Source organism: Ambystoma mexicanum, chromosome 13 (genome assembly GCF_040938575.1).
Source record: "Ambystoma mexicanum isolate Mex_15411 chromosome 13, UKY_AmexF1_1, whole genome shotgun sequence".
Lineage (NCBI taxonomy): Eukaryota > Metazoa > Chordata > Amphibia > Caudata > Ambystomatidae > Ambystoma > Ambystoma mexicanum.
Window position 1 is genome coordinate 441161837 of NC_090938.1, and position 72089 is coordinate 441233925.

Genomic DNA, 72089 nt, shown 5'->3' on the forward strand with positions numbered 1-72089 from the left:
CCTCTCTTGTGGGAATTTGGAGCTTAGATACACCAACTCTACACAGAGGTGATGAGCGATGGTAGCAGCATGCCATCAGGGCTTGGCGGGTCGGTGGAAGTATCCTTTAAGGAAAAACGAGGGTATGTGATTTCTTTCACCCAATGTCATCGAGTCTCCCTGAGAGTCACCTCCCCCCAGTTGGACCTCCTTCATATAGCCGCCCCCCCCCGCCGCCCAGTCAGGATCAGGTAGTGACCGCTGTCCCCTGGCCACATATGGGGAAGGACACCCCAGGGAAAGGAGTGATGACAGCCTTGGATTCATCATATCTCCCAAAAAAGGGTAGGGTACCACTTCAGAGTAAACCAGGAGGGAGCGGAACGGACAAGGAAGGCCTAGTGTAGACTGTTTGTATCCACACTAATGCACCAAGTTTACCTCATACACTTGCTTTATGACGGTACAGAACTCCCCGGTGACTTATAATATCCTTCAAATGTTCTCGATTGGCCCGATTTACAAATGAACGCAATGCAGAATGCAAATGGTACTTTTGCATTGCATATCTGCTTCTGGACTTTGCACCTCACAAGCCCCTTATTCACAACAGGGACATATGATGTGTAGGAGGAGCAAGCTACAGGTGCAAATAACACACAGCCAGATCCTCCATGTTGGCCAACGTGTTGGGTGCTTTTTTGACAACTGGGTACACATTTGGTTTCCAGATGCCCGATGGGTGGGTGGCCAGTTTCAGCCTTTACCCATGTGGGGTCAGATAGAGCAATTGTTTGTTATTTGGTATTTAATGAGCCATCACTGAAAATGCAATTTTTTATATTTGGACATGTAAAACATTCTATGCAAACTCTTATGCTTAGCATGAGCATTTCCATCTTCAGCAGATCAAGGCAGACAAGGGTCTGAAAAGGCCCCTGGTGACATTTCACTTCCTCTGTGCCTGGCCTGTGACTGTGGAGACCGGGCACAAGGGGAAAAGGCACAGATCTGCCACAGATCAAAGCGCAGTCCCATTTGGAAATCGGAGTGGTTTCATTCCAGGGAAACAATCCCATGCCACGAGCCCTGCCCATATTCTGCAAGTTGCCTAATTCACAAAAGTAAATATGCGCTCACAACTGCAGTTCTGAATTGCATAAATTACTCCTTGCTCCAATCAAAATCAACTCTGTCTCTTTCTGCTGCAAAATCTCCCTGATACATAAAGGTGGAAACTGCATGCACAAAGGCAGTGAGAGAGTGCAGCAGAGTGCCACCTTTATTTACAACATACAACAAAGCTGATTCACAAAAGAGATGTGCCCACTTGAGTCTGCTCTCTGCAAACGGATTTCGACAAAATACTCGCATTCTATGCTTGTACCGATTCTAAACATTTTTTTTTCATTTAAAATGCGAATTCAAACATTTGCAATGAACATGTCTGTAATATTGGGTTGATTGGAAATAAATAATATTACCTAATTAAAAACTCTGTGGCATGTCTGGAGTATTGCTAGAGCCCCTCACCATAAAATAAGCCACGGTCGTAAAACTAGTCATAATAAACACTGGAGAAGCCCGTCTGGTCGGTTGCCCAAAGGTACAGTGACTGTCCTCGGGTGCTGAAATATCAGCTGACGCTTGATGTGCCCTTTGCCTCACTGCAAGACATCTTGCATTGTTGAGTAAACTCTGTATTATACCCCTTTCTTTCATAAGCCACCTCTTGTTAAACCCCTCCAAAACGGAAATCATGGTATGCAGCAACTCAGAACTTCTTCCGCACCCGCTACCCTGGCCATCCGCCATGGGCAAATCACCGACCCCCTCCCTCCAACTCAGTGAAAAACCTTGGATGCACCCTTGACTCTGAACTAACACTCTCGCGCCAAGTCAACAACGTCTCAAAGTCCTGCCACTACCACCTTAAAACCCTTGGGCGCATCTTTCCATATCTCTCCTTTCCCAACAGACTCTCCGCGGTCCTATCAATCGTTATATCAAGACTGGACTACGCAAACCCCCTATACCTCGGAATCCACGCGTACCAACTGAATAAACTCCAAAGGGCACAAAACGCGGCAGCCAAACTGCTACTTGCACTCGGCCCAAGAGACCACATCTCCCCAGCCCTTAAGATGCTGCACTGGCTTCCAGTAGCCCGAAGGGTGACCTTCAAAACCTTATGCATCTCACATCGAGCACTGCATAAAACTGGGCCTCAATATCTTCAAGACAAGCTAAAACCCTATCACCCCCCACGCACCCTAAGATCAAGCTCAGCCGGCCTCCTAATCATACCGAAGACAAACTCAATCAGGTTAGGCAGATCATCATTCTCCGCCTTGGCCCCCACGCTATGGAACTCACTCCCTCCCCACATCCGCCTAACCAAGGATTTAACATCTTTCCGCAAACTACTGAAAACTTGGCTCTTCCCCTAAAACCAACCCATACCAAACTAACCCAAACAAACTAACAGCAACTCAACGACACCAATCCAACAAACTACCTAATGCAATAAATTGACACCTGATAACCCCTAATATAAACTAGAAGGACAAACAGAATTAAACAAATAAACTAGATCAAAGCAGTGAAATGGTTAATAAGAAGTAGATCCTACAGAAACAGTAACAAGATTTAAGCTCCTGAAATGAACAGAATGCATGAGGAACAAACAAAGTGAATGGCATGGATGAAATAGTTAGAATGAATGAAGCAGGTGGAACAGATGAATGCGCTGAGCGGAAGAATGCATGAGTGGAAGGACAGATAACTATATAGTTCGAATGAGTGTGGAAATCGAATGAATATGAATGTACAGACCAGGCGATTGTATAGAGCGGATGATTGTATAGAGCGGATGAATGTATGGAGCGGATGAGTGTATGGAACGGATGAGTGTATGGAGCGGATGAACGTATGGAGTAGATGAGGAGCGGATGAGTGTATGGAGCGGATGAACGTATGGAGTGGAGGAACGTATGGAGTGGATAAACGTATGGAGCGGATGAGTGTATAGAGCGTATGAGTGTATGGAGCGGATGAGTGTATGGAGCAGATGAGTGTATGGAGCGGATGCGTGTATGGAGCGGATGCGTGTATGGAGCGGATGACTGTATGGAGCAGATGAGTGTATGGAGCGGAAGAGTGTATAGAGCGGATGAGTGTATGAAGCGGATGAGTGTATGGAGCAGATGAATGTATAGAGATGATGAGTGCATCGAACGGATGTGTGTATGGAGCGGAAGAGTGTATGGAGCGGAAGAGTGTATGGAGCGGACGAGTGTATGGAGCGGACGAGTGTATGGAGCGGATGAGTGTATAGAGATGATGAGTGTATGGAACGGATGTATGTATGGAACGGATGAGTGTATGGAGCGGACGAGTGTATGAAGCGGAACAGTGTATGAAGCGGAAGAGTGTATGGAGCGGAAGAGTGTATGGAGCGGAAGAGTGTATGGAACGGATGAGTGTATGGAACGGATGAGTGTATGGAGCGGATGAGTGTATGGAGCGGATGAGGGTATGGAGTGATGAGGGTATGGAGCAGATGAGGGTATGGAGCGGATGAGGGTATGGAGCGGAAGAGTGTACGGAGCGGAAGAGTGTACGGAGCGGAAGAGTGTACTGAGCGGATGAGTGCATAGAGGGGGACGAGTGCGTAGAGGGGGACGAGTGCGTAGAGGGGGATGAGTGCGTAGAGGGGGATGAGTGCATAGAGGGGGGTGAGTGCGTAGAGGAGGCGAGTGGGTAAATCAAGTGAAAGCATAGTACGCGTGTGGGCATAAAGCAGATGAGTACCTGGAGCGAACGAGTGCCTGGAGCGAACGAGTGCCCAGAGTGAACGGACGTGTTGCGTAGAGTGGACGTGTATGTAGAACGAACGAGCGCAGATTGCATCCAGTACTGATGAGTGCATAGAAAGGATGAGTACGAAGAGATGCTGAATGCGTATAGCATGGGCCAAACGAAAGTGCTTGCATAGGACAGACAAGACTGCATGCGTGGGGCAGACAAAAGTGCATGCGTGGGGCAGACAAGAGTGCATGCGTGAAGCGGACAAGGGTGCATGCGCGGGGCGGACAAGAGTGCATCCGTGGGGCAGACTGGAACGCACAGAGCTAACCGGAATGTGCGGGGCGGACTAGAGCGCGTGGGGCAGGTCGGAATGCATGAGTGCGTGGAGCAGACCAGAGTGTATAGACTAGACGGGGGTGCATGGAGCGGATAGGAGCACCCGGAACGGACTGGAGCGCATAGAATTGCATGACGTATATAGTACAGTCTGGAATGCAGAGAACATTTGAAAGAGCATATAACACCACCACGCTTACTCTCTCCTTTACATCACTACTCAACTAGAACTCAGAGATACTATGACACCATTCAGTATAACTGTTCTCATACCAACCTCCGCCGCTTACTCCACATCACTCTAAGTAAACACTGCTGGTTTCACACCCCCCAGCCAGGCGTTCTCCTCAGGCCTAACGCAGCCATATCCGTTCTGTATAAATCCTGCCAGAACGAACACATTCTCCTGATCTCTCAACCACCACACCTATCGCTAAGAAGCAGCTATCACACGAATATTGCACGAGCTGCACACATATCAGGTGCTCACACTCACCTTTTGACTCTCTCTACTCTCTCTACTGATCTGAACTTCGGTTCCCAAGGGTATTCAACCTACCAGCGCCTTCAGACCATACCAATGGTATATAAGGCGCTATATAAGTGAAAATAACATAACATAACATGACATAAATGAAGATACTGAAACCAGACATCGTATTTATTCTCCCACTAACCAGCCTCTCCATTATCTACTGAAAAATCCCCCTTGGGTCCTCCCCCCTCCTTCCCATGTGTTCTCCCTTCACACGTGGGTCTAACTTAAAGGTGCAGCGTCCATTCACTCACGACGTCACCCCCACACACATGTCCTTAGGTCGGCTTCAACCTTCTTCTACCAGTTCCTGTGACTTCTGGATGATTCTCTGAGTGCGGATTCTGTGTTACTCTTTCCAGATCCTGTCGCTTTTCCCGCAAGCTGCTTTCGTTTGTGACCGTGGGTCTGCATAGGTCATCTGCTGGCTCTTCTCTTTCCATCTCCCCTTCCATGGCGGTTATGCCTTCATCACTGTTCTTGAGCAGGCGTTTGAAATGTGATGCGTTTCTCGTCAGTTCCTGATCCGTGCTTCATGCCGTCACCAGGGACCCTTTGATTGCCACTGTGTTGAACGGGTTTGTTGGGTATCAGGAGTCTGTCTTTCTCTGTACCTGTTGGTTCATGAGAACCTCCTCTCCTAGTACAAAGCCTTTTGGTCTTGCTCCTCTCCTGTGATCTGCTTCTTCTTTGGCGTGCTGTTTCTTTTCAGCATCCTTTATTCTTATTTTGATGTCTGTCGCCACGATCTGTTGGTATGTTAATGAGTCTGGTCACTTGGTAGGCCATCAGGATTTTGGATGGTGTTTTGCCAGTGGCCTTATGTGGCGTATTCCTATAGTCTGTTAGCATTCTGCACAGTGCCTGATAATGGGACGTGCCCTCAACGTATGCTCTTTGCGTGATTTTCTTTATTGAGGACACAAACCTTTCAGCCATCCCGTTGGCTTGGGGCCACCATGGTGTTAGTTCCTGGAGATTGAAACCCATGTGTCTGGCAAATGTTGTGAAGTCATGGTCATTAAAAGGGGGCCCGTTATCTGACTTGATGGTATGTGGAATTCCCCATTTACTAAGCACCTCATCAATGATTGCTACCACTTGTGGACATGCTGTCATTGATGGTATTTTAACAATGGGAACTCGTGAGAATTCATCTATGAAAATGAGCAAGTGCTCTCCGGTGTCCATCGATCCGTAAAAATGTATGGCCATTCTGTCCCATGGCCTCTCTAGAATTTGGGCATGCTGTAACGGCAGCGGGAGTCAGCTTTTGCTGTACACTGACAGGTTAGGCAATGACGTACAATGTCTTCCACAAGAGTGTCCATGTATGGAAACCATACATGGTAGCACAATTGTTTTTTTGTGCTCTCAGCGCCTCTGTGACTCTCATGAGCTGTGTGTATGATGGTCATTCTCAGTGTTATCCCGAGTTGACACCCTCGGAGTACGATTGAGAGGTTCATTACTACCAGTTCCCTCTGTACATTTGTCAATTTGTCTACTTCTGCTCGATTAGCATTCAGATGTGTTTGGAAATGTCTGCGGTAGTCTTTCCATTTGTTTCTGTTTGTCAAGTGAACCACCATGGCAATAGACATATCCTTTGCTGACTCCTGGGCAACTGTCTCTAATGTGAGAGCGGGTGGTAATGCATTGGCCGTGACATAATTATTGTATTCAACATCACCCTTCCTTTTTTTTTTATCCCCCTCCAGATGCTGTGAGATGTAATCTGCAGGGTGGTGGTTCCCCCTACCCCAGTCTGTGGATGATGGTGTAGTCGTAGTCTTGCAATCAGATACCCCACCTTTCGATTCTGGGTGGCATTTTGGTTTGTGGGTTTCCAAACAGGAATAACAGGGCCTGAGGGTCTGTAACCAGTCTGAACGTCTTTCCGATGACAAAGTTGTGGAAATGTTTCCATGTCCAGACCGCATTGAGGTTCGCCTTCTAGGCCTGGGAATATGCTTTTTCTGCGGGCGAGGGGGCTCTGCTGGCATATGCCATGATGTGCGTTGGTTGTGCATCATTGTCTTTTTCTTGTGCCAAAATGGCCCCCAACCCTACAGGGCTTGCGTCTACAGTGATCTTGGTGTGCCAAGCGGGGTCAAAGTAGGCCAAACATTTTGCTTCTGCTAAAGCATTGTTGATGTTATTGAATGCCTCTTGGCACTCCTCCGTCCATCTAAAAATGGTGTCTTTGTGTACGAGACGTTGTGGTTCCGTTTGGAAACGTAGTGCAGGAGGTATCTGGCACAGTAGCCTGCCATGAAAAGGAGCAAGCTTTCGTGCACAAACTGCGTGGGGGGCCGCCAAGTTTCAAATGATGCTGACCTTATTGGGATCTGGGTCATACCTGCATCAGAGAGGATGTGTCTGAAAAATCTCAGCTTCCTCTTGTTGATATTGCATTTGGCTAAATTGAGCATCAGCCCTGCCGCCTGTAGTGCAGCACATGTATCCATCAATGCTTGGTCGTGTTCAGCTTGAGAGGTACCATAGACTGAAATGTCATTGCTGTAATTGAGTGCTGACTTGACGCGGAGGATGACCTGATGGTGCTTCTTGAAAAATGTCTGCGGCGGAAGAGATCCTGAAATGTAGCCGCTTATATTTCAATAGCCCTTTTTGCATTTAGAAAGTTGTAATGAGTGTGGAGTCAGGGTGTAATTCCAATTGATGATTCCCCTGATTGAGGTCAAGTTTTGAGAAACTGGTGGCTTTGTTTAGCTAGACGATCATGTCCTTGATGCTGGGACCGGATGATGCTCCCGTTGGATTGCAGTGTTCGTGACTCTCATGTCAATGCATAGTCTGATTTTACCTCCTTCTTTAGGAACTACCACCAATGGAGAAACCCATGGTGTGAGGCCAGAGGCGTGTTCAATGATGTTATTCTGCAGCAGTTGCTTTAGCTCATGCGACACTGCCTCCTGAAGATGGAATCCCACTCTCAAGGGGTTTGGGGAAGAGGTTTTACGGAGTCATCAATATGTAGTTTGATAACCACACCTTTGAGTTTCCCTAGTCTATTGAACAGTTTTGGAAATTTGGTCTGTATAGATTCTTTAGACAGTGGGGCTGTGGTCATCCAGAAGATGGAGTCCTTGACCTTCTGCAGGCTCATGGTGGAGTGTACAATATCACTGTTTTTGATAGTGAATATCAATGAGTCACAACTGTTTAGCTGTGTAATAGATGAGGAAACAGTGGCCCTTTGTGGGGCTGTGATTTACATGGATCATGGCATTGGTCGAGTGATTTTTGTACACCAGTGTGCATTGAAACTGCCCAGTGGAGTTTAGTGGCTGGGTGGCACCCCATTGAAAAATTCTCACCATTGACTTGGAGAGGGCATGTTTGTTGACCATATACACAAAACTGTTATTGCATGATGTTAACGGTTGCTCCTGTGTCTATTAAGAAACAGTGATTTTTGTCCCCCATGTTGATAAGTACACTTGGTGCCTCCTCTGCCTCCTGATTATCATGTAGGAAGCTACCACGCCATGTTGTTCACACAAGAACAGAAGTGGATTTTTCTCCTGAACACATGCAATAGAGGCCTGAACGAAGCAATGCAGTGGCAGGAGCTCGCAGTACTGCAGCATTAAGCCATCTCGTGCTGCATATACCACATCATCTTTGGAACATTTGATTCTCACTAGATGTGGATTCTATCTAGAATGCATTATATGTTATGTGTTTTCGACCTACATGACTTGTTAGCATGCATGCTGCTGTGTTCTTGTTCTTTTTCCTTTTCAGTTTCCCTCGTTCCATTCAGGTTGTGAGTCCTTAGGCCTCAGCTTTCACTCATGGGCCTAGATTGGACTCTGCTTACTGCCTTCTACATTTGTTTTCACCAAACAAGTTGCTGTGTTTTTCTCTCCATCCAGGTTGTTCTGTCCATATAGGGATAGGTCTGTAATACTTGATTCCCCTTTCTTTTTGACAAACAAGCAGTGGTGTACATGGCATCCCACATACTTGTGCCACTCGGCACCTCTTTCCCTGCCCTTCTCCCCTGCACCCCCCTCCTTTCCGTTTGTTCCCTCACCCCCTCCCATACCCCTTCCCCTCCTCCCTCACCCCCCTCCTCACCAACACCCCCCCTCGGAACCGCTTCCACATGCCTTATTGGGTGGGCAGTCTACCCAGCCGCCCCCTTTGTTTGTGCTTTACATGCGGGCTGGCTCATCTACTGGTCCCCGGACACTGGCCTTCTGGACTTTGCTCACTGCTTAGGCCCACCCCCTGAGGCCCCATCGTCGGCACACACCCGTGGCTACATCCACAGACATTGAATGAGGCCAGGATTGATGTGCACACACACACCCCCAACCCGGCGATCACATTGGATTCAGCCGATTGCCAAGCCACGCCTTCTCCAACGCGTCACACGCGGAAGAAGCCTATACCGTTGTTGCTTCTTCCGCGCTCTGAATCCGATGCTTTTGCTACACAGCCATTGCCGATGCAGCACACACGCCCGGTAAGTGCTCCTTTCACGCCAGCACTAGTTGGGGTAGTCCATATCATTGTGCTCGGCGGCCCGCCATAACGAGCGTTTTTCTATTACTGCTTCGATTTTTAGAAACAGCGCCGCGGCACTACCTGATCATGCCTGTTTGACAACATCAGGTAGGAGCCTTCCCCTCTTCCCGCTTTACGTCCTTACGAGCCCCACACTCTGCAGCCATCCACATGGCAGCACCCCAACACGCACAATTGCACCTCGGAGCTTTCCTTCCTGTCATGGCACAGCTTTCTTTAAGTAGCTTGACTCTACTTCCTCACCGGCCAACCCCCTCTCCTCACCTACCATCCCCCACCCCCCTGTCCTCCACTCCGGTGTTCTGGGCTAAGGGTTCTATGGTTTTTTTTTTTATTCCAGCCACTACTAGGTGGCCATGCTCCCAATTTAAAAGAGAACTTGCACCTTGCAAAATAGCCATTGAGACATGATTGTGAATGTTATGGAAGGGTCTGCTATGCAACATTTCAACTGGAGGTTACTCAGTTCCTCTTTTGCAATGCTTCATTATGTCTCCATAATACAGGATTCGGTGTAGCCTGCTCAGGCTGTGTATGCTTTCCTACCTATGAGTACAGCAAGTGATTGTGTCACCATATGAAGAAATCCTATGTCCTGAAGAAGATGGTTCCCAATTGCTCATAACCATCGAAACCGGTCGACCTGACCTGTTGTGGCCCCTCCACAACACTCTATGATATCTCCAAGACAAGGAGGGGATACCAAGATACTAAAGACCACAACCCAGCATCAAATGGGTTTCTAGCACCTCCAGTGCGATCAAAGTGACTTTGTTCTCTTAAACAAACTATTTTTGTGATTGGTCATATCACCATTTTTTTTGTAAATGTTTTTACCCAGACAACCACCCGCATGAAAAGGATTTTTGAGATATTTGGGTTAATAAAGGACACACGTGTAAATCCCAATGCCCTCACACCATTCATGTTAGCTATAAGGCGCTTGAGTCATCACTTTGAGAGATTTTTTTCCCTCTCTAAGCAACTTAGAACCTGAAGGGTGGTTGCCACTCGGCATAACATCTCTCGATCTAGCATCCATCTTGGACTTCCAAAACTCCACTACCTATCGAGGGCAACTGTATCCTGCCCATTTAAGCTGTTTTTCCCCGCTTAACCGTCTTCCGCTACTGCAAGCCTGGTTTGTGCATCCCAACTATTTACAACTGCAATAAAATGTGACCTGGAGAAAGGGTAAATCACATTTGCAGAACATCAAGATTCCCCATTAGTTTAAATGGACTATCACAATTAACACATTTTCTCAGCAAGCAAAAGTCACACTGCATACATGTATGCTTCATTTCTTGGATCATTTCAAGATGATTTGTTGAAATAAAATGTGTCAACCTGTGCCTTACCGAAATGTAATGGCAAGCTAAAATGTCTTTCTGGCTGCTCTGAGCATGTCCGGAATTTCAGAATCGTTGTGCTGGCGGAGGGTAAAATTAGGTATGTGGAGAGTAAGTTGCCTGTGCATAACTATTATGCTTTTTGTAGCTAAAAATGACCATCTGACAACTACAAGGAAACGCCAAAGGAGATTACTGAAATTGCATCTCGGTGGAGCTGTCTATTTCTGGGGAGGCCTTAACCTGACTGGGCCCTGTGCTGACCAGACCTCCAAGAGGGTCCTGAAATGCAGCTGGCTTTCCTGAACTTTAAACAGAGGTTTTAAATTAAATGTAAATAGAATTGAGCCATTTGAAACAAAAAGGTGGGGAAAAATCTCCTTATCTGAAAAAATCTGTGGGTGACTGTTAGGGAGAATTCTCTGTTTAGGCTGAATTTCCAACCTAGTGAGTCCCCCAGCAGCTTTGCTGGATTTTTGGGGTTTAATTTCTTCTCCTGCCAAGAGTGAGACTCTTTTACCCTCACTCTTGGGCATGATTTGAGTGTGTTTCTTTGAATCTAGATGTGTTTAATGGGCGATGGGGTCTTTTACTCCATAGGGCTTCATGTGTTTTTGTGATGTGTGTTACACAGCACCCTCAGTACAGTGACACAGGGGTGTCATAGTGACTCCCCAGTATGGACTCCATACCCTGGGACTGACTACTGTCTCCCAGGGCATGTAAAGTCACCATTGACTTTACTAGTCTTAAATTCTGAACAGAACCAGTACAAACCATCATATTGTGGACGTACTGGCTGGGGCAATTCAATTGCCCCAGTGTCTGTTAGTCGAGGGGGCACGTCTCCGTCCCCGCTGATCGAGTTTTGGCTGGTGGCAGTGGATACTACTTTTTATATTCAACCGCGAATATTTTCCTATGGGATTTCCTATTGTTTTAGGCTACTATCTTTATTTAATTATTTACGGTAGCCTCGAACATACCGCCGGTTTATTTAATTAATATTAATTCTCCGGTTGGTATTTTTTGCCAAAACTTGATTCTAAAATGGCGTTTGTGTTCTCTTCTGTGACTCCAACCCAAGTCGAGCCCTTTGTTCCACTTTTTGGCGGGCTTCTCCACAGAAGCCCTCCAAAGTGGTGCCACTCTGTCTGGGGTACTTAGGAGGGGTGGAGGGAAATTTAGGCACCCTGGACTGAGTTGCCTAGGCAACTCAAGTCGCACTCCATCCTGATTGGCCCAAGTGGTGAGCCGGCCGGCTCACCACTTAGCATGTTTGAGTGACAGCTAGGCTGAGTGAATGGGGGTTTGCTGCATAAAAGCAGGGCTTTGGGGACTGGAACTTCAGAAGTCGCCACAGGACCTAAGAATCCGACGAGGGAGAAGCTGAGCCGACCTGCCACGACACCACCACCGGTGAAGCCCTGCTGGACTGCCTCACCACTTTTCCCAACGACAGAGGAGATCTCCCGCCGGAGAGTCTTCTTCCTTTGACTGGTGGGGATAACCAGTTTCACCGTCTTTTCGCTTTCCCGATGTACCTCGTGGCCGCCTTACCCGTGCCAAGCACCCCGGCAACCGGGATACCACGTTTTACCACGACCGCGAAACAAAGGTACCACCTTTAACTGGAAAACTCTGCGGCTGGTTTCTGCCCTGGTAGTGCAACGACCTTCATCTTTCCTCCAAGTCGAGATCTTCTCTTCCCCTGGACGATGACGTAACTTGCACTCACTACCAGGAACAACTGCCACCGGTGGAGGATCCTTCCCACTTATTGTACCGTGTCCCGCCTGGCTTCCCTTGCTACCGACTGTACGGGGTAGATTTAGCCCCCGGCTTTCGAACCTGGGTTAGCCTGGGACACCCTGGCTAAACTTTCCTAAGCCTCTCTAAACTCTTTGTGAACCCTCTGCAAGACTTTCTAAGCCTAGTGTAACTGTGTGATCTTGGGCGCATTTGTGCTCTGCTCTCTCTACGAGTGGGCCCAGCCTTTGGACTTTGGCTCACCAGTGACTTTTGCTCTTCTGCCTTGCTAATAGTGTTCCTGAATCTTAGAGTGGTGTACCTTTCCATATTCTGTCTTTTTCCCTACCTTTCTCACAAACTTATTGGAGTGCAATCTAGTTAAGCGCTCACCTCTGTATGAAAATAAGTGGTGTTTTACTGTGACTTATCTGATGAGGAAAAAGGGGTGTATATATCATAATAGTAACTGTGTTTAGAATATTTTACAATAAGAGTGCTGGAGTGTTTCAAACTGTGTGTTTTTAAATAAATAATTATATACTTTGATACCAAAGCTCTGTTCAGTGTTTGCTTGTATTATTGTATCTGAGTGCCTATTGTGTATACTTTGCATATTGCCTAACTCTTCTTGAGGGAAGTCTGACTGCTCAGCCACAGCTACCAGGTAAATCTGGGTGGTGCAGACTGCTATCAAGCGGGTTTACTGCCAACACCTGTAGTCTTAAATCTTTTGCAGTGTTCCCTAAGGGAACTGACAGTGTTTAGTGTAGGCAAATAATAATTGTTTAAAGATGTTTGGCACACTTTGGCTAATGTTACAATCACACTGTAAAAACACTCAAGGCCCAATTTACAATAGATTCCTGTGCGTGTTAAAGTTCTGTGCTCAGCAGGAAAATCAAATGCCATATTTGTGCTTAAAAGGGAATCCCCTCCGTGGTGACATGTTAGGAAGCATACACAACTAGCTTTGAAAACCCAAAGCATTGAAAAGCTTTAAAGGTGAATAAAGTTGGGATTGGCTGTTATACACTTCCAAAAGTAGCTCAGAATGTGTTGGAAACTATTCCCAAATTGTTTTTAATTGATTAATGTTGCTTTTTGATTTCTGATTAATTTCCAGCAAGGCCGCCACAGAAACCCAATGAAATGCATCACTGCACATTGTACATAGGGATCAAGGGTGGATTTCCGCATCACCGCCACTAGTCTGCTTTATATTTTCCACACGTCATAAAATGTACTACTTAATCATGACCTTCTCAGGTTGTATATTTCTCAAACAATCTATGACATTTCCTATTGAATATTATATATCAATGCCCCCCCCAACTCTCCCCATCCTCTGATTGATTTCTAGACCACCCGCCGTCTTGACTTGTGCACCCCGAAATGACTGCATGTTGTGCATGTGTAGGTTATAAAATACAAATAAATGCACACAGATTATGCAGTTAGCATAATCGGCCTCTCGCTAGAGCAATTGGGCTAGAACTATTTTGCAAACCGACATGTGCATCAGTGAGAATGTTTATATCTTTAATGCTATGTTTCATTCCACCAAAGGGCAACTCTCCAGATGTTTTACCTGACGAGTCCATTTATAAAAGGGGCTGCAGATTTTAGTGGTTCCTTTCACGCCCTATAAGGAAGTTTAGACAGCGTTAGCTCTCTTGCAGACCTACTGCATATCTGTCTTACTTGGAGTCTCCTGCTGCTGTGAGTAATAAAGTGCTTCCGATTGGCTTCTCGCATCTTGGCGCTATTCTCTGATTAGCTCATTTAAGCATGGTTTTCTGATTGCTAGAAGCATTATGCTTACAGTGTGTTCTCTGATCAAAGGAAAGCCCTGCCCAATGTATGGCCTGGGTGTGGTCAATGCATGGACCGCAATGTTGCAGCCATTCAATGTCCCTGAATCCAACATGGCTGCTACTACACTGGACAGGAAGTAAGGTGTGTGGAGGCGGAGACAAGCTGCTTCCCCTCCCACTTCAGCATGTGCATAGTTACTAACTCATCCAGAAGCATGTTTCAGCTGATTCCACGAAACGACACCCCTCTCTCCCTAATCCTTTCCCACTTTAATCCCCCACACTAGGCCATTGCCTCTACCAGCCCCACCCCCACTCTGACCAATGGCAAGGCTGCCACTTCCTTACCCAGGCCAACCTGTAGTCATTATTCACTTGGTAGGCTATTACCTACTAGCTGTTTGTGGCACATCATACTCAGACCCCCCTCCCCCTCTCTATCTCTCTCCCTGTCTCTCTCTTCCTGCCTCTCCCTCTCGCTCTCTCTCTCCCTTCTGTAATCTCTCTCGCTCTCCCTCTCTCCCTCTAGCTCTCTCTGTCTGCCTCGCTGTCTCTCACTGCCTCTCCCTCTCACATCTGTATCTCTCTGCCTCGCTCTCTCTTTCTCCCCCTCTACTGCCCATTCTGTGTTCTCTTTCTCTGTCTGTCTCTCTCCCTCACTCTGCTTTGGTGTATGTTGCCATCTCTCTGTGGGTGGGAGTCACATTGTCAGGTGTGTGTTTACTGCAGCCTCCTCAGCTGTTTCTGGTTGAAAGTAGAGTGAGAGGAGAAGCAGCAGAGGCCTCACCAGAGGTGGGAACAGGCGGGTATTTGGAGACACACCTTGCCATCTTAGGTGTCCTTGCATGGATGTTGGCGTCGCAGTGACGATGCATTATCCATATGGGGGTGGGGTTAAAATATGCTCTGCGGCAAGTGCTAAGGCTCTGAAATTATTAAATGGTACTAATATTACAAATCAGCACTTAAGAGTTCTCTTCTAATGAGCACTTCCAGTATATATTGCAGTCATAATAAGAATGTTGCACTTGTATTACTGAGCACCGCACTTTAGCGAAACCTCAAATTACCCCATAGATTATTTTCTGATGGAAAGTTATCATTAATGTTGGATGTTTGCAACTTGTGGAACCAACTTAAAGTGTGGGCCAACAACTCAGCATCGACGCCAAACAACAACATGCTTTGACCTTTCATGTCCTTTGGCCCTATGTCTCCCTCCTCCCACCCCAAATCCACTTCAAACACATGCCACCCTCTCTTTGAGCCCCCAATACCCCATACCCCCGCCACTCACCCTCTGATCAACCAATACCGACGAATTCAGCTGTGGTCTCTTTCTTGAACCTTTGTACGTACACGTGGTGACCCCACAAGAATACTGAGCTCCCCCCACCCCCGATCTTGTGTCTATATATTATAAAAGTCACGGCAGAGCCAATGTGCTATATGCAATATGGGGTTTAATGACATCATTTTCAGCAAATTCCTGAGTAAAAAGTTAAATCTGAAACTCCTTCAATCACTGCATACAAACTGTTTTTAATAAATATGAAACATAAATGACAAAATAAATACCAGTGTAAAATTATAAATATTGCCATACATACAAAAACATATATAATATATTGTATACAAAAATAAATATATAAATATACAGCTGTTTTTTATGTTCAGGTAAAAATAAATACTTAAAAAATCCCACAAACACTGAAGGTGGGCTTAATATTTTCAATAAATAGTTTAAATAAATATTCCCTTAAAATAAAGTTTTTTGAGAGGAAATTCCAGTCTGAAGGCCCTGTCAAGGGAAGAGAGATGTCCTTAAAATGTTCCGAATGTTCGTGGTGAGTCGGGCTGTGTGCCGCAGTTGCCTTCCCACTTCTATTCGGATGATGTTCCGCGCGCACACAGAATTATCCTGCAGGAAGAATGGGAAAGGGTTACAAGTAACAGTAGCAGCTGGTGTTAAATATGTTGCCAACTCATCAAAATCTCAGTGACCTGATGAAAGATGGTACTGTTCATTCTCGCAATTATACACATTTTATATATATATTTTACTTCTGTATGTTTTTTCTAATTGAATATAATCACCGTGCATAGAGTCTGGCCATTTCTAGACCTACTCAGTGAGTATTTTACTAAATAAGTACTTCTTAGCCTCCTCTTGGTCCACAGACCAGCTGGCCTCATGACGTTTTGTCATTTTACAGCCACTTAGAAGGTAGAGGACAACTCCAGTTGGGGAATGCCTGAATTCTGAAAAATACAACTTACCCTACGGGCCGGGTGCTTTGGAAACTTCCTCCCGTATACTGTTTGACAAGTAAGTGTATGCTTTCAATACAATAAGCACACTGGCCTAAAATTCAGTAAGTGGACATACCACTAAGGGGAGTTTTTATCTATAATTATATCTTTTAGGGAACAGACAACTTCTTGGAGAAATAAAAATCTTTTTGAGAAATAGGAACACACCATGTTTGGATGGAGTGACACTTTGACCATATGTTTCTAACAATATGGTAAGACTTTTTTTCTCAAGATACCAGGATATGTTAATAATATACATCTGGCCTATATGAGTCTAATGTCAATATGTGTTGTATACTAGGAGAGAAGATAGAGGAAACAGGGCATCAATTTCTATAGTAATTGGGATTCTTGCCGTTACGATAACCAATCAAGGTTAGAGAAGACTCCAGGATATTGAACCCTCGAGCCAGAGAGGTATGTACATTTATAGCATGCTCTTCACCCTTATGGGGATAATGGTTATACAGCTAGTTTAATTAATGGATTAGGACTGTAACATGAGGGAGTAAAACAGTGCCTCCTTTTTATCAACAGGGTACATCGTCTTTACAAGAAGACGGAGGTTTAGTAGTACAGTTTCATCTTGAATAGAATCGACACAAGATACTGCACACCCCTGAAGAATGTACCACATTGTTGTGCTAATGGGACAGAAACTTGTACAAGTTGGGAATCTACAAATTCAAAATACGCAAAAGCCATTAACATTTAAGGCTAAGGGATTTCAGTGTGATTAGTCTACACAGGTTTGACCCAAGATTGAATTTATTAATAGAACCCACTTAGGTTGATTCACTTGTGTTGTTTTAAGGTTGATTGAATGTTTTATGTGATATGATCATTGTTATGATGATTTTTTTACTGACTGTGTATGACTAATAAAATTTGTATTTTTTGAGTATTAGAGTATTACTTAACCACCAGTAGCCGCTATACTGGTGGCAGCCATGAGCTAAGTACCAGCTGATGCTATGCATGTGCTAAGTACCCACTGACACTGGGTATGAGCTAAGCACCCATTGACGCTGGCATGAGCTAAGCACACATGATTTCAGATATGAGCTGCACCTCCTGTTATCATATACAGCAGGAGCTAGGAACATACCAGTGTCAGATATGACGCTAGCTCATAGTGATATCGATATGAGCTAGGCGCACATTGATGTTATTAGCTAACCATGCTATTGTCATGAATGAGCTATGAGCATATCGATATCAGCTACGAAGTAAGCTTACATTGGCAAGTATCGGCTTAGCACACACTGATATTGAACATGAGCCAAGCACTCACTGATATTAGTTGTCAGATAATCACTTGATGTTATTGGACTGGACATGGGTGTAGCGCATACATAGACTGCAGCTGTTGACTGATTGGAGCTAAGCTTACAGTGAGGCAAGCTGTGAGCTAAAAAGACACTGGCGACGCACAGAGGGAACCGGTTCTTTCTTGCCCGTCCACCTACCCTAGATAGAGCATGTGCTCAACGGTGTGTTCACTTATCGTAACCAGAGAGCGGAGATCGGTAATGGTTGAGGCACCTGGTGACACCCTCTTCTCCAGTGTCGGAAGGCTCTTATTAAGCTACCTACTAGGATAGGGACAGTGAGCTACTAGAACTCTGAGGTCAAGCAACGCTATTATCTGGTGCATGACAATTCTTACAGAGCCGCCCACTAGAGTCCACCCGTTGAGCCATACAGATGCGAGGTAGGTCGGTAACTCTCATATTGTGCCACATGATGGGGCCGCTGAGCTTATGAAGCAACATTTAAGGAATCAACTGAACTGGTAGGCCCTGGGGGACTGCACCAAGGAACTGATGAAGGACCAGGAAGAAACCGGGATGCGCCCAACAGATACATGATAACCCCCCGGGTGTCAGCTTTAGGTGGTCGACATCATGACAGCAGGTGAAATCAGGTGCGCTCTTCTAAGGGGGAAGGCATTTCCTCTAATATTAATTTACTCTTTAATGTGTAATTATAACAGGCTTGTTGTGGCCTATTTTAAAGCCCAGCCACGTTGTAGTGTATTTTTCACATATGAGTTTAATTTTTTCTGTGTTCAAAGTTCTGTGTGTGCGCATGTTATTGGTTGTGGTTGGCGACAGGGGGTAAAACCGCAGTCTGGCCTTGGCACCTCCCTGACTCCCCTCCCCACAAATTAACTAATCATAGAGCTTCATCAGTAATGGGCAAATCACACACAAGAGGGAAGCATGGGCTGAGCACCGACTGATGGATGATATCTGCTAAGCCTATAGACATGTCAGATGTGGTCCATGTCTTGTGCTACACAGTGTTCATATGAAAGAACAATGTTACCTTTTCTGATGCAATGTCGTCCAGTTTTCTGAAATATCCCTCTATCGCCTCACTCGCCTCCGAATGTAGGGTGGCATTCAATCCATTCATAGGAATCTGCAAAGTATCACAAACAGCCTGTAAGAACTGCCCACGTGATCCCAAGTCCTCTTGATTGCCATGCCCCACACGTCACTTACACAATCCCTCAGATCATTGGTCCGCTGCTCAAGGGCGGCGAGAAAATGCTCCAATCTCAGGCGGTTGTACCCAAGCAAAGGGCGGGGATTACTGTAAAACCTGTTGATTCGCTGTGTCACTTCCCTGAGTGTAAGGACCGCAGTTTCCACCTAAAATATAAAAAAGGAAAATAAATAACAAAAAATGGCTCTGGGTCTAGCTAGTACAACATACATGTCACACCCTTATCTAATGCCACATGCCAGGTTCCTCTCGCTTCAAAACATATTAATAATTGATGTCATTATCACTCAATTTGATGCTACTCAATTTATCAACTTCAGAATAATTAAGGGCTGAGTCAGCAATGCCGGGATTTAAACCTCTTACTTCATGTCACACCTGCATATACGAGACCAATCTTTAACTCCCTGAGCAATCTTGCCCGCTATAAAAATGTTTCCGGGGTTTGAAGATCTCTTTTTTTATAAATATGATTTGTTTGTACTTGAATCTAGTACAGAGGTGGATCGAATCTGAATACAAATCGCATTACACAAAATCACAACATAAAGATTCACAAGCACCAAAACATTGGTCATGATGGGTAGTGTCGCCTGTCTAAATATGTCTCTGCGGCTGCCTGAGTTAAGACATTATTTGCACCCGACTCTATAGTAGTATCCATGTTTCCCGACTGAACAGAATTACAAGGGAGCTGGTGAAGAAGTACATTCACACAGTGGGACTAAGTACAGAGGCATACCAGACATTATCATCATCCCTTTATTGTATAAAGCAGGGGGTTGCAATCTGTCTCTCCAGATGCTTTGGACTACAACTCCCATGACACCTCACTCTTAACTATGCTGGTTAGGTCTGGTGGGTGCTATAGTCCAGAACATCAGGCAGACAAATGTCGCAGAGCCCTTGAATGAACAAGGTCTTACAGCAGCGTGTCTAGGAAATAGTTCCACGTGGCTTCCAAGGCAGGTTCCATGTAAACTGTCCAACAGTCATTGCTGCTGGTATCAGTGTTGTGGATATGCCCTGTCCAGAATCTAAGGCTAAGCATGTCTGGGGTGTGTTAGGTATGCAATAGTTATGCTAGAACAGTGATTCCTATGTATCTCCTTGGCATCATCGTGAAAGCCCGGGCAGGATTATACAGAGATCCTCAATGGCTTTCAAGACTCTACTTGAGTGGACCTCCCCTTGCCCGCATGATGCGTTTTGTGTTTTATTCTCTGTATCAGGAGCACCACAAAAAGGTGGACTCCTGGTTGCCCAGAAAAATTAGAATGGGGGGAGGCGTGTAACAGGGTGGAACAACGCGGAACGAAATCTATGGGACCCAGAAAAAGGCGGGAAGGGGAAGGGGGTGAAACGTGGAACCTGGTGGGAAATTCGAATAAAACGAAACAACAAACTTAGTAAATGCTTTAAAAAATATACCCGTTTGGAAAGCTGTTTTTTAAATATGTGTAATTGATGTACTTTTAAAATGGAATGGTTGAATTGAATGTGTCAACATTATTTCTGCACGGTGTTTACCAATGTTTTCCCTCTTATCCTCACTACTTCTCCCGCAGCCACTAGTCACATATCTACTTTTGAGCACTACAACGCCTGTGCGCCTTATTTCCGCAAAAGTGAAGTCATGATACTAAGCGGGCACCTACGCTTACCAACTCTCAACCCAAGCCCTTTACACATGGCTTCACTCCTCAAGTTGCCTATTTTTTAAAGCTTGTTCTCCCTTTTCCATTTTTTTTATAGTTAAACTTAAATCTTTCAATCTTTTATCAAGAGATTAGCCCCAGTTCCTGGTCATTCTGTCTAGGGTGTACTTCACAGAGCACACTGGTGGCTGAATGTGATGAGTGGGGTGCTCACTGCACCCTGCAACCAGCAGAGACTGCACTCAGACCCCCTAAAATACAAAGAGGTCCTGCACCTACTGTTGGGGGGAGAGGGGGTGCAGGTGTAACTGCCCCACAGTCATCCCCTCTTTCATATCTGAGTGTCGGGTGCAGGCCGGCAACCAGAAAGGCATTGTCACCCAGCACCCACGCGACTGTAGTGTAGGTACTGGGCCAGTCCTTCACCCACCTGAGGGCAGTGTTCACAAGCTGAACATTTTCTTGTTGCTTTCTGCGCCCTGATACCCTTGGGTCTGGTGCGCATTATAAATAATAAAACAAACAAACAAACAAACATTTCAGGTGACAGGCCTTAATGGGATGTCGCCCGTGATACATTTTCAAATTTCAAGCACTACTTCAGGGCTGAAGATGAATAATGCAATAAACAGGCTAATGCGTAGCTTGAGCGACGCACTTCTGGGAAGGGTAGGTAGGTAACTTGCCCCAATCTGCATCCTGTGCTCACCTGCCCTTGGGCTGCTCCAGGGGCGAGCAGATGGCAGAGCTCATGGAAGAGTCCACACGGACACACATGGATCGGTTAAATAGGCGGGCCCCCGTATTCTCTTGCATCGGAGCATGCTCACACCGTGACATATGTGGAAAGAAGCATGGTTCCCCGATAGGGTGGTCGCAAAGTGAGAACCTTACATCTTGCTGTCCAACAGGTCTGGAGCTTAGGAGTCTGAGCAAAACCTTCCCTGTAAAACAAATCTTTTTGGTGGGACAAGACTGCTGAAGTTTGGTGTTGACGTATATGCAGGTGTGCCATGCCGGCATTTGAGCACAATGCACTCCAGTTCCAAAGGGGTCCATCATTTCACCCGGAGCCAATGAAGCGCTCTCAGGGACGGGTGATGGCTTGGTGATTTGGGAACCCAGAAATGAGATGGTAGGCTTTGTATGGGGTGTTCTGTACAGATTTGTGATTGTAGGCTGAAAGCTGTCCATAAAGTGTGGTGACGTATCTGAGGTGAGCATTAAAGAGTTCATCAACATCAGTTGCGTAGGTCTCGTGAGGTAGGAAAGGGAGAATTCCATTTGGTGTTTGGAGTTGGAACAGGCCGGTCTTTGCAGGCGTCACATTTTGAGACTTCATTGAGTTCAACGCCCCAGAAGACGCTCAGGTTCTCACCTAAGTGGAGATATGGACTGGTAATCCCAAGAAAGTGCTAGGATGGGGAAGAAAGGCGACTGCTACATATATTTCACAGGTGTTTTGGACCATGTCTCTTGATTAGTCTTCGGTGAACTTCAGGGAACACACCCCTCAAATATGATCAGGTCTGACCCTTGAGAAACCCACAGAAATATGTCCCCTGTGGCAAAATTGTGGTGGGTGCTTGTCAGGAGGCCGCATGCTTCTAATTGCGCCCAGGATACGAAGAGTATTTTTTCCATGTCAAGCATGAGGGTGGGACGGTTAAGAAAGTGAAACATGTGCACTATCTAGGCCATGACTTGTCAGGGAAATGTGAGGAGTTACCTAGAACCCACTGCTCCTTCCTGTCCACTGTGGCCCCAAAATGTTTCCCTTTGGTTTACGCTTTCACCTTTGCACCTGTCCCAATTTATAAAACAATGCCAGTTTCTTTCTAGAAAGGGGCGCCTACTACCGTTTTAAAAAACGTTTGCAAGGAACCTGAGGTTGGACAAAGACTGATATGCAAAGAAATATTTCCCATCTGTGAAAGGTGCAGTGAGCAAAAAGCGATGGCTGCGGGCTCTCAAAGTGGGAAAAAAACACAGAACAGCTTATCATGCCAGTTTCTTTCTAGAGCGGGGCACCTGCTACTTTTTTAAGAAAATGTTTGCAAGGAACTTGCAAACTTTAGATTGGTCACCCTAAATTACCTGCGGGAACCCATACGTGGATTCCTTGCTCACTGTGCTCAGAGAGGCACAGCTCCACCTCACTGATGAGGCTCAACAAGGCTGAAACATGTGTATGGGGTTGCTGTAGATACTCTTGTTCAGAAGGGAATCACCATAGCATTTCAGTGCTGAACTGGCCATGTGGGCGGGCAAGGACTGATATGCAAATTAATATTTCCCATCTGTGAAAGGTACAGTGAGCTAAAGTGTGGCTGCGGACTCTCAAAGTGGGAAAAAACACAGAACAGGTTATCATGCCAGTTTCTTTCGAGAGAGGGGTGCATGCTACCTTTTAAATAAAATGGAACACATGTTATGCCATACTATAATAATAGCAGAACCCAGTGGCAACAACAACCTGCGTGTGTGTTTGTGAGTATGTGTGTGTGTGCTTGTGCATGAAGAAAGAACAGAAATAATTATCCAATCAAAAAGGGACTCTGAATTAAGACAGACATGTCACCAATGCGTCATTTAAAGGATGCATCCAGCCAAGGATGTCACATTAGGTTTCAATAGCTATTCAGACATCACTCAAGATTATTCTGGAATCCACATAGTTGATGATTGCTGATCCAGGGATGGGTAAAGTTATGTAGAACGGTACCTTTTCTCTAGACAGCCCCTTTATAACAGGAAATCTCTCTCATAAAATACTCTCGTGCAACAGTGCGAGAAACAGCTGTGACTGTACCTCTGTCGTGTTATAGATGAAGTCAATGTCTGGTGGAAAGGCGCTCTCCATGCATTGTGTGGGAAACATCTCGCCGTCACCCTGAAAATGAAGAAGAGGGAGCAGCGTTATAATGAGCAGGCCGCATAAGGAAGGACAACACCAGACGTGCACAGGTTATGTCTGGGGATACTGTTGGTACTCTTGTTCGGAGGAGAATTGCTTAGCATTTCAGTGCTGGACGGCCCAAGGGCAGGACAAAGACTGATATGTTTGGGATATTTCTTCTCTGTGAAAGACAGTGAGCTAAAGACTCTGGGTAAGGCTCTTGTAACCAGGACTAATGTCTGGCAGAGGGACTCCCAGGACCCCCCTTGTTAATTTGCAAGCCCGTGGAGTGCCTTTCCTGCTAGGAATGTTCATTTGAAACAGCGTTTTTGTTTTCTTACGTTTTCAACAATTAATAAATTTCCACACAATTTCAGGTTTGCAGGGGCCCTGGTCAGCCATTTATTTTTTTAACTGTCACCCAAATCCGACCAGCAAATCAAAAGTTATTAGCATGGTGTTTTGGGAATGGAAGTTTGGCAGTGGGGGTCTCCCCCCTTTGTATTAAAAAAAGTAGTAAAATATGCAAAAATTATTTCGCCGTACTTGCCATTCGGCAAAACAAACTCGCCAAACCTTCATAGAACCATAGAATGTTGGGGAAAGTCAATGCAAATTGAGTTTTACATGAACCATAGAGCAGAGGCCGTCAATGAGCATAGCAGACCAGAAAAAACAACTGCACTACTGGCGAACCTTCAACTAAATTGTGCTCCTGTTTAACCTGTTCGATAGGATTTCCTAAATGTGGATCTTAGAATGCTGATGATAAAGTAATTGTTCCACGAGACCCCTACTTCTCTTCCTCTCCCCTGGCCCAACCAACCTGTCCAACACCAGAACTGCCAAGTGGCCTCCATGCTATGTGGGACACCAGGGTAAGACCTGAATTTTTACCCAATGTCACTATGCATGTTGGAACTTGTAGTCCAATATTTACATTGGGAAAACGAAAATACAAGCCTCTTAAGGCTATTGAGAGGCAGATGAATACGTCATCCACAGCTACTGCCCCACCTCTGCCCCAATATCCCACAGGTGAGAACCGTTACTCACTAAGGTGAACATACCGTCCATATGCCAGACAGGTACCAGATTATAAATATGATTTAAACTAAAGACGACGAGAAAAAGCAAACTTACAGCGAAATAACACACATGCATGCATTAGACACTAAGCAGATATACACTCACCATGGGGAAACATGAACACTTGGTAAAATATGCATTTATACAAAAAAAGGTTAGACCGCATCCATTCAGACATGAAGAACACTAACATAATCTAGTTCAGAAGGAAGGTATTTGGTTAGTTCAACAGTTCGTCCAGACAAATAATTCATTCAAAGAAATATTTTAATTTATTCAAAACATTATTTAAAAACATATTTACACATATAAATTTCATGTACATGTAATATGGTAAACAATGTTATTAAAAAAAACTTAAAACAAAGTTCTAGTGACAAAAAATCCCTATTGCATGGGTTTCAGAATTTCCATAAGTGGGTCAGTATATCATCAACACCTCGGGATTAGTGAATGTTCTATTCGACTGTGGCATTTATTTAGTTATTTATTTATATTTGTATAGTGCACTTACAGCCCAGAGGCAGCGAGTCGCTGTTACATGAAGTTTGTAGGAAATTTAGATAAGTGGTTTACAGGCGACCAGGGTGGTCTCTTGGTTACAGGTACATAGTAGTACATGACTTCAAAGATAATTGATAATAGTAGTGATCTAATATAGTTATCGTGTACCTGGCTTTCAAAGGCTGGTTGTTCTAATCAATCTTGAGAATATATAGCTTGTGCCTTCGGAAATATTATCGTGTGTTCTCTCTGAACCGTCCGGCTCCTCCTTAATTTCGCATAACCTTGGCTTGGACTGCATGGATACTGTTTGAGCCCTGCACTGATCTGTATTTCAGTGAATCCAGCAGATTTTTTTCATTCACTTAAATGTGTGCTATGGCTTCCATTTTGGAAAAGATGGCTGCCCATTACTGTCACGTTTCTATGGTAGTGAGCTATATATGGTAAATTTGGTAGTTCATTCTTTGGAATGTTTAACTATGTCTGTGGACACTGTGCATGGGTAACCATCTCTGCATCCCCTTGTCTGTGTTCATTGGCAATAACCTACTTTGTATTCCAATAAATATACTCCAAAATATTCAGAAACAGTTACTGCATAAGGATTTATGGACAATATATAATGATGCTGCATTCAGCGAAAGGGCTGACGTCACTCTCTATTTAAAAACACTTCACATTAAAAGAAATACGTGCTTAAAAGATATGATGTGATAGGTTATTTATAACGTGCTGAACACCCAGAGGTTTCTAAATGCGGACCTGGGGATCGAACCCGTGTTGCTCGGTGTTGTCTTGCTTTCAAGGCAAGCAAGTTGCCCCTGAGCTATCCTCCGGAGAGAAAGAGAACTATACACGCGTCTTATTGACATTCTAACCCTGATTATGAAACTGCGTCCCCACAACGCGCTGCAAAAAACAAGAAAAGCTTTAAGGTTATCACAACGTGTAAGATATTCAGAAATACACAATAAACTGTGGGAAAGCCACGCTTAGAGAGACGGCCTTCAGATCATGCCAATACCCTAAGCCTATGTTGGCACCACCCGCCTCCAGGTGGCTCTGCCACCCGCCGAAGCATTGCATGCGCATTACATGGAGATGTGTAGATATGTCACAACCAACACACATATATAGTCCACTAAGGATTGCAGGGTGGCATCTGCGTGGCATCGTGGGCAAAGCTGGAGCTGTGTATGATGTCACTCGGAACCCTGAGGTGAATGAGCAGGGCTCAAGTCGGGGGTGCACGCGCGTTGACAGTGTCCACCCACTTTTGTCAGAGGGTGGACTCAGTCTCCCCCCCCCCCCCCAGCTAAAATGAGAAACATTGAAAGTCCTCTTTGAATGTATGAATTAAAGCTGACGTCAGGGATCAAACCTGCAGAATGAGGCTTGCAGGACGGACACTTCACCACTGCACTATATAACCTGAGGCAACATAGCAAACAACTAACGGCGAAATGTCCCATTTAATAATGCAAGTTCCAGGGAAAACATTTGTATTGGTTCTTGGAGTTTAAAACATGAACACCATTTAAGGTTTTCAAAAACACTATTAGAGAAAATATCCTCCCTTGGTTTTGTGTGTGTTGATTTTATGAAAGGCAAATGCCATTCATACTGTGCAATTTGGGCAGTTATGCAAAACCAATTTCATGAACTGTGCATATTTCACCTTGAAATGCTAATTTCTGGTGACGTCATATCCCATTACATTTTTTGATGAGATGAGTCCCCCACTTCTATTTTTCGGACTTGACCCCTGTGAATGAGCCCTGGTGATGATAGGTTGTGATCTACAGTGTGATGTTGTGTGGGACACCTGGGGGTCGCTTTTCCACTGCTTGCCCTGTTCCCATTCACCCACAGTGCAGGGGATGGGCAAGGGGTGCAGGAAGGATGCACAGAGAACCTGGGCTCAGGAGGAATGCCTGTGGTCCTGTCACTCTCCAGCCGCCCTCTATTGCCATCCGTCTCTGTACCGCCCTCCAGACCTGCGGAGGAAGACAACATGTTGCACTGCCCGGTATGGGGTCGCACAAGTGGCATATGCCATAGATATGACTTCACAGCAGGAGGGCACTACATCTTTGCGTGCTATTGGGCTCCTATGTGCGCCACATAAAAGAGAATGAATAGGTCACATCACAGCAAGGCGGGCCGTGCAGTGTCCAGTGGAGCTACCCAAGAAAAAAACAGCTCACTGGGCACTGCCCGTCTCTCTGAGTGTGCCTGTGTAATGATCTGCACCAGGAGATGTAGTGAGCTGAAGCGCTGCCCGTGCAGCTCCTGTGACTGGTCCGTGTGAGTGCGCCTGTGCAATGACCTGCACCAGGAGATGGAGTGAGCTGAAGCCCTGCCCGTGCAGCTTCTGTGACTGGTCCATGTGAGTGCTCCTGTGCAATAACCTGCACCAGGAGATGGAGTGAGCCTCCAGCACTGCCCGTGCAGCTCCTGTGACTGGTCCATGTGAGTGCGCCTGTGCAATAGCCTGCACCAGGAGATGGAATGAGCCTCCAGCACTGCCCGTGCAGCTCCTGTGACTGGTCCATGTGAGTGCGCCTGTGTAACGACCTGCACCAGGAGATGGAGTGAGCCTCCAGCACTGCCCGTGCAGCTCCTGTGACTGGTCTATGTGAGTGCGCCTGTGCAATGACCTGCACCAGGAGATGGAGTGAGCTGAAGCCCTGCCCGTGCAGCTTCTGTGACTGGTCCATGTGAGTGCTCCTGTGCAATAACCTGCACCAGGAGATGGAGTGACCCTCCAGCACTGCCCGTGCAGCTCCTGTGACTGGTCCATGTGAGTGCGCCTGTGCAATAACCTGCACCAGGAGATGGAGTGAGCCTCCAGCACTGCCCGTGGAGCTCCTGTGACTGGTCCATGTGAGTGCGCCTGTGTAACGACCTGCACCAGGAGATGGAGTGAGCCTCCAGCGCTGCCCGTGCAGCTCCTGTGACTGGTCCATGTGAGTGTGTCTGTGTAATGACCTGCACAAGGAGATGTAGTGAGCAGAAGCCCTGCCCGTGCAGCTCCTGTGACTGGTCCATGTGAGTGCGCCTGTGCAATGACCTGCATCAGGAGATGGTGTGGTCCTCCAACCCTACGCGGGCAGCTCCTGTGACTGGTCCATCTGATTGCGCCTGTGCAATGACCTGCACCAGGAGATGCAGTGAGCTGAAGCCCTGCCCGTGCAGCTCCTGTGACTGGTCCATGTGAGTGTGCCTGTGTAACGACCTGCACCAGGAGTTGGAATGAGCCTCCAGCACTGCCTGTGCAGCTCCTGTGACTGGTCCATGTGAGTGCGCCTGTGTAATGACCTGCACCAGGAGATGTAGTGAGCTGCACCCCTGCCCATGCAGCTCCTGTGACTGGTCCATGTGAGTGCTCCTGTGTAATGACATGCACCAGGAGATGCAGTGAGAAACCTGCCCTGCCCGTGCAGCTCCTGTGACTGGTCCATGTGAGTGTGCCTGTGCAATGACCTGCACCAGGAGATGTAGTGAGCTGAAGCCCTGCCTGTGCAGCTCCTGTGACTGGTCCATGAGAGTGCGCCTGTGTAATTACTTGCACCAGGAGATGTAGTGAGCTGAAGCCCTGATTGTGCAGCTCCTGTGACTGGTCCATGTGAGTGCGCCTGTGGAATGACCTGCACTTGGAGATGCAGTGAGCTGAAGGGAGATGGATTGAGCTGCAGCCCTTACTGTGCAGCTCCTGTGACTGGTCCATGTGAGTGCACCTGTGTAATGACCTGCACCACGAGATGGAGTGAGCCTCCAGCCCTGCCCGTGCAGCTCCTGCGACTGGTCCATGTGAGTGTGCCTGTGTAATGACCTGCACCAGGAGATGTAGTGAGCTGAAGCCCTGCCTGTGCAGCTCCTGTGACTGGTCCATGCGAGTGCGCCGGTGCAATTACCTGCACCAGGAGATGTAGTGAGCTGCAGACATGTCTGTGCAGCTCCAGTGACTGGTCCATGTGAGGGCACCTGTGTAAGAACTTGCACCAGGAGTTGTAGTGAGCTGAAGCCCTGCCCATGCAGCTCCTGTGACTGGTCCGTGTGGGTGCTCCTGTGCAAAGACCTGCTTCAGGAAATGGAGTGAGCCTCCAGCACCGCCCATGCAGGTCCTGTGACTTGTCCATGTGAGTGTGCCTGTGTAACGACCTGCACCAGGAGATGGAGTGAGCCTCCAGCCCTGCCGTGCCGTTCCTGTGACTGGTTCATGTGAGTGCGCCTGTGCAATGACCTGCACCAGGAGATGGAGTGAGCCTCCAGCCCTACCTGTGCAGCTCCTGTGACTGGTCCATGTGAGTGCGCCTGTGTAATGACCTGCACCAGGAGATGCAGTGAGCCTACAGCCCTTCCTGTGCAGCTCCTGTGACTGGTCCATGTGAGTGCGCCTGTGTAATGACCTGTACCAGGAGATGTAGTGAGCTGAAGCCCCGCCCGTGCAGATCCTGTGACTGGTCCATGCGAGGTCGCCGGTGCAATTACCTGCACCAAGGGATGTAGTGAGCTGCAGCCCTGTCTGTGCAGCTCCCGTGACTGGTCCATGTGAGTGCACCTGTGTAAGAACTTGCACCAGGAGTTGTAGTGAGCTGAAGCCCTGCCCATGCAGCTCCCGTGACTGGTCCGTGTGAGTGCTCCTGTGCAAAGACCTGCTTCAGGAAATGGAGTGAGCCTCCAGCGCCGCCCATGCAGGTCCTGTGACTGTTCCATGTGAGTGCGTCGGTGTAACTACCTGCACCAGGAGATGGAGTGAGCCTCCATCCCTGCCAGTGTCGTTCCTGTGACTGGTTCATGTGAGTGCGCCTGTGCAACGACCTGCACCAGGAGATGTAGTGAGCAGAAGCCCTCCCCGTGCAGCTCCTGTGACTGGTCCATGTGAGTGCGCCTGTGCAATGACCTGCACAAGGAGATGTAGTAATCAGAAGCCCTCCCCGTGCAGCTCCTGCGACTGGTCCATGTGAGTGCGCCTGTGCAATGGCCTGCACCAGGAGATGTAGTGAGCAGAAGCCCCGCCCGTGCAGATCCTGTGACTGGTCCATGTGAGTGCGCCAGTGCAATGACCTGCATATCAGGAGATGGAGTGGGCCTCCAGCTGCGCCCGTGCAGGTCCCGAAAGAGAGAGAGAGAGAGAGAGAGAGAGAGAGAGAGAGAGAGAGAGAGAGAGAGAGAGAGAGAGAGAGAGAGAGAGAGAGAGAGAGAGAGAGAGAGAGAGAGAGAGAGAGAGAGAGAGAGAGAGAGAGAGAGAGAGAGAGAGAGAGAGAGAGAGAGAGAGAGAGAGAGAGAGAGAGAGAGAGAGAGAGAGAGAGAGAGAGAGAGAGAGAGAGAGAGAGAGAGTGTGTGTGTGTGTGTGTGTGTGTGTGTGCGCGCGCGCGCGCGCGGTTGCGCCTGCGCGTGGCTGCCTGTAGAGTGATCATCACCAGGAGGTGTAGTGATGTCCCAGAGAGGTCCCTGCAGCACAGCAGCATCTGCTCAGTGGGTGTGGGTGCCTGTAGAGTGATCTGCACCAGTAGGTGTTGCAATGCCTTAACTGGGCTTTGTGAAAATGTGTGTGTGTGTGTGTGACCTGCACCAGGAGATGTAGTGAGCAGAAGCCCCGCCCGTGCAGCTCCTGTGACTGGTCCATGTGAGTGCGCCTGTGTAATGACCTGCGGCTGGTCCATCAGAGTGGACCTGTAGAGTGACCTGCAGTGATGTCATAGAAGCGCCTGTAGGATAACAGCGGCTGATCCGTTGGAGTGTGCCTGTACAGTGACCTGCAGTGAGGTCATAGAAGCGCCTGTAGGGTAACAGCGGCTGACCCATTGGAGTGGGCCTGTAGAGTGACATGCAGTGATGGCATAGAAGCGCCTGTAGGGTAACAGCGGCTGACCCATTGGAGTGGGCCTGTAGAGTGACCTGCAGTGAGGTCATAGAAGCGCCTGTAGGATAAAAGCGGCTGAGCCATTGGGGTGGGCTTGTAGAGTGACCTGCAGTGAGGTCATAGAAGCGCCTGTAGGGTAACAGCAGCTGACCCATTGGAGTGGGCCTGTCGAGTGACCTGCATCAGTAGAATAAGTGCAGAGCTGATAACGGACCCTTGACTCGTGGGTTTGACCCTCAGAAAAACAACAAACCCGCAACAATCAGTGTAAGCAGGGCAGGCTGAGGAACAGGGCCATCACTTGCTAAAGAGATGATCCTTTCACAGGTAAAGGGAGCCTTTCATCTAATGTTTGCAGATTTCCAAGAGCACAGGTGTGTCCACATACCACTGCTGTCACATCTCGGGAGGATGGCTCGGGGGCAACGCGCTTGCCTTGGAAGCAAGACGATGCAGAGTTACACAGGTGCGATCCCCAAGTCCACACTTCGTGTGTAACCAATTGAAATAAAAATTAAAAAATAAAATCGCACCAAAAAAAGAGCTTTAAATGCTTTGGGGTCAGGAACACAAGTTATTGGGAGGGCTAAGTTAAATAAAAAATGTTATTTCAGTGTTCTGAAAATAAACGATGCACTGATCTACAAATGGGGTTATTTGTAAGTCCAGATAATTGTGTTTAGCCCATCACTACAGATAGTAAGTACGGATATTTCACTGCTAGTGAACACACATTGTCAGAAATGCAGTGAGGTGCCTTGTGATCTTGGGCAAAAGTATTCTATCACTACTGAATACCTTTTAAACAAAAACTCAGAAGTACAACGCAGAGCACACTTTAGCTGAGTGATGCAAAGGAGATGAAGTGCTTGTCTTTCAAACGAATCAAAATTCACATCTAAGTGTCACCCCCATTGGGGCAAAGACACTTATCGATGCAACTAAACACTGTTACGTAAAAGGGTAAATAAGAGATACCCGTGATTGCATTTTTAATGTTATTGTCCTCAAAGTGGTGGCTTCACAGCGCATGTTGTCGTTTTAGGGAGGCGGGCAGAGCTAAGCCAATGGTGCAGGTTTTTGGAGTGTGGGCAATGGGAGTGTGAGGAACGCAAAAGTGACCTTCCAGCTCACTGAGATCATGCGATGTAACTGAGGGTCTAAGGCGGTGAGTATCGTGGCTCTGGCTGGTCCATGAGAGTGCACCTGCCAAATAACCTGCACTTGGAGCTGCAACGCTACTGTGTGCTGCCAGTGAGAGAGCCTGCATCCCCCCGCACCCCCCCCCCCCCGAGCACACAGGTCCCCGAGTGCCCACTCACCAGCCTCTGGAAGTTGAGCAGGATCACTTTGCTGAGGCGCTCCTGTCCAGGCTGCAGCCACTTGCAATGATACTGTGTGCTGCCAGTGAGAGAGCCTGCATCCCCCCGCCCCCCCGATCACACAGGTCCCCGAGTGCCCACTCACCAGCCTCTGGAAGTTGAGCAGGATCACTTTGCTGAGGCGCTCCTGTCCAGGCTGCAGCCACTTGCAGTGCAGAGAGAAGGCGACCGAGCACCAGCCGAGCAGCAGGCACGCTCCTCTCACACTCCCCAGGGACAGCGTCATCATCGTCATCAGCACTAGAATATGATGGGAACAAGGTCAGGGCACCCATTCCTCGTCCATTATGCACACTTGAAGGAATGGCCACTTGATAGGGCTGAGTGCGCACTCACCTGGCACCGAGGCTCTCCTCTTTCGCTGGATGCTTCTTCTCGGACATCTTCTGCTCCTCGCGGGGCATTTATACCAAGCAACGAATATGTCTGAAAAGTGAAAACCTCGCAATTGGGATGCAACCGCTTCCCCGTGAATTCCCTTATTCTGGGCCGGTTTCGTTTTCGGAGTCGGGTAGGAAGTTCCTACGCTCTGCGCCGCTGCACACACGAGGGTGCGGAAGCTTCTCACCCCCCCCCCAGCCTTCAGTAAAAGTGCGTCCGCCCCCCTTCTTGCCCAAGGCCGAATCACGGCTCGCCCCTTGGCGGGTTGTCCCCGGCCCTGACCTTTCTATTAAATCACGCCTAGCCATGCCTCCCTAGACAGCACTAGACATTCCAACAACGCTTGAAGGGACCGAGGCCATGTTCAAACGTGAGGTCAGGTGCAGCGTCGAAGTGTAGGCAGGTTCAGTGTGGAAGTGAGGTACGGTGTAGTGTGGAAGTACGGTCAGTTTTAGCGTGAAAGCGAGGTCAAATTTAGTGTGGAAGCGAGTTCCGGTGCAGCGTGACCGTGAGGTCAGGTGCAGTGTGGAAGTGAGGCCACTTGTAGTGTGGGTGCGAGGTCAAGTGTCGTGTGGAAGTGATATCAGGTGCAGTGTGGAAGCGAGGTCCGCTGCAGTGTGGAAGTGATGTCAGGTGCCGTGTGGAAGTAAGGTCGGGGCAGTGTGGAAGTGAGGCCACTGGGTGCGAGGTCAAGTGCTGTGTGTAAGTGAGGTCACGTGTACAGTGGAGGCGAGGTTAGGTGCAGTGTGGAAGCAAGGTGGGAAGCCAGGTCACATGCCGTGTGGAAGCACGGCCAGGTGGAGTGGAATTGAGGTCAGGTGCAGTGTTTAAGAGAGGTCAGGGGCAGTGTTGAAGCAAGGCCAGGTGCGGTGTGGAGACGTGGTCGGATGCAGTATGGAGGGTAGGTCAGGTGCGGTGTGTATGCAAGGTCAAGTAAAGTGTGTATGCGAGGTCGGATGCAGTGTGGAAATGTGGTCGGACGCACTGAAGAAGCAAGGTCAGGTGCAATATGGACGTGAGGTCTGGTACAGAGTGGACGAGAGGCCAAGTGCAGGCTGGAAGTCAGGTCAGGTGACTGTTAAAATGACGGCAGGTGTAGTGTTAACATTGGGTCAGGTGTAGTGTTGAAGAGAAGGCAGCCACAGTGTGGGTGCAAGGGCAGGTGCCCTGCCTGGCTGTGCTCCCTGGAGAAGGGCCTGCACTACTCACTGAGAAGAGCAGGATTCCTCCCTTTCCACACAGAGAGATGTCTGTACAGTAGGTCTCACGGTCACTTTAATTATTATCATACAATAAGACATGCTTACAAAAACGACAGTGGTCACAATTAAATCAATGCTCACACTACAAATGATAGCAAAAAAATTACTTCTAAAAACAGCAATAACAATACATACAGCAATACTTTCTAGTAATAATGTTTTTGGAATAATCATACCAACTCCAATAACTGCAACAACAATAATAACTTGCAATAGTTGTAACAGTACAAACAATGATGACAGTACAATGGCTAATACTGTTTATGGTACCAATAATAATACACTTGCCATTGACCATTGCTTTAATGTAATAACAATGCACATGATATTTACAGCACCACACATGCTACACCTGTTACTACTTCTACGAGTAATGGTATTACCAGTACCTGTAATGCTAACACCGTGAAAACTACCATTACTACTCATCAACATTATCAAAATGTATCTATTTGAGAAGCAGGTGTCACAGAGGTATCAGGTAATATCCTCATATATATGGTCGCCGTAAATAATATCGTCGGGAAAAAGTTGTGGCGATATTATTTGGGCGACCATATATATGGGGACAGGGGCAGCAGGGGTTGCGGGGGTGGCCCCCGGCTCCCCATGAAGAAAAAAACTCCCCATGAAGAAAAAAAAAGGTTTGGGGGTTGCGGGGGTGTCCCCCGCATGTTCCATGTAATAATGTCCTCACAAAAAACGGCTATTTTTCGGCGATTTTTTTGCATGGCGATATTTTTGCGGCGACATTATTACATGGAACCGTCACAGATGGCCTTAGAAATCCACAGACAAAAATAGTAGATTCAAGGGGTTTTGCTTTGGGAAGACTGAGATGTTGAAATTAAGGGGTCCTAATGGCTGTCTCAACCTCCCCTGGGCTCCCCCCACCCTAGTGCAGGCGTTCCTAACCCCCAGAAATTCCCAATGTACTTCCAAGCAATGTAAGGCTCACTATCTAAGCCTTTCTTATCTTGACACGGAAACCTAATGCCTCTAGTGTTTTCTATCTACCCCCCCCTTATGACTTATGAAGAGACATCTCTGGTCTGCTGGACCACCCAAAGTCACCAGGGGTTTCTCTTCCACTCTCTCGCCCCCTCTCTCTCTCTCTCTCTAGCTATCCCTCTATTTCCACACCCACACTCCTCCCACCGTCATGGTCCTTGCCTCCCGTCTCTCTACCTGTACCTCTTTTCTTCTCCTCTCACTTCTCTGTCTGCCCCCTCTTTTTCTATCTGCTCTCTTCTCCCCTCCTCTCCACAACACTTCTGCCACCCTCACACTACCTGCACCTCTCTCCTCTCTTGCTTTTCTCTCCCTCTCTTTCTTCTTTCTCTCTCTCTCTCTCTCTCTCTCTCTCTCTCTCTCTCTCTCTCTCCCCTTCTCTCTCTTTCTCTCTGTTTCCCTGAACCGCTCTCCTCTCACCTCTCTCCCTCAAATACCCCTGTCTACTCCTCTGTTGATCTAACACGCACTCTCTGCCTGTTGCCTGTCTCTTCTATCTATCTCACTCCTTCCCTCTGCCCTCTGTACTCAAAACGCTGGACGGATTTTCACCAAATTCGGACCAGGAGCAGCGGCTTGGTCCCAAAAGCGTGCTTTTGCAAATTTGGTGAAAATCCGTCCAGCAGTTTTTTTAAAATGACCAAAAAGTAGGTAAAAAAAAATTAATGATATCTGTGTTCGGTCTGCGGACACACTTCCCTGTTCGCTCCGCGGAAAGTGTCCTGATTGGCCAATCAGCTTGCGTGATATCCGCAGACATGCGACGTGTTCGCTGTTTGGACAGCGTGGAGCGTGAAGCACGTCAGATTTTCGGTAGCACCCGCCATCTTGGATTCACGGACGTCCGCGGACAGCGCAGTGAAACTTTGTTTGTATTTAGTAGAGTGTGTTGGTGTGTAGGAGTGTTTGGGGAGGGTGGGAGTGTATGAGATAGGATGAAAGTTGTGTTTTTTTATGTGTTAGACGTTCTTTTTGTGTTCGATTTGTCTGCGGACATCACAGGTGTTCTGAAATGTTCTAAATAAACTGAATTGGGGTGATTTGAGGACTCAATATGTGTCCGTTTTGTTCGCAAGCAAGCTGAAACTGTTCTAAGAACATTCGCGGTGTCCTGAAATGTTCGCAAATAAACAAATGGGGGTGTCCTGAGGACGCTGTCCGTATTGTTCTTTGTCAAGTTGAATGTGTTCTAAGAACATTCGCGGTGTCCTGAAATGTTCGCAAATATACAAAATGGGGGTGTTCTGAAGACGTTGTCGAACACTCGCTGTGTCCTGAAATGTTCGCAAATATGAATGGGGGGTTGTGGCTGGTGGGTTGAATGTGTTCTAAGAACACTCGCGGTGTCCTGAAATGTTCGCAAATAAACAAGATGGTGGTGTTCTGAAGACGCTTCTAAGAACACTCGCGGTGTCCTGAAATGTTCGCAAATAAACAAAATGTGGGTGTCCTGAGGACGCTGTCCGTATTGTTCTCTGTCAAGTTGAATGTGTTCTAAGAACACTCGCAGTGTCCTGAAATGTTCGCAAATAAACAAGATGGTGGTGTTCTGAAGACGCTTCTAAGAACACTCGCGGTGTCCTGAAATGTTTGCAAATAAACAAAATGGGGGTGTTCTGAGGACGCTGTCCGTATTGTTCTCTGTCATGTTGAATGTGTTCTAAGAACACTCACGGTGTCCTGAAATGTTCGCAAATAAACAAAAAGGGGGTGTTCTGAAGACGTTTCTAAGAACACTCGCGGTGTCCGGGGAATGTTCGTAGGGGGTGTCCTGAGGCCGCTGTCCGTATTGTTCTCTGTCAAGTTGAATGTGTTCTAAGAACACTCGCGGTGTCCTGAAATGTTCGCAAATATGAATGGGGGGTTGTGGGTGGCAAGTTGAATGTGTTCTAAGAACACTCGCGGTGTCCTGAAATGTTCGCAAATAAACAAAATGGGGGTGTCCTGAGGACGCTGTCCGTATTGTTCTCTGTCAAGTTGAATGTGTTCTAAGAACACTTGCGGTGTCCTGAAATGTTCACACATAAACAAGATGGTGGTGTTCTGAAGACGCTTCTAAGAACACTTGTGGTGTCCTGAAATGTTCACAAATAAACAAAATGGGGGTGTTCTGAGGACGCTGTCCGTATTGTTCTCTGTCACGTTGAATGTGTTCTAAGAACACTCGCGTGTCCTGAAATGTTTGCAAATAAACAAAATGGGGGTGTTCTGAAGACGTTGTCGAACACTCGCGGTGTCCTGAAATGTTCGCAAATATGAATGGGGGGTTGTGGGTGGCAAGTTGAATGTGTTCTAAGAACACTCGCGGTGTCCTGAAATGTTCGCAAATAAACAAAATGGGGGTGTCCTGAGGACGCTGTCCGTATTGTTCTCTGTCAAGTTGAATGTGTTCTAAGAACACTTGCGGTGTCCTGAAATGTTCACAAATAAACAAGATGGTGGTGTTCTGAAGACGCTTCTAAGAACACTTGTGGTGTCCTGAAATGTTCACAAATAAACAAAATGGGGGTGTTCTGAGGACGCTGTCCGTATTGTTCTCTGTCACGTTGAATGTGTTCTAAGAACACTCGCGTGTCCTGAAATGTTTGCAAATAAACAAAATGGGGGTGTTCTGAAGACGTTTCTAAGAACACTCGCGGTGTCCGGCGAATGTTCATAGGGGGTGTCCCGAGGACGCTGTCCGTATTGTTCTCTGTCAAGTTGAATGTGTTCTAAGAACACTCGCGGTGTCCTGAAATGTTCTCAAATACACAAAATGGGGGTGTTTTGAAGACGTTGTCGAACACTTGCGGTGTCCTGAAATGTTCGCAAATATGAATGGGGGGTTGTGGCTGGCAAGTTGAATGTGTTCTAAGAACACTCGCGGTGTCCTGAAATGTTCGCAAATAAACAAAATGGGGGTGTTCTGAAGACGTTTCTAAGAACACTTGCGGTGTCCGGGGAATGTTCGTAGGGGGTGTCCTGAGGACGCTGTCCGTATTGTTCTCTGTCAAGTTGAATGTGTTCTAAGAACACTCGCAGTGTCCTGAAATGTTCACAAATACACAAAATGGGGGTGTTCTGAAGACGTTGTCGAACACTCGCTGTGTCCTGAAATGTTCGCAAATATGAATGGGGGGTTGTGGCTGGCAAGTTGAATGTGTTCTAAGAACACTCACGGTGTCCTGAAATGTTCGCAAATAAACAAAATGGGGGTGTCCTGAGGACGCTGTCCGTATTGTTCTCTGTCAAGTTGAATGTGTTCTAAGAACACTCGCGGTGTCCTGAAATGTTCGCAAATAAACAAGATGGTGGTGTTCTGAAGATGCTTCTAAGAACACTCGCGGTGTCCTGAAATGTTCGCAAATAAACAAAATGGGGGTGTCCTGAGGATGCTGTCCGTATTGTTCTTTGTCAAGTTGAATGTGTTCTAAGAACACTCGCGGTGTCCTGAAATGTTCGCAAATAAACAAAATGGGGGTGATCTGAAGACATTTCTAAGAACACTTGCGGTGTCCTGGAATGTTCGTAGGGGGTGTCCTGAAGGTGTAGTCCGTATTGTTCGCTGGCAAGTTGAATGTGTTCTAAGAACGCTCGCGGTGTCCTGAAATGTTCGCAAATAAACAAAATGGGGGTGTTCTGAAGACGTTTCTAAGAACATTTGCGGTGTCCTGGAATGTTCGTAGGGGGTGTCCTGAGGACGCTGTCTGTATTGTTCTCTGTCAAGTTGAATGTGTTCTAAGAACTCTCGCGTTGTTCTGAAATGTTCGTAGGGGGTGTGCTGAAGATGCTGTTCGGAGAACTCTCGCGTTGTTCTGAAATGTTCATAGGGGGTGTCCTGAAGATGCTGTTCGTATTGTTCGATGGCAAGTTGAATGTGTTCTTAGAACACTCGCGGTGTCCTGAAATGTTTGCAAACAAACAAAATGGGGGTGTTCTGAGGACACTGTCCGTATTGTTCGTTGTCAAGTTGAAAGTGTTCTAAGAACTATCGCGTTGTTCTGAAATGTTCGTAGGGGGAGTCCTGAAAACGCTGTCCGTATTGTTCGCTGGCAAGTTGAAAGTGTTCTAAGAACACTCATAATGTCCGCGGACATTAAAAGTTTCCATAGACCATAGTTGAAATGTTTGACTATATGGATGTGATATGCTGCAGTGGTTGTGGCCAGGGCATAGAGGCATAGAGTCTTAGGTGCATGGCCATTTGGCCATGCACCCAAGACTCTATGCCCTGGCCACAACCAGCGCAGCATATCACATTCATATTTGCTTATAACTTTGGGTGAAAAACAAATGTATAAGGAACAAAGGTATTAGATACTATGGATGTGATATGCTGCGATGGTTCTCCTTATTATTGTATACTTACTGTTTGGTCTAGTAACCAGAGTACATGTATTTCTTGTTAATTTCTGTGATAAAAGAAAATAGCATGTTAGTATTAGTATTTTGTAATGGCTTATTACATTGTATAATCAACATACTTTTTTTGGACCCTCATATTTAGTAGATTACAAATCAGAGTACTGTGCAATTTGCTCAGTTTCTGTATTTGTTGCTAAATTCATTGGGTCTGTAGGAGAAAAAAAATCCATGTTGGATTAAAAAAAAAACCTTTTTCTGTTATGCTACAGTATTTGTTTGTTTGTTTTCAGTGTTCACTTGTTGTTTCTGGCTAATGCTTTATACTTTGGCTTGTTGCATTTTTTTGGAGCAGTAACATATTATTTATTTGTTTGGATATTATAAAATTTTGGAGCAGTTAGATACCAATTGGTGTATTCTAACTGTCTATTTTTTTAAATATATTTTAGTGGTATTGATTTATCTATTTGGATATTGTTAAATTTTGGCACAGTTACATACCAATTGGCGTATTCTAACTGTGTATTTTTTGGTCTAATTTAGTGGTATTCATTTATCTGATTAGTTGTTGTAGAATCTTTGAGCAGTTAGATAGCTTTTGGAGTATTCTAACAGTTTATATTTTTTTAACACAAGTTTAAAGTTTACTTAGGGTTTAAATACAGTTTAGTTATCAAATTTTGGTTTTAAGAACATCAAATAAGCGTTTGTAAGATTTGCTGGTAATCTCTGCTTTTGAGTAATGGTACTGTCATTACATTCAAACCATCCACATTTCTTTTTTATATATACAGTGTAGTGCCCTGAATTGGTTGTGGCTCCTGCGTGGTAGATTATACCTATTGTTGTGAAGGTTTTCTTACCAAGTGTTATTTGACCTTGTGTGAATCCAGTCAGCTTGCAGTTGTTTTTGGTACCATCTTCATTGAAATGTAGAAGCATTAGTATTATGTATTTACTATGTGTTTGTATTACTAATGTGGAGCGATTATCTGAATTGCAGGTAGAGCATAATCTACCATGGTTTGCATCTTGTACAAGTCGCTGACATGGAATGGATTCACAATTTGGTATTGATATATATACGAAGCGTTCATTGGGGATTTCTTCTTGTGTCACATTGTTGCAGAGAGTGCATGTATGTTTCCACATGTATGAAATCTGAAAGATTTCATTTATAGGTATGTTTTTGTTTTCCAGTACTTGTAGTAAGTACATTAGAAATTCTTGTGGATCTTCCTGTGAGTTTATAGTGAATTTCACCATTCCAGCACAGTAGTCCAATTGTTGTCTTATTCCACAAACACTATACGTGTTGTCAGGATTGTTTGCTGCATTTCTGTGAAGTACTAACATTTGCAAACACAATGGGTCTGTACTGTGTAAGTAAATGTTGTCCTCAAATATTCGGTGTACCCGTGGTGAGGAGTAGCAGACTCAGGTACAAAATACACTAATACAAAGAAACTAGTACTGCTACTGGGAAAGATTCATCTCGATTGTTTGTCATTGAGTAAAGCATGACCAATTTGTGAAATCAAGGAACCTTCACTGGTTTTACTAATATAATGTATCTTGAAAGAAATTTTAACCCAAAAGAACAAGTCCAGAAGGAAAACCCACATACACACGAGGGGTTGTGAAAATAGATAACTTGTATTGAACACACGCACTTACGATTTTGTGCAAAACATTTAACATTGATTACAAACAAAACCAAACTATAATGTTTTCAAATAAGACAATAATACAACTTGAACATAGTGTTGTAAAGAAAAATTCTAAAATTAGACATAGAGCAGAAAAATCGATACTGATCAACAACTTGTACTCTTCATAAGTGTTTGTGTTGAAACAAATTCCTGAGTTATTCCAGTAGTCTTAGAGCTATCTATCTGGGTAAGTTCAGTCTAATTCCCAATGGTTAGATGTCTATGCTGGAAAGTTCTATTGGGACAAAGTGATCCCAACTGGTTATGTGCCAGAAGATTCCAACTGGTTGTATGCCAACTGGTTATATGCCAACATCGCAGGGGGTATATAGGTGGGAGTTCCACATCAAAAAGTGTGACAATCAATATGCAGTATTGTCTCACTGGACCAAATTGAGTTGGTACATAAGTCCCCCTTGCTTGAAAACTGACATTTCAGTGGCAATGGTGCCCATCATGTATCAAAATTAGAGGGGCGTGGAAGCCGCCTTCTTCAGGGCGGTTGAGTGACCCCTGTAGTGGAAAGACCAAGAGAAAAAAACATAGGTCAATTATTCTCTTGGTGCAGTGGTGTTTCCCTGCTGGACTTATAAAGGTAAATAAGTAAAAAAGGTTGAACGAATCAGAACCTGATGGAAGATAATTCCCAATTTGATGAATACTAAAAAGTAAAAGAGGAGGGAACCTTGAATAGGAGACAGAGTGAACTATATGTAGACTCCTATCTCTAGTTGGCTGTGGAGGGCGTAAAAGATAGATGTCTCACCACAGAAACCTTGTGGACACTCTCTTAATCGTGCAGGCTCTCCGGACTGGGCGTCGCAGGATACAGGGGTGGTTGCAATGCTTATGCGTGGGGGGCAGGGAGGAAACCCTGACGGCCCCTCTTGTTTGCTGTGTGCAGCTCGCACTCCAGAGGTAGTGCTCTGTAAAAAAGTTTACAGAGATGCAGGTGAGAGCAGGAATGGACAGGTGGTGTGGTACTCCTGAATAATGTGCCTGTTCGCAGGTATAAAAAAGAGAAGTAGAAACTGTACCTGGGTGTGGATGTTCGTTAGAAAATCCAATTGTTCCTCTGTGTTGAAGAACCCAAAAATGGGGGAGGCTCAAGTGGTATGTAGCCGTCCTTCGTCTTTATTTCTGTAGCGGGAATGGCAAGAAAATTAATTTTGGCAGTTCACATGTCTCTGCAGGGTAAAGTTGAACAGTGAATAATGCTCTCCTGCAAACTGTGCGCCGCGAGGAGCACAAACCTCTGGAGAGGTCGTGTGTTGATGTGTGTTGAAATTTACCTGAGTTAGTTCGGCGCCGTGTGCGGAGTCTAGTTCCTGTTGTCAGTCTGCTGCCGAAAGACTTGCGTTCGGGGTTTGGGTTTGTCTTGGTCTGGTAGACAGAGTCTAACTATAGGCCAATATTTGTAAATGATTTTTTTGATCTGAAAAGCATGTTGGCCGTGGGTGATGGCACATGTGATTTGGTCATTCTCTATGTCTCGGGTTTTGGGTGTGAGAAGTGAGTCATGGCATGGGAATCGGGCTCTTTTGAGAGATCTTGACACCAGTTTTTGGGGTAGCCACGTTGTTTAAGTCTATCACTTAGAAGATTGGCATCATGGTAGAAGTTGTCTAAGGAGGTACAATTTCTGCGAAGTCTTAAAAATTGCCCATACAGTAAATTTTCTTTAATGTGTTGGGGATAATCACTTTGGAAGTGTAGCAAGGTATTGCGGTCGGTGGGTTTGCGAAAAGTGGTGCATGTAAGTTTGCCTTGGTCATGTTCAATTCTCAAATCTAGGAAGTGAATAGAGGAATTACTGTATTCAAATGGGAATTGAATGTCCTGACTACATGTGTTAAGCCAGGAACAGAACTCTAGTAGGGCCTCTTCTGTGCCTTCCCATAGGCATATAATGTCGTCTATATATCGACGCCATTGTTTGATATGCTCTCTCCATCTGTTGAGATGATTAAGGACAAATTTAGCTTCGAAACTGGCCATGAATAGAATTGCCAAACTAGGGGCAAATGCTGCCCCCATAGCGGTACCTTTTGTTTGTAGGTAGAATTGTCGGTTAAGTTCAAAAAAGTTTTTACATAGGGCCAATGTCATGATTTCAATAATAAATTCAGGAGGAGTTGTCATCTCAGTATTAGTAGCAGTCAGATATTCACACACACACTCAATTGCCGCTTGTTGGGGAATGCTGGTATATAATGCCTTAATGTCTAGAGTGACCAGTAACTGTTTGTGTTGGTCGAAGTCTAGGTTTTCGAATAGCTGAATGGTGTGCATGGTATCTCTGATGTATGTTTCCGTTTTGCTGCTTATGGGTTTTAGAAAGTGGTCAATAAATATACAGAGAGGTTCAAGTATAGACCCGCAACCTGACACAATTGGTCTTCCCGGGGGGTTGGTTAGATCTTTATGAATTTTAGGAAGGGCATATAGGCAGGGTGTTCTGCCTTGTGATGTCTGGAGAAATTCAGATTCTTTTTCCAATATCCAGTCCCTTTCTAATGCGAATGCGACCATAGCTAAAATTTCTGTTTTTAAGTCTTTGGTGGGGTCTTTTTTAAGTAGTTTGTAACTCTCTGAATCATTCAGGAGTTCCATAATCATGCGATGGTATTGATCCGATTTCATGATCACGATCCCGCCCCCTTTGTCCGTGGGTTTGATGATGAGCTCTGGTTGCTTTGATAGTTCAGAGAGGGCTTCTCTTTCTTGTCTGGTAATATTTTGGTGTTTGGTGGGGCTGTTTCTCTTGCTCAATACTCTGAGGTCCCGCAGGACGCATCTTTCAAATGTGAGGAGGTCATCTGGGACTTGATTATAAGAGGGCGTGAAGGTAGATTTTGGATGCAAACCTGTGTCTTGAACTGTTTCGGTGTTTTCATGCTCATGAAAAAATGAGCGTAATCTCACGGTGCGTAAGAACCTTCAAATTCCCATCTCACTGTTATACCAATCTGTTTTGCTGGTAGGTATAAATGATAAGCCCTTAGAAAGTACAGAAATCTGTGAGGCTATGAGTGGAACCTTTGCCAGGTTAAAAATGGGTAATTCTAAATCTAGTTCTAAGTTTGTCTTCTCTTGCGTCTCGGTCGTCTGCGTTGGCCTTGAAAGGCGGGGTTCCATGGTGGTGGACCCCAGCCTCCGCCGGTCGCTCCCCTGCCTAAAAAAGGTTGCGGGGGAGGTGGTGGGTAGTTCTGTGGTTGTGGGTAGCCAAATTGGTTTGGTTGAAATGGGTTGTAGCCCCAATTTGATTTCCCACTTGATGAACTGCTGCTCGATCCTGAAAAGTTAATCCCTCTCCTCCTTGATCTTTGCTGTCCAGACTGGGAGTTTCCTGTCTGTTTAATGTTCTTGGAGTATTCCTCAGTTGTGTAGGGATATACTAGTTCTGTGTTGAACTCTTTGATATCCTTCTGTAGTTTGTTGGTTTTTCTAGCTAAGGTGTTAGTTTTAAAGATGGTGTTGTCAGGATTGTTTGCTGCATTTCTGTGAAGTACTAACATTTGCAAACACAATGGGTCTGTACTGTGTAAGTAAATGTTGTCAACAATTGGTGGTAATTGAAATAGAATATTCATTGCTACATTTGCGTAGCAACTTACACCAACTATAGTTGAGAATTTAAATGGTCCAGGTAGTTCTGTATCTAACTGCTTTTTTTGGAGTTTGTCTTCCTTCTTTAAAGAAGTACCTGGTTTACTTTCCCTAATGGATTCTTTTTTGCTTGTGGTACTTGATGAAGTATTAGCTTCTTTTACTCTCTTTGGAGGATTTGCAGTGACATCCTGTTGCATTTCTGTTTGATTTATTTTTCTTTTATAACGTTTTACTTTTTGTGGAACAGAATATGTGTTTAGGTGGGGGGTGTATAGAGAGCGAAGTCTATTGTATTCTAAAATGCAAGGAATATCAGTGTTTATTTTACTTGCATCAAAGTTGATTAGAAATAGACCGTCAAGTGTACGTAAGCGTGATAGTGCTACGTAGCTCATGCCTTCTTTAAAGACTGTGTTACCAATATCTATCATTGCTTTGTCTGGGGTAAGACCTTGTGATTTATGAATTGTGACTGCGTATGCAAGAGTTAGAGAAAATTGTTCATTGCGTACATACATATCTTTGAAGAGAAGGAATCTAGCTGTTGAGCGTCCTATCCTTTTTACTTCTGAAAGTTTGTCAAAGAGTATATTGACAAACTGAATTTTGTTGTCGCTTGGGTATGTTTGAAAGCCTACAACTGTACCCAGTGCTCCATTAACTAGTCCTTGGTCCACGTCAAGGTTACGTTTAAGCATTACTCTGCAATTTAAGGATAATTTTAATATCTTTTCTAAGCCTGCTGTGTTTGAGATTGATTTTTCTAAACTATTTAGTCTTGTTGTGGCTTGGTCACACATGGGTAGTGTCATACCATGTACATCTAGTTTGTCTGTGGCGCTAATTTCCATGATTGGTTGCATTTCTTTACTTAGCATGATTTCATTGAATTTGAAACAGCTTGCAAGAGTTGGCACTAAGGCCATACAATTGACATTTTTGTGGGCTAATTGTTCCATAACATGTGTAGCACATGCATTATCGCCATAAAGTGCATTAATGTGCCGGGTTTTCAATATTGCTTCTGCTTCTTTAGAAAGTATACCAACTCTGATACTTTTTAAAATGTTGGCATAAGTGAGATCTGCAGATTGCTGCCTGTTTTCTGTTAATTCTCTGTATTGGAAATGTTGCCAAAGGTTGACATTTCGAATGCTGCCAACAGTTTTACGGCAGAGTTTGTGTCCTAATGTTTTAAAAATAGGCTCACCTTTTACTGGTGTTAATTGAAGCAGATCTCCAAAAACAATAATGTGTTTTCCTGCAAAGAGCTCTTCATAGTCTGTTTTGAGTACTTCTTGTAATCTGAGGTGAATCAAAGCTAACGTCAGGTTGGAGACCATGCTCACTTCATCTATTAGTAGCATTTTCATTTGTTTCAATACTGTGCGTAGTTCCATTGCAGCTTCTGCAGAAAGTGTGTAATAGTCTAATTTGTTCTGGTGTTCTACTGGTAATAGTAGTAATCGGTGTAATGTAACACCACCTATGTTGTAGGCAGCTAAACCTGTGGGGGCAGTGACAACAGCTGACAGTTTGTTGTTTGTCAATTATTGAAGGAACTTACTAATGATTTTGATTAGGAATGTTTTGCCAGAACCAGCTTCACCACTGACGTACAGTAGTATAGGTTTATAATTATGGCAGGAACATTCTTTATTTTCATGTTTCACACCATGTGCAATTTGTTTTGTTACTTCTTGAAAAATGCTAGTTTGCTCATTGTTTAGTTTTGATTGTAGTATAGTTAAGTCTTCCTTATCTTCATACTGACACATGGTATTTTCTACTTCTATCATAGCTAATTCTGCCTCATTTATTATTAGTGGTTCTCCCAGTGGTTCTTGGCTTCCTATTACAGAAGGTCGACTACTGTCAGGAGTGTCCTTATCTAGTTGGGCTTGGAGTTCTTCTTCGTGTTGCTGTTCATTGTGCAATATTGTTTTGTACTGTGTAAAGTTTACATCAGTTATAGTGCTTTCATGTGCTTTGAAAGCATCCTCATATGAGTCATAGTTATCTAGTATTTGTTCTTCTTTTCTCCATGGTTTGAAGAGTTGTAGCAGGGACATGTAATATACTTCTTTATGTTGAGGAGTCTTTAATGACAATTTGATATGATTAATTAAATTTGGTTTAGTTAGTTTAACTAAGCTGCCTTCAAAGTTTGTCACTCTATATTTACCTTTTTTTTCATCAGGTTTCATATTATTTTTGTATGTGTAGTTTTGGGCTATGTGGTATAGACACATGTTTTCCAAAGTATTACTTCTGTTTGGGTAGTATGTGTCCAATAAATTGTTTTTTAAAATGTCTTGGCTGTTGGGATCACGCTTGGCTATTGTTTCTATATCTTCATATGATTTTAGAACTCTTTTTCTAGATTTAGCTGGACCAAGACTTAGCCATACTATATTTTCAGATTTACCATACAATGCAGTACCAGTTAAACGATCAGCTGCTTCATATGATCCACATTCTCTATGGGTGAGCATTTTTATGCCCAAGCTGTATAATTTCTGAGACACTGTTTTATCTGATGACAGGTCATTCCAGATGTCTTGGAGCTCTCTCTTTTCTGCTTTAGTTAAGTATGCTGTGACATATCGTGCAACTGCAGTAGAATTGTCTGCAATGTACTGCACATCTATGTTTGCATTCCATAAGTGGGCAATGATTGCATTATAATCATTGATATATTTTTCTTCTTCTTTTCTTTTTATGTAATATGTATTTTTAGGTGACTTACCTTTAACACTATGTCTAACTGAAGACATGAGGTTGTTCACTTGACCTGTATTTGTAACTGGTCTAGGGAAACCAAATTGGCATTTGGTGTAGTATTTCCCTTTGTTTTTGTATTTGCGACGACATTATTTTCCACATTTGTGTCTTTGAAATTGTAAAATGTGTGCATGAAGATCACTATTTGTGGCTTCTGATGGAATTTCACAAGTGACATATTTTTCAATAAACTGTAAAACAGTGGCATCACTGTCTTGACCAAATTTAGGAGCATCTTTAATCCATAAAAGCATGTGGATATGTGGTGCTCCTCTGGCTTGGTATTCTTTTCTCCAAAAGAAGTGTTGCACTTCTCCAAGGGGAGGAACAGTTTTATTACAAATAAAATGTAGCATAGCAATGAAGCGATGGTGAAAATATCTTGAAACATTAACAGGATCTAGTGAGCAAAGTTCTCCAGGTGTTAGTATATCTATGTTTGTTTTGTTTTTATTTGATATGCGTAGGAAATCATGTAAATCTTCCCATGCATATTCTGCACAACTTAATGTAACAAACCAAGTGGGTGGGCCAATGTTTCTGATCATACAACGTACATCTCCATGACGTCGAAACCAGTACTCTTTAGTACCACGCATATTTGCTAATAGATTTGTAATATTTGATCGTAAAACCTCATCCTTTTGTTGCACTTTTTCTAATAATTGTGTAGCTGTCATATTTTGAAGGTGTGATCCTGATTTTAATATGTGTGCAACTCCGTAACATAAAGTTGCTAGTTCACTTTCAAAGAATAGGTGAAATATGTATTCCACATTTTGTCTAAATCTGGGATCTTCAGAATACATCCGTAATGAGCGGTATTCTGAAGCTGATATTTGAATAGGTCTATCATCATACCTTCCTCCTTTGCCAGTAGTAAAGAGTAGAGGAAAAGCACGTGCTTCTATACTTTTTTCCCATATGCTGATTGGCGATCCTTTTTTTGACGCATTTGGTACGTTTCCAGTACATCTTCTATGGTGACATTAGAGTGCAAAGGATGAATTGTATAATGGTCTAAAGTATGTGATATTGTAGCAGGATCTAGTAGCTCAAATTGACCAGCTTCTTGTGTTTCTTGAATTATTTCAGTTGTATCTTTCAAGTTTTCTTCAATATTAATTTCTTTGTAATATTCATTATTCTCTTTAAGATATTGGAAGGCTTGTCTAACTTTATGTAAATCTACCAGCTGTTGCCATATTCTTTTGTCTTTTGTAGGTAATCCATTTACTAAGATAATTAAAGATTGCTGCATTGGACGTTGCACCCCTAGAGTATGCACATTTTCTTTTAGACTAATGGTAAATAAACTACTTTTTCACAAATGCCTTTTACCAATTCAGAGGGAGGTAATTTTGCTGTTTTTGGTTGAAGGCGTATTGTTGCTTGAAATGGGTGTACTGTTTGAATTATGATGCTCTCATATAAATTAAGTTGTTGTAGGGGTTTTGGTACTGGGTATAATTCCAAATTATTTGTGATAGCCCGTGAAGGAGTTTGGTTGTTGTCAAGTTTTGTAGTGCAGTATCTGCAAAGTATTAAGGGCTCAGTTATTTCGTATTTGTTTTCTGCTACAAGGTAGAGAGCTAATTCAAACCATTTAGAATCTTCATTGTCTTCTATTTTATATGATAGGTCTACAGTTTTTGTGTTACTTTTATAAAAAGTTCTACGGCAACATACACATACATGGTTTGGTACTTCAGCTGATGTACTTTTAAATTTTAGTATTTCTTTTTTGTATGTGTTTAGCAAAAGGTTGCCATGTGTAGAATTGTTGCTTAATTGGTTTAAAGCTATTTCATTCTGTAAATGGTTTTCACTTCCAAAATATTTTTTCTGGATATAGTCAATTTCTTCAAGTAGGTCTTTTGCTGTACCATGTAGAAGGATGTTATTTAAATTTGCTAGTGCTAAAGCAGGACTTTTAGCATAGTACAGTTTATAGACTAGATTTCTTATAGTTGAATGATGTGTTGATATCCTTTTGATATCATGGAAAGTGGTTTTACAAGTAGGTCCTGTAATGCAGGCCAATGAATGTCCTTGTAGTCCTGTGTACTTGCGCACTGGACAGGTACCCATATTTTGCAGTAATTTAATTTTGATTTTGTCTTTGCTTTTTACATATTTATTGAGGAATTGGCGTAAAGATTTGAAACATTGTTTGGGAATGTTACACATTGATGTGCTTGGCCATTTGTACACTAGACGTTCTGATTCAGTTGAATGGAGAGGTAATTCTAAGTTTTCAGGGCATGTTTTTGTAAGGAGTACCTCTTGTTCCATTATGGTATTATTCACTTTTTCATAACCTCGACCACTGGCAATTGTATTTGTTTGCTTTTGTTTGTACGCGTCTTCATTAAAATGTGGTTCTGTGCTCGTAGTGTGATTCCATTCACCTCCGCAGATACTTAAGAAGTTCTTTCTGTTGACATTTCGCTTTTTGAGAAGTCTTTTTGTAATTTAGTTATTAGTTTTGTTAGTCTTTTGAGAAGAATTGCACTGTCCATCAACGCCTCTAAGATTAATTTCCTACGATAGGTTTTAAGCATTGAACCTGATTTCTCTCCTGTTTTTATAAGATTCTGAAGGACTTTGTGACGGTACATTTTGGCTAAAATACTTTTCTTGGTATGCTTACTTTGCACTATATTAAAATTTAAAGAAGTAGTTTTATCTGTAGTGATAGCTGATTTTCAGTTAATTGTTTTTTGGTTTGTTTTACATTTTCATAGAGGAGACAAAGTTTTTGTACTTGAAACTTCTTGTGTTTCACTAAATGACTGTATTAGCTGTTTTGTTTCAACTTTTTTTTACAAATTCTGCTAGAGATGGGTGGCTTATGTTGGACACTTTTATTTTCATTTGCTCTACTTCTGCATTGCTTTCTACGGACTTGACTTTTGGTAGGCATTCTTTAGGGTCTGGTGAAAAAAATAAAGAAGGTATGGGCTGGGGTGTTCTGCAATGTATGTGTGCTGTGTGCATGAGTGTTTGAGTAAGATGATAAAGATGTATGTAATGGTGTGTGATTGTGCATTGGGAACTACAACTAGTAGGGATAGGTATTCTTGAATTTACGTGTTACTAAACTGGGGTTCAGATGACAAAAAAGTAAGCTAGTGGTGTGGAAAAGTACAAATAGTAAATCTAATGTATACAATTAAAACAGTTGTTTGTACTATAATATGAAAATTGTAGCGGTTTAGTTGGGTAATTTGTGTGTCCAAAAATAGGAATTTGTGGGCCATTCTGGCTGTAAATCGCTGTTTAAGACATGGAGATTTTTGGACAAAATGGTACACAATCTCTATTTTTAGGCACAGAAATAGCTTGCATTAACTTTACAGTATGTTTGAGTAATAATACAAATATTATGGTGATATTCTACTTACTTTTTTTCTCAAATTAACAGGTAACTTCTTAGTTCTTCTTTGTTCTTCGAATTCGGCTGCTTCTTTTCAGGAGACTGGTCTTCACTGCAATTGTAAAAGATTCAAATTAGTAACGTTGTTTGTATATAGCGCTGTTTTTAATTTAGATATTGATTTTTTTAATTGAAATCCTCAGCGCCTTCTTCAAAACCATTAAACTAATTTATTTACATAAGATACATTGCATCAGTTCATTACATATGATATGTTCTTAATGAACAAATTGTATTGAATGACTAACTGTAGCAAAAAAAATATCTTTACTATGTCTTGTGAAATGTATAATATACCAGTGAATACCACTACTTCTGTAACTAAGCTGTTCTAGGTAATAGCGCCTCAATGTCATGTCTAAATTAAAGTAATTAAGTAAATAAATAAATAAAAACAAAAAAATATGAAATTGTATAAGTATTTTTTTTTAAAGATTTAAACATAGATTGTGCTTGCATGCAATTTTGTTTGAATATATGTAGTCTATATATTTCATTTAAAAAATGTTAGTTTAACATGATTTGAGTGTGTGTGTCTAAAGAAAGTAAATAGTATAAAGGATAAGTGATAGTTGATTTTAGGGAATTGAAAAAAATACAGTAAATTCATTTTACAGATTACACAAGCTTAAAGTCTGTTTGAAAATGTGTTCATCTACTGTACAGAAAATATGCATACCTGAAGTTTGTGTTCATGCATATGGATATGCACGGAGCTGCAAGTAGAAATCTTGGAGACTTGTACAGTATTTCTGGTAGATGGTGCTTGCCAATAATATGACACTTGTACTCAGAAAGATTCACAGTACATTTGCAGTGCTGATCTGTGATGATGAAGTTAGATGTAGAGGTCTTGAATGTGATTGGTGCATGGTCATGTGACTTCTTAGCTACATCCAATGAGGGAATGGCAGAGAGAGTGAAGTGGAAATGGTAGAAGGGCTGTTCATGTTACGATATGTCCGCGGACATGGCGGTAGTTTGCGGACATCGGGAGTTACATCCGGGGATTTTTGGGTTCAGAAGTCATGCAAATGAGAATGAGTACTGAAAGGGATTGGTAAGGAAAGTTTAGTGGGTGTGTTGTGCCAGAAGAGAGTTTCTCATATACTGTTTTTGCTGAGAGAACAACAGATAGCTATGTCTGTGTGTTTTAGGAAAAAGATTGTATGGATTTTGGGAGATTCATGGATATATTGGTTGAAGGTGCATGCAGAAAGCTGTGGAGTACCTGTACATCTTGGATTCCCACATGTGGAAGTACACTGGCATGGAGTACGTGGAATGAAGTGGTTGGACTTGCTACCTCTCTGTGCTACTTTGAAGACAGAGCAACATCCAGACATAATTGTAATTCATTGTGGAGGGAACAGTTTAGGACATGTGACTGGAATTGTTTTGCAATTTGCTATGAAAGAAGGACTTGGGAAGGTTATGGACATGTTTCCTAATTCTCAAGTGATATTTTCACGGATTGCGCAGAGACAAATGTGGCTTCGTTCTTCTTTATTTGGTCCACAAATGGAAAAAGCAAGGCACAATGTTAATAAAGCTGTTTGTGCCTTTCTAAAAGATTTTGGCATGTCTTCTTTTCACAATGAAAATATTCTGTTTCGTAGTACAAACATTTTTCGCAGAGATGGAGTCCATATTACTTATGGTGGCAATCAGATTTTTCTGAGAAATGTACAAAATGCATTGCGACCTTTTTTGGAATTACAACATCCATTTTGAAGTAGGTGTTAAGCATTTATAATTTGTGACTTACAAACACCTCCCAAAGGCTCTTTTCAGAGCCACCACTTCATCCCAGAGAAAATTGCAATGTTTGTGAACTGTCCGCGGACTTCTAAAAAATACAAAGGGTCCTGCTTCATTTATTTTCACTTCTATTTTTTAACTGTGAAAGGCGGCTCTGAAAAGAGCCTTATTTTTTTTTGATTTTTGATATTTTGTATTTTTTTTGGTTTTTAATGCACGACACACTAGGAGAGGAGGGGAAAGGAAGGTAAAGGGGGGGACACCAACCACAGGGATAAGAAAGGGCGAGCTGAGAGAGGAAGATGTAGAGTGGGTTTTATTTGGGTAGTGAGCAGATCTTCTCGTGCTCTGAGACGATAGTCTCAAAAGCACTACGAAGTCGCTCCCCCCTGCAGAGTACTGTGTCACAGTACATACAAACAACTGTGACCCTCGAAAGGTAAGGGTCATCAGCATTCTGTATGGCCTGTGAGGTACCTTGAGGAAGACGCTGTCTCACAGAGGTGGTCCTTGTGGTGACAGGATCAGAAACAGAGGATGAAGTAGAGGAAATCAACCTGCTACGTTCTTCACAAGGTACAACCCTGCAAATAGCCCCAGAGTGAAATGACCTCAGGTGTCGCTTCATAGTAGTGATCCCAAAGCTGTACTTACCATGCTTCCCACAACTGAGTATCATTTTGCACTCATTGCAGGTAAAACGGTTCGCACGAGCCTTAGGACCATTCCCATGAATGGTAAATAACCGCCCCACTCAAGACCCATGCCTAGTGCGGGTGGTAGGGATTTCCTCTACCTCATTCTCATCATCCTCTTCTTCCTCCTCTGCATCTTCACTCCTGTTCCCCTCTTCAGGCCCTTGGGGAGGTGGTGGTGGTAGAGGGGGTGGTGCTGAAGCAGGTGCAGCACCAGGTGGCAGTTCAGCAGCCAGGGATGCCATCTCGATGATGGTGTAATCTGCAGGTGGCAGCAAAAATCGGTGTGTTCTGAAGAATAGCCAGAAACACAATGAGAATAAGCTTTAGGGCGTGGTCTTTTATAGGGGTGCTTGTGCGCGGTCCGCGGACAGGCGCGCTGTCTGCAGACAGATTGAACACAAAAAAAAGTTCTAAAAGTTTCAAAAGGTATGTAGAAACTCAGGATTACTATGTGGGACTTGTGCCATGGTGAGATTTTATTGAAAAATATTATGGATTAATTGAAAATGTACTTTTAAATTGTTCGGGGACACGAACAGTGTCCGCATTCAGAACACGCGATCAGCGTGGGCGCTGTCATATGATCCGTTTGCGAATAAGTCCGCCAAGGAAGCGCATGTCCGCAGGACACCAAATGCACGGAGATTGGTTAGCGCATACGCGTTGATGTTCTACGGACACTGTTCGGGTCCTGAAGTAATTAAAAATGCGTCACACATGAAGCGAACATTTCAGGACACTGCGTGTGTTCTTAGAACAGTTTAAACTTGCTAGCGAACAGTAAGGACAGATATAGTGTTCTTCAGGACACGTCCAATTTTGTTTATGTACGAACATTTCAGGACACCAATTGTGTTCTTAGAACAGTTTCAACTTGCTAGCGAACAGTACGGACAGGTATAGTGTTCTTTAAGACACCTCCATTTTCGTTTAATTACGAACATTTCAGGACACCGCGTGTGTTCTTAGAATAGTTTCATCTTGCTAGCGAACACTACGAACAGGTATAGTGTTCTTCAGGACACCTCCATTTTCGTTTATGTACGAACATTTCAGGACACCAATTGTGTTCTTAGACCAGTTTAAACTTGATAGCGAACACTACGAACAGATATAGTGTTCTTTAGGACACTTTCATTTTTTTTTTTTACGAACATTTCAGGACACCGCGTGTGTTCTTAGAACAGTTTGAACTTGCTAGCGAACAGTACGAGCAGGTATAGTGTTCTTCAGGACACCTCCATTTTTGTTTATTTTACGAACATTTCAGAACACCTGCACTGTCCGCGGACACCTACATTGTTTTTTTAAAAAAAAACGAAACTATTTACAACACAATATAAAAATTAAACTTTATTTAACATATATTAATAATTTATGACAGAGAAGGTGAGGCAGAAACAGAAACAAAAACAGGAGAATTAGGGGTTTCAACATGATTGTTATTAGGTGAAGAAGGGATGGAAGTCTCATCAAAAAGTTTTAGGTTATGGAGAGGGTTTGGGGATAATTGACTGGGATATGGTGAGGAGGGACAAGTACATGTGGGGCAATGGTACGAGGTTTTTGGTTTAAAATGATCTTCCACAAAAGTTTTCAAATGATTAAAATTAGTCAACAATAAATCCATTTTTTCTTCTATACTGTGAAAAGTGTTATCCATAACAGGTTTTTCTGAAGTATTTTCTATTTTGGTATGCTCTGTACAAAAATATATATATATATATGTTAAATGTATACAAAATAATAATAATTAAATGGTTTATATTATAAAGTGTTTACCATTAGTTTCACTATCTTGTGACATTTCTTCATGTGGGAAATGCTCCTCTAGCCATTCCAGAGTACTAGACATTTCTGTGAGAAAAAATACAGAAAGTTTATAAATATATGAATAAAATTAAGTACACTTACTATTTCAGGTAAGATATGTCCTATGTACTCAGTGGGTCTGCTATTGTTCTCAGTTCTGTCGTGTTTGTGAGGTAATTATGTTGGAAGCCAATTTATCTTCTTGTGGTATATTCCATTTTAGAACATAGTGCATTTAAATGAATCGTTAGTGTGTTGTATATATGGGTTACATTTCTTAAGTATTAGTACATATTATGTGTTAGTGTGCTCCTTTTTGAATTTGTTAAATCTTCCTATGTTATGATATAACAATCAAACATACACCCCCAGTGTTTTTAGGTAGTGGTACTGTTCTTCGAACATGTCCGCGAACATTAAATCAGTTTGCGGACATCAAGTACAGTAGAAGAGATTCTGTCAGTTCCATATGACATGTATATAAAGTCAAAGTCATTATTGTTAAGTTGCACTACTAAAAACCTATGAAATTCAGTGAAGAAACGTTGTTAAATGGACGTTATGGTTAAGTTGCACTACTAAAAAACCTATGAAATTCAGTGAAAAAATGTTGATAAAGGGGCGTTATGGTTAAGTTGCGCTGCTAAAAACCAATGAAATTCAGTGAAAAAACTTTGTTAAAGGGACGTTATGGTAAAGTTGCACTGCTAAAAACCTTTCAAATTCAGTGAAAAAACTTTGTTAAAGGGACATTATGGTTAAGTTGCGCTGCTAAAAACCTTTCAAATTCAGTGAAAAAACTTTGTTAAAGGGACGTTATGGTTCCAAGTAAAACCGAAAAACCCTTGAAATTCACCAGTTATGGTAAGCTAAGCAACCATAACTCGCGCCACCACCGTGCACTGCTAAGCCTAACACCTAGGACTTCAAAGATGACATCACAAATGTCATTGATGACATCACTGATAACATCACATGTGCATTTACCTTTCATGAAAAGTCTGTACAAGGGATTCTTAGTGTAATGTTAATAAAAAAAGTGTCAAAGATTATTGGAATAAATATCAAGTGCTAATCAGTGTATTAAGCAATGCATTGATATAAATAGCATTCTATTATGAAGTTCCATCCAGTATACTAAGGTACTCATGTAGAAACATAGGCATTGTGTGCAGCATACACGATGGAGGTGCAATATTCATAAGTTTGCCTTGTTGAATAGTGAAATGATAACTGTTTTCATATTACAGTTTTGCGTACAGTGAAGCTTGTGATAAGTAGGTAATAAAACGCACTTACTACATAATTGCAATATTATAGACAAATCACAAAGAGACAACACCACATACAAATATGAATATATACAAGGGAATTGAAGTAAGAAAAAAACAGCAATAGTAGCAGAAAGTGTTCATAACATAACTGATTACCTTTATGCAGAGAAATGATTGCCCTGTTTCAAAGCTGTTACTTACCCTATCTATATATGTCACATGATGTGTCTGGACCCTAAGGAAAATAGTGTGAGTACAACATATAAAAATATGAGTATATACAGGGAAAGTGCAGTAATAAAAAAACATCAAAACTAACAGAAAGTGCTGATAAATCTACTGATAATTTTAATGCACAAAAAGGATTGCTGTCTTTCAAGGTTGTGTCTTCCCCTATGTATATGTTTCATATGATATGACTGGACCATAAGGGAATTATTGTAAGAACATACTTGAAGGATAAGTCTATGAATATAGTACATGTACAATTTTTAGACTGTTACTGAAGAAAATCATGTGGCCTAGATATGTCAGGAAAGGAAAAAAGGGGGAGTCAGACATGTGATGTCATCAGTGATGCCATCAATGACATGTGTGATGTCATCTTTGATGTCCTGGGTGTTAGGCTTAGCAGTGCACGGTGGTGGTGCGAGTTATGGTTGCTTAGCTTACCATAACTGGCGAATTTCAAGGGTTTTTCGGTTTTACTTGGAACCATAACATCCTTTTAACAAAGTTTTTTCACTGAATTTGAAAGGTTTTTAGCAGCGCAACTTAACCATAACGTCCCTTTAACAAAGTTTTTTCACTGAATTTCATTGGTTTTTAGCAGCGCAACTTAACCATAACGTCCCTTTAACAAAGTTTTTTCAATGAATATATAGATGCATATGGACAAGTAAAAGATGGATGTTTCCACTACGCATTATAAAACAGTACTGAACATTAACAAAAAGGCCTCACTTCATTGTGTCACAGTTAAAAGCAATTAAATAAAAATGAAATCTCAGCAGAAGGAGTTGAATGAGCCAAGAAGCCAAGGTCTTATCAAACAGGAATTGGCTGACATTGGATACAAATTGTGTGAAAGAATAGAGATTCCTGTTCAGAAGGCTTGAGCAAAACAAAAGACGTCAGAGGACTATTAGAAAATAATATTAAATACACGAAAAGGCTTGATTTCATGGTGTCCAGTCACGTGGAAGAAGAAAGTTGGACGATCGTGGTAGTCACACCTACGCACGAGGGCAGGCTGTGCCTACACTCCTTAAAAATTCTCAGAGCACAGTACAAACTTAAGGCCAAACTTCAGAGCACTAATTCACACTTGACCATTGAGGTGTGATGGATTAATATATTAATTGATTGGAAGCTAGTGTTTAGATGAGCCCACTAGCATCTGGGTGTTCAGTGTACATGCTGCTAGACATAGGTGGAAAAGTACTGACGGGGGTTAGAAGCCAACCAATTGTTCAGGACCGTGTAATTAAGGATCCTATAGTTTGTGTAGCCAATGGAACATTGTGTATTTAGTGACGTTCATAGTGGCCATTTTGAGGGGAGGGCTTAGTTGCCCCACCTGACGTTAAGTACCCTATCACTCTCCTTCACGGTTCTATACTGATATGGAACTTATACTTAGTCACTTAGAGCCTATCACCTTCCTCAATAGGTTTTGCAGTTTGCCACGTAGGTAGTGACGCAGGTCAACACGTCACTGATGACGATTTGTTATTATATAACCTCAGTTTCTACTAAAATGAGTCGAGTAAGAGGTTCGAGCGAATGCTGATGTTCGTTGTACTCCCTGTTTTAGACCTTTGATATTAAACCGGACTCCCTTTTGCCAAACTACCCGAATCGGCTTGATTTTTGATGTATGAATAAAATCTGCATCCCCATCCATCTCCATGGTATTGCTACTCACCTTAAAGGGCTGGGAAACTCAGTGCACTTGGTAGCAGGAGAGGATGGTTTATTAAAAAATCCATCGACCATTGACATAAGTAAACTTTAGAGTCTCGGAAATATTGCATGACCTTTGCCAATTGGCTGACAGGACGTGAAGCTCGCCGTAGATAGTGGTTAGTGTAATTGAAAAAATCCTTGCAAGGAGGGTGTCGCGGGTCCCCTTAGTTTCCATAGGAATCCCCTCCCACGTCTACGAAGAGCGGAATGGAAAACAGTTTGAAGAGGCGGTAAACAGAGGCCTACAATCCCGAGGGTCCGAAGAAGAAAATATGCGAATGGTGAGTAGAAACTGAGGAGTATGCCAAATTGATGCATGCGTAGTAAAATAAAGGAGCGTAACTGAGGGAGGTGGGATAAACGTAACAGAAGAGTAAGCGTGTAAAAATATATATATCTGGGGAATGAGATATTGACTTTCCATCTAAAAATTATTCATCGAATACCTTTTCATCGAAAATTATTCATTTAATTGCCTTTCTATCGAAAAGCATATTCATTGACTAATTTTCGAAACTTAATTTCGATGGATAATAAGGGTTAGGGGAAGGGTTTGGTTAAGGGTTAGGGTTGGTTTAGGGTTAGGGTTAGGGGTTAGGGTTGGGGCTAGGTTTAGATTTAGGATTAGATTTAGGGTTACATTAAGGGATAGATTAAGGGTTAGGGTTGGTTTAGGGTTCGGGTTAGGTTTGGAGTTAGGATTAGGGTTGGGGTTGGGTAAGGGTTAAGGGTGGTGTGCGTGGGGGTGGGGGAACTGGGGTGGAACCCCCCCAATATACAATAAACATAAAAACGTTACAAGGAGCTGGCAAGTTTACGAAATTTCAGCACTGTACAGCTCCATGTAACGTTTTAACGTTACAAATAAAATGCATCGAAATGCTATATTTTACATTTAAAAGTGCATATCCATCTAAAGTTGTCCATTTATATATTCGATGGACTGGTTTAGATGGAAATGCACTTTTACATGTAAAAGATAACATTTCGATGGAATGGCATTCAATGCATTTCCATCGATGGATTTGAATTTCGATGCATTTCGATCGATGGAAAGACCATAAACCGATGTGGATGAGGTGAGCGCAATATGCCCAGAACATAGTCAAAGGACACAAACAAATGCTGATTGTAGGGACGCTGTCTTCAAAAGGGGAGTCTGGAGACACCGGGTCTGGGGTGGCCATGCGACGAATGGCCCCCGTGCAAAAGAACCCTTTGTGGTGTACATTGTATTCAGCACCTTGCGCGTTCCCATCCAACCCAGCCCCCTTGCGAGTGCACGGTCACAGGTACGAACTGCCATTGATACCAGAGGGCGGATGGATGTGGATGAGGGAAGTGCAATAGGCCCAATCAATGTTCAAAGGACACATATCTTTCATGATCCTCTTAGATGCTTATACGTGTTGTGGACTTAGAAAAATTGTATTGCAACCTTTCATATTAGCTCTTTTATTTTTTGTATTTACTTTGGTGAAGTGGATGGCAATGACAAACTACAAATGTTACTGCTGCGGGCGAAATACTGTCTGTATAAATCCCCGGTATTGCCCGTAGTCACTGGGGTCCAACGAATGGCTCGGCCCACACAGGCAGGTATTAGTCATGAAATGCGGAATCCCAGTCTTCCATGAATTCACCATGTAAACGCACCGTAGGCCACAAGCCTGTACAACCTGTAGAAGAGGTACATAAATAGTTTACTTGAATGAACCAAATAATTGCATTTATTATGTTTGCACTACCTTTTAAAATGTAATGTAAGGCATTGTTATGCTTTAGAAAGTATATTTTCGTGCAAAGTACTGATAACACTTGTGATTTCAAGTAGTTATCTTTAGAAATGTGAATGCTCATCCTGGAAAAACCAGTTTGGGAGATAGGCATGGAAGTTATAATGATTTAGGGGAACAACATACAGTGTTAGCTATCTCGTTTGTCAAACACACAACATATATGGATTAAACATACTCGTTACTTGGATTACAAGGGTGAATTGTAGCTAGAGGTTAGTGTATAAGGACCATCATCATTCGCAACACAGATCTTGTAAGGCAGGCTGCCCTGAAGTCATGTAGCTGGGTAACGCATAGCGGTGGTGTGTCTTCTTCGGCAATGTAGGCCAAGCAGCCAGAGTTTTCTGTGCAACAGCAGTTCGCCACCAGAGTAGGCATAAGATCACAGTGATGGTAGGTACACCAAGTGGAAACGTCTAACATGCGACTGGGTTCATGATTGATTATCATGACTTTCATCTGATTCATTGTTTCCGTCTTCTTTCTCTTTCCAGTATTTCCTCTTCTGAATATTCAGGGTCGTACAGCTGGGGCTGAATTGTTGCCATAGTTCCTGAATATTGAAGAAGTACAAAACCAACAGTGAGAACATTTTAAATAATGTTGTTTGTACACAATAACGAAACAAGGGTTAACATTAAAATTCAGTGTTAAAGAAAAACAAGAGAAGAAATAGCCATGCTACAAAAACCCATCGTGCAAAGACAAGATTAATAGGGTCAGACTTTGAATGTATGCAAAGACACATGCTAGGAACATGCCTTGTTACAGTCATATTTATATATGGTTTGGTGAAGACATTTGTAATAAACTACTACTGAGTTAATTCATTTTAGGAAGAGTAAGCAACTATTCTCAGTACACAGCACTTGGAAGCTAGCTGAACACAGCAGAAACAAGTCAGGGAGGCCCGAAATGAAATACACTGACACAAAGGAAAAAGAAACTCCAACGTTGTGTGATCAGAAAGGGTTTGTTTACACTTGTAGAGGAAAGCAGCGTCTTGGCATTTCTATGGAGACACATCAATAGATTGTGCACAGAGCAGGTTGACATGAGGGTATCAGATAATATTATCCCCACCAATAATATTGCCATATATATGGTCGTGGGGTAAGGCCACAGGCAATATTATTAGTGGGGATAATTTATGGGGTTATTGGGACCGGGGGTTGTGGGGTCCCCCCCCGCTACATTACAAAAATTACAGGGGTTGCAAGGGTATCCCCCACAGGTTCCATGGCTTAATATCGCTGCAAAAATATGGCGATATTCTTGTATGGCGATATTTTTGCAGTGATATTAACACATGGAACCGACATGAGACGTGCATTGACGTTGTGAAAAGGGACGTGAGTGTCTAGTGATGTCAGCTTTAGGGGCAGGTGATCGGAATTATTGTTACGAGGGCACTTGAACTTAGGACGATGGATCAACGGATAAGATTAGCACTTGATGTCAGTACCCGACACGTCCTTTTAGTATGTGTAAAAGTGAGAAAAATGAAGGTAAGATGCATTGAATTCTTTTTTAAGATTGATCGATGTATGCTCATAAATACACACCTGATTGATTGGGCCAATAACATTTCTGAGCCACCTACCCCTTTAAGATGATCTGATTTATCGCAAGAAACTGAAATTAATCGGGAGTGTGAAGTGACAAGCATCGTAACTCAGAGTCCCCCCAAAGATATTACCCATGATGCCATTTTGATGATATTGTTGATCCCCACTGTACTCCCTGTTGAGATGGTCTTTTTAACTCTGTTTTAACTAGGTTATGTTCACCAAATGTCCAGGATTTGTAATGCTATTTTTTCCCCATTGCCCACTAATCATGATGCACCAATTACTAAAAAAGGCCAAGGTGAACTGTCACCATGGCATTGGGCCTTGTGCTCTGTCCCTGTTACACCAAATAGGCTAAAAGGCTGTTAGTATGACCAGTGGGCCAGGCCTACAGCTGAGATCAGATCCCACTGTCCGCGATGCACCTGTTGCACACTGTGCGATTTCCGACCTATTTTACTCTTCATGTTTGAACTCTGTCTTGTAAATCTTTATAATTGCACAAAGGGCACGCAACAGCGTGTGCGTACTAATGTTGCTGGTTCTCTGCATGCAATTAATATTTGTTTTACAAAATGACCCACTTGGTCTTTTAACGTATATTTTGAAAATCTTGTCCGCATGGCTTCGCGGGCATGCAGTCCAATGTCATGATGAAAAGGTTCAGGCAAAATCAACGACCGAGGCTAAAGAAGTGGTGTGGGATTGGGAATATAGAGAAGCACAAGTCACTCTCTGCAGGCCATGTGGAGGTTCATTGTGTTTCCATATGATTAAGGAGAGGGAACTAGAGGTCACATCATCAAATAAGCACTTGCTTACAATCGTAATGCATGCCAGATTGAAGCGAGTTGTACTATCATGGCCTCTGGGTTATTTCTGAAGACCACTGTTATCTCTGGTGGAATAGACCAACCTAGCCAATCACTGCACCACGTCCATGAGTCTATGCATTGCTATGTCACAGGTGTCAGACAATTCCTAACCAACCACTTCTATGCTTAGCGCGTGCGCACGCACTCACGCACGCGCGCGCAAACCCACACACACACACACACACACACACTGCTTCTAGCAGACCATTTTGGAAAACAAAGCACTGCCACTGAATCCATATGTAACTCCTGTATGATATTATGCCACAGCTATTTCATGTATTGAACAACTATCGAGCTTCCACCCATGACATTTATGTCTTCATACAGTCAGCACCATTCTGTTATAACGAGACATGTGGGTGATTGAGGATTATGTATTAGGCAAAACAAAAGAGGTGATAGCTGGAAGGTTTAGAATTAATCTTAACCTCTGCCATTGCCCTGGGAAACCCTCCAGACCATCATTCTTCACCTGCAAAGCCATGACAAAAGGGGGTTGACCATAAGAAAATGAGGCTTGGTCCAACCCCAAAAGGGGCAGTGCAGTCCCTGCTTGGTCACATCCCTTCTGCACGAGACCACAAGCATCTTCAGACATGTTTTGGGTTTGTTGGGCCTCATCAGTGAGGAGTAGTTTGGGACTATGGTTTAGTAAATAAATGCAATGTCTCACACCCCAATTGATGAATTACCCTAGACATTTGCACACTCGCCACAGTGGATTTGCCCAACAGTCACATATATTGATGCAATTCTGCAACTCTGCAACGCTATGACACAGACACAGCTATGCTCACAACCCCATCTGAGGTATCTGAGCGTATCCACCTGGCACTGTATCTCCCCTTTCATTAGTGGTGGCAATAGATCAAACCGCCATGGTCCACTATCCTTTGATTCCAGTACAGGGAGTGACAATGCACAAGTTTTGACACTGATTGCGTCACAGGAATTTATGTCACATGCCCTTTTAATGGAATGACATCTCGGGAATTGACGTTACTGAAGTTCCAAAATACAATACATGTAAGATTAACACAATAACAACAAAATGACTAAAGCAGATAACAGGCTATTTTAGCCATGATCTGTATATTAACGAGGGTGCTACCATATGCAAGGTACACCCTCACATAGCCAGACTCATTCCTATATTTTAGGACCAGTCCCATGTGTCAATCAACAGTCTGGTATGCTTGACTCCTATGCCTCAATACAGACTCAATTGTCAAAGTACAGTCTCGTGTACCCAGGCACCAACACATGTGCTAACTATAGTCTCCAGAGTGTCTTTAGTCTGACAACAGCTTCATATCAACGATAAAGCCTCTCCTCTCCCCCACCAGATATGTGTGCATATTCCCAGTTACATGCTCTAATGTGCAGGCACTCGTGCAGGAGCTCCCTTTGATATGATTGGTTATTTATAACGCGCTTAATACCCAGAGGTTTCGAAGATCGGACCTGGGATCGAACCTGTGTTGCTCCGTGTCGTCTTGCTTCCAAAGCGAGCACGTTGCCGCTGCCCATTCCCTTTCCCATTGACTTGGTGGTCAACTTGATTGTGGATTTTTGTTGAGGAAAAAAAGCATTGCTTGCACTGCATGTCTCATTTCCTTCTCTCGAAAAAATACAGCTTTACCACCCACGAAAAGAGCAAGTTTCAAGTCACGTCACATACCTCCCTCAGCCCCTTATCAAGGGGGTTTACCCCTAGAATAATGGAAGCAAGCATTGACAAAGCCAATCCTTTTACCCAGCTAAATTTCACGGGGGGAAAACAAATGGGCAAGGCTAATCTCATATGCATGCATACATTCAGAAATCCTTATCATAGATAGTACTTTATCTGGCCACATAGAGGATCTGCCTACAATCTACAGTCCAGCGATTCACATAAGTTCACGCACTACACACTCCCACAAAGATGGAACAAGAAAATGATAAGGGACATCATGCATAGCGTGAGTGCATAGTAAAAGGTCTCTCCCATTCCTATTGCCAGATGAGCTCAGGAAGGGAAATGAAAAGTGCGGGAAGATAGAGACACAGAGAGAAGGGGGGTGTGGGGAGGGGGGGAGGGGGGGTGGCGCAGCCAGGCCCACTTAAGTCGGAAGGAAGAAAGAGTACACACTGGAGAACATGGTTAATGTGGGGAAAGTGATATTGTGCTGTCAGAGGAAAAGATATGCCAAAATGTGCAGTGGAAGGAGGGGAAGTGGGGGAGCTGCTCTTGGGTTGTGAGGGGGAGAAAGGATGAGAGGCTGATAATGGGAACACATTTTATGTTTTGCACTTTCCCGCCATAGATTTCAATGGAAGCCCAAGCATATTTCCCTCACTATTGAAGCAAATACAGCCTTTTTAGCTTCACTAATTGTGAGCCCTTAAAGCACCCATTGCAGGTGGACTGTGTCCCTCAGTCAAGTGTCTTTGTTGCTTTACTGTAGCACACACCACATAACAATGGAGTACAGCGGAGTACAGCAGAGGTATTTTCTATCCTTTTCCCCTTTTGTCTAGCAACATTTGCTATGCCTTTATGATGTGCCTAAAACAGGCTCGTGGCAATTAATCATATTTTTCATCTTTTTCAAGTACACTACCATACACCATCCCTTTTTTTACACATAATGCTCTTTCAAATACCATATACACAAAATGTCTTCCCCATGTAATTTAAGCCCTGTCCTTTGGTCATCTTGGTTTTCGAGAGGTAAAAGTCAAGCTAAAGGGCAAGTACTTTTGCTGGGTCCAACTTGTACTCCCAGACAAGTGTCTTTGTGCGATTTAACTAGTTTGGACTGCGTTTGGTGCTGTCTGACTCCAATACACATCCTTCCTATGAAGTGGCTGTTGCAGGGAAGATGTGGAGTCTGTGGCTTTCATGCTTGGACGGCCTTTGCCTTTTTTAATGATGCAGAACCTTTGCATTGGTGGGCTGGGGTAGCACCACAGCCTGGATTTTGGATATGGAGAGGAGCCCTGCAGCCATTCTGGAGGGTTTGTTTGTTTGTTTATTTTATTTATAGAGCGCGCCTGACCCAGTATCTGGGCGCATAGGTTGCGGTAATGGTTACAAGATACAGTTACACAGTTAATACAGATAATACATGCACATTGCGGTAGAACAATTAAATTGCCAAGGGAGGTAGGGTAAGAGAAGAACAGATATGTACAAGAGCACTATAAGTATACTTGAGGATGTGACTGCAAGGTGAGGACAGATTAGGTTTTGTTCAGTAACAAGGTAATGGCGTGGCTTCTGAATATTTGAAGTGTTGGGCAGGTTTTGATGTCCTGTGGGAGTGTGTTCCACAATTGGGAGGCTAAAACCGGTAAGCTAGATCCGCCAGCTCTTTTAAGGCAGTACCTGGGCACCGTCAAGCAGGAAGTGTTGATGGATCTGGTGATTCTGGTAGCTGGTTTCTGTGTGAATGTGTCCGTGAGATATGGTGGGGCTAGATGCTTTGTACGTGAGGCAAAGGGTTTTTAAATCAATTTTGTTTTGTATAGAGAGCCATTTGCATAGCGTTCTTGGGGTGGAGTTATGCTCTCTTCTAGGAACATTTAGTGCAGCTCTAAGTGCATTATTTTGAAGAACCTGTAGTTTATTGATTATTGATTTGTAGGAACCTAAATAGAGGCAGTTGCAACAGTCCAGTTTCCCAGTGTAGGCAGTGGCTAACACAGTCATATTTACTTGTTTGGTGAGATTGGTGTTAGCATTGAGGTCGAATCCAAGGATTTTTACGTTTTTGGATATCTGGATGTTGTTACCATCCATAGGGATACTGCTGTATTTGGGACTAAGTTTGGACAGGGCGTTAGGTGAGCCAACTAGGAGAAGCTCAGTCTTATCATCATTCAGGCAGAGGCCATGTGTGGCCATTCCTGCCTGAATGATTATGTAGACTTCGTTGACCCAGTAAACATCAGTCGTAGATCCCTGATAGTGTTAGGAGTACCTGGGTGTCATCTGCATAATTAGTGTAGGTGACACCCAGCCGATCCAATTTGTCGAAAAGGGGCTTTGTGAAAATATTTTACAAAGTGGGCGATACACATGAGCCTTGTGGGACTCTGCATGAGATGGGAATTGGGTCAGACGCCGCTGTGGGAGAGAACACACATAGCTCTATTTGTGAGGAAGGATTCAATCCACATGACAGCAGCGTTGGAGAAGTGTGCTGCCAATGACAGGTGGTCACATAAGATTTTATGGTCCACCAGATCGAAGGGTTCTGATGAGTCTAAAAGTAGTAGGATGGCAACTGTACCTTTATCTTTAAGGTCGTCTATTTGGCTCTTAAGGTCAACAAGGGTCGTTTCCGTTCCATGTTGAGGTCTAAAGCCAGATTGACATGTTCCTAGTAGTTGGTTTGTCTCTAGATAATGTTGGATTTTCAAGTATAGTTTGTGGGTATAGATGGATCTAGTGTTTGATTTTTGAGTAAAGGGAAAACCCAGGATTGTTTCAGATTACTTGGGACAGTGTTGCTGGCGAATGAGGAGTTTATGAGTTTGGTGATGAACGGGGATAAATCTCTAGCTGCATCTTTTATGATTTGTGCAGGGCAGCTAGCACCTTTGCAATTAGATGGCTTCAGTGAAACTATGATTTTTTGTACCTCAGGTATGGATACCTGGTTGAATGAGAAACCTGAGTGGGGGTATACGGGTGGTGGCATACTTGGACTGGAAAGATTGCTGGTGGCAAGTTGGAGTCGTTTGTTGGCTATTTTGGACTGGAGCCCTATGATTTTATTAGAGAGAGCATTTTGAATGCTGGTGCACCAGGGTTTGTCCTTGGTGCAGGTGTCAATAGGTGGATTGGGGTTTTCCATTTCCTTTAAGATGCTAAAGAGTTCTTTCGTGCTGAAGCCTGCCTGGTTTATTGTAACATTGAAGGATTCTTTCTTAGTATGGATTATCTCTTTTTTGTACTTGGCAGTAATGTTGATTAGGTTGACTTTATTTTCTGAGGAGGGGGTGATTTTCCAGAGTGCCTCAAGTTTTCTTTTGTCTGTGCGTAGAAGTTTAAGTTCAGGGGTGAACCAGGAGTTCAGATGAGCTCTCGGTTTGCCTTTGTGCAATTTTAGTGGGGCAATGGTATCTATGGCTTTGGTCATGGCCTCATTGTAGGTGTAAACCAGCAGATTCGGGTCATTGGTGGTGGGTATGGAATTGAGTATGGGGGTTACCATAGGTATTATGTTCTCAGCAGTGATGTTACGTTTATTCCTAGTCAGACATGGAGGTGCGATGGGGAGTTTCTTTGGTTCTGAATTATAAGCATTGATTTCTAAGGATAGGAGATGATGATCAGTCCACGCGAGTGGTGAGGAGTCTTTTAGGGTAATATTGCAGTTGAGGTCTGCTACGCAGTCGAGTGTCCTGCCTTTCACGTGAATGGGGTGGGTATTTATTTGTAAGAAACCTTGCTCTGATAGAGTATTGGCTACAGAGATAGCTGGTAGGTCTTTGATCATTATAGCCGAGATTGAAGTCACCAAGGATGATGTTTTGTGCCATGGGTTTAGTATTCTCAGATACTAATGTTGTAATATCGTCTTCAAAAGATCCGGAAGGGCATGGTGGCCTGTATATTAGGTGGATGGTGATAGTATTTTTAGGAGATATTTGGAACTTAACTGTAAGGCGTTCACAAGATGCCAGAGGAGATGAGGTGGCTAATCTCAAGTCTAAGGTAGATTTGAAGATGATGGCTAATCCTCATCCTCGAGCATTGGGCCTGTCGGCTCTGAGGATGGAGTAGTGGTCGAGGATTGCCCAAGAGTAACAATTAAAGAGAAGCCCCTACCCTGAAGATGGATCGCTTGATCCGAAACGCGTCGGTCATTTGCAAAGATTCGCAAAAATAAGGCTTCACCTGTGTGAATTGATTTCTCACACAACAATATAACTCAATTTGTGGATTATAATGTAACACTGTATTCAGTGCATGATGTTGTAAATGCCTATGAAAACAGTTTCATCAGATTGTTTGAATTGTGGAAATTAATGATTTTTGTTGGAAATGTATTTTGATTTCTTTAATTTTGAAAAAAACAGAGATGGGCCAATTAAAATGAGCCATATCTCGAGAAATGTGTGCAAACATTGTCTCATTTTTGAGGATTTACTTCATTACAAAATTCTGTAATACGATTTGTTTTAGATATTAACGAAAAATCACAATAACATGCTTTTGATTAGCTTGTGTTAGGAAGTACACTTTAAATAATTGGACTGTCGTCCGATAGGAGTGCATTTGGGCTTACTGCTTAGTAAGAAGCTGTTCTGTTTTTTGTTAAGGTTAGAAACAGGCCAGCTGCGTCATGCAGCCATGTTTCTGTAACCGCAAGGAAGTCTAAGTTGTTGGATATGATAACATCTGCGATTTCAGATCCGTGGGCAACAAGGGACTTGGCATTTAGTAGTCCCACTTTTATGGGAGTTTTTTTGGTGCCCTTCTGGATAAGGTTAGGGCAGTTGTCAGCTAGGTTCACAGTCCTGATGGTGTGGGACTTTTTGCACGTGCGTATGGGATTATTGGAGCCTGTGTCCAATTTACTAAAGGACGTAATGCTAGGTTTAGCTAGTGGGCTGATGTTCATGGTAAGTCTGTTGCCTATTCTAATGTGCTCTGTAGTGTTAGGGTTAGTGACAAGTGTGCCTTCTTGCTGTTTAGATGCAGAAGGTGTTTGAGTGAATGTGCCATGATTACAACTAGGTGGGGTGTCATGAATGTGACAGAGTGTGCAGGATCTTAGACTGTGACATCTAGTCGCACCAGTGACAGGGAGGGAGCGGTTGTTAGCAGAGTTGGAGTGGAGGTAAGTGTGCTCAGGTAATCAGGAATTGATGCTTGTTATGGTGTCAGGTGAGTGGCTGTTAAAGCTGGTGGTGGGAGAGAAGTTGGTACTTGGGGGAAATGGTGGTCCGGAGGGCTGAAATGGTGTGGGGCAGGTGATAGGATGGTGTCGGGAGCAGGCAAGTTTGGCCAGACAGGCTACATAGTGGCTACCAAGTCATGGTATATTGTCTTGGATGATGCAATATGGGAACATGATTAAGGTGAGCAGGATTTGCATGGTGTGAGGATATTGTAGTGCAGGTGCAAAACCTTGTAGATTTCTTGCAGTCGCAGTGGAATGACTGAGAGCTTGGGAGTGTGGTGGAGTGAGTGGGTTAGGACCCTTTGTGGGATGCTATAAGTGTCTGCTAGTACTGGTAGAGCAGTTCGTAGGCTTTGAGATATGCAGGGGCAGTAGTGGCCTTTAAATAATAGAGTGATGCATAGCAATACAAATAGGCTTACAAATGCAGTGGCAGGCCCCTCAGAGTAGAGAGATGCATAGCAACACAAATAGGTTTACAAATGCTGTGGCAGGCCTTACAGAGTAGAGAGAAGCATAGCAATACAAATAGGCTTACAAATGCAGTGGCAGGCCCTTCAGAGTAGAGAGATGCATAGCAACACAAATAGGCTTACAAATGTAGTGGCAGGCCCTTCAGAGTAGAGAGATGCATAGCAACACAAATTGGCGTACGAATGCAGTGGCAGGCAATAGCAATAAGGGTCTTACATAGTGTGGTGACGTACGCCACAGGTTGGGAGACATGCATATATTTGTTGGGGGACAAAATCATAGGTACGGAGATGACTAGGTAGAGGCAGCGGTATGCGTTATGCTTCTGGATTGGTTCGGGGGGGGGTGCTCATGTCGAGTATAACAGTACGCGGCCTATGCCATGTGCTATACGACCCATTGTGACTAACATTGCAGGCGTCATGGTGTGACCTGTGAGCAATTGTCACTCCTGTAATGCTTGCATACAACAAGTGCGCTGAGGAGCAGGGGCACTAACTATGTTAGAACGTATTGGGCATTTAACGAGGAGAGGTGGGCGGGGTTTACAGATAAGATGACATCAATGTAGGAAAATCAATAAACAGTGCTCATACCGTATGAGAGCAACAGTTTGCAGCAGGGTTTACAATTTCAGATGGCAGCAGGGTAACATTGCCAGGTATGACTGATGAAGCTAGCATAAGTTTGAAAGACTCTAGGTAGATGACTTTTATTTGACAGGGGTACTGGCAGACGCACAGCGTCTCGGTCAGGCTCAGTCAGGCACCTTAGTTGCACCTCAGTCAAGCACCTTAGTTGCACCTTGGAGTGCACCGGCTACGCCTTCCGGCGATCAGGATTAGCTGAAAAGCAGTAGGCTAGCCAATCCGGGGGAAGAGGGTGAAGATGAGGCTCAGAGCCGTGATGATGGCAGCAGCGGCCATCTTGGAGCAGTACACCCTCGTGGGTTATATGGAAGGGCAAGTCCGATTCAACAGTTGCGATGCTCCAATGTGCACTATCAACAGCACAGAATAAAGAGCAAATATTTGGCAATAAGGCTGCGTCGTGTAGCGTGTGGCGGCAGACTATTCAGTCGTGGGCTCTCATTACATGTGGCGAGGTCGTCATGCAGGCCAGTGCCCATGGCCTTACCTTGGTCTGATAGGCAGAGTGGAGCACTGCTTCCCAGCAGTGTAGGTGCTGGATGGTGAGCTCCGTCTCCGGCGGACCGTGTTAGACTGTCCAGGGAGTCAGGCTCAGTCAGGCACCTTAGTTGCACCTTGGAGTGCACCGGCTATGCCTTCCGGCGATCAGGATTGGCTGAAAAGCAGTAGGCTAGCCAATCCGGGGGCCGATGGTGAAGATGAGGCTCAGAGCTGTGATGATGGCAGCGGCGGCAGATGCCTGATGTACCCATGACACAGGTAAGTGGTTACTTAATTTCGTAAGACAAATGGTTATAGCCCATCAGCACAGCGCCACCATCCAGCTCCTCTCCAACCGCCTCCTTGTCTCATTCCTTTGTTTCCCTAGCAACTACACCAGCATTCTATATTCTATTAATGACAAGATACTACACACCCTTTCACTTATCAACAATGATAACAAAGAACTGGCACAATACTACTGGTCCAGAATGCAGGCTCTGTGGGCGCACCAGAAGAGACAAACACCCACTTTTTATTACTCTGTCCAGGGTATAAGGACCTGGGGCAGAGGTATATCTCGTAAACCAAGACAGCGTCCGAAAGGTATCGGACACTCCTGTCCCCGGCACACCTTTGAGCTGTGACACAGCCAATATGATCTTAAATGATTATTAAGAATTGATATAAGTACATCACTTGATCCAAAATAATATATACACAGGAGAATTTTCATTTGTTCTGTACTTCTTTATACTTAAATAGTGAAGAGCACAACACGTTTCCCGATACAATATTCCCTTCATCAGGTGCAGTTTAACCAAACTGTAAATCAAATCAAATTCATAATAGTACCAACTTATCTGGAGCATCTATCAATTAAATGCAAAAATCAACCAAGC

General features: G+C 43.8%; 1 protein-coding gene across 1 annotated transcript; it reads right to left on the reverse strand.

The window, feature by feature from the left end:
• Window positions 1–15607: 15607 nt before the first annotated feature.
• Window positions 15608–32744, reverse strand: LOC138521316 (interferon alpha-A-like). The gene is made up of 6 exons (XM_069634060.1): window positions 32712–32744; window positions 32461–32615; window positions 23442–23522; window positions 18968–19117; window positions 18789–18884; window positions 15608–16062 (listed from the first exon to the last, which is right to left on the reverse strand). The coding sequence occupies exons 2-6, from the start codon at window positions 32608–32610 to the stop codon at window positions 15946–15948; spliced, it is 594 nt and encodes a 197-aa protein (XP_069490161.1). The 5' UTR covers window positions 32611–32615; window positions 32712–32744; the 3' UTR covers window positions 15608–15945.
• Between the last annotated feature and the right edge of the window lie 39345 nt (window positions 32745–72089).

What these genes read in the sequence shown, in the direction of transcription:
- LOC138521316 (XM_069634060.1), bottom strand. Translation starts at nt 32,610, where the DNA reads ATGACGATGATGACGCTGTCCCTGGGGAGTGTGAGAGGAGCGTGCCTG. An exon ending in CCAATGATCTGAGGGATTGT is followed by an intron (nt 18,885 to 18,967) that starts GTAAGTGACGTG and finishes GATACTTTGCAG; the next exon opens with ATTCCTATGAATGGATTGAA. An exon ending in ACGACATTGCATCAGAAAAG is followed by an intron (nt 16,063 to 18,788) that starts GTAACATTGTTC and finishes TTCTTCCTGCAG; the next exon opens with GATAATTCTGTGTGCGCGCG.